Genomic DNA, 72,089 nt, shown 5'->3' on the forward strand with positions numbered 1-72,089 from the left:
GTTAATCACTTTCCCTTTAGAGTTTTCACGACATACTAATTCTTTGATAGGACACTAAACAAGTCCATCACTACACATGCACCTTTTGCGTCTAAAAATCCATTAGGTTAACTCATAACCTTATCTAGTTGTATGCTTGGGCGCAATTCATTGCTCATATTAGTCCATGGATATCACTAGTCCTATTCTCAAAGTCTTGGGAGAGGGTGGGACATGAATACTCTCACTAATATCCCCATACCCTTAAGCTAAACATCCACTTAATTGTGAAGAATCCCTTTGGTAGGTCCATCATGTGTCACTTTACCAATAAAATTTAGAAGAAAGTGCATCAAAATTTAAATTCAACATCAAGGATGAAACATCCAAACCAAAAGTCTGAAATAAAAGAAATAAAGAGTGGCCACAATAGTAAAATTTTAATCAAGAAATAAAGAAATGGCCTAGAGGCAAAATAGAATCATCAATAATATAGTTTGGCTAAATAGCCCAACATCACATTACTGGAAAAAAAGGAAGAACATTAAAATATCAACATCTAAAATCAAAAAAATAAGGAAATGAATCCAATTACTCAAAAAATTTAAATTACTGACATAATACGGCCATACCAAGGTTGCTGAGGGAAATGAGGAATCTTGAGTTTTCCTAATAGATTGCAAGGATCTTGAATTGAAATAAGATGGTGGTCTGAAGATGATGTTGCTCAACCTATGATTGATCCCACATGCTAACTACCTAGCTTGCTTCATCAACATTACCTTATGATTAGGGTTTATTGTACTAAGGGGTTTTTCCTGATCATAACTCATTCAAAAGTGCAAGTGTGAGGATACTAAAATGAGTCCCCTTCCATCCTCTTGTTGTTACATTGGTTTCTTTTCAAAGAATCTAAACATGTGGGAACCTCAATGTCAGTAGGGTTTTACTTTGAGTTAAAATTACAAACCCAAATCTCTTATTCCCCAATTCACTATAATTACATATTAGGGCTCCTACCCATAATCTTTCTTACGTCAAATTCACCACAATATATCAGCTAAAGTTGTGTTATTAATCTGACCAAATTGGTATGATCCTTTTTAAATATATATATATATATATATATATATATATATATATATATATCATTTTCTATGTTATTCCATTGCTACACAAGTTCTAATTATCATTCGAGAATGCTCTAAATGCTACTATTCTTGTCACTAATTGCATATTTCTTGTCTCCTAATCATAAATGACTTATGAGTTTATCCTTAGGTTGTAGGTTTACAACTAGGTAGGTGTAGAACCATTATTAAGATGTTGCCAATGTTTACTTATTTATTCTTACAACTATCTCCTTGTTGTCAATATAGGTCATCATTATTGTTTTTATCATGCCTCATGGCTTATAATCCTCTTATTACTTAACTCTAATACTTGAACCTTTAGTTCATATTAGGTTGATGACCTCATTGTGACTTTACTTTCTCTATATTGTAGGGTTATAATCAATCCAACAATTTCAATACTAGAGTCTATGAGTATTCACTTGATAGTTAAAATGTAGTATTACTCATGCTTATATAATAAGCCTACTAATATAATTAGACTCTCATAACCCTAACTTGGAAGTTTGCATTTTCTATCTTACCGGTTTAATGCTATATGTTACATTCTTCTTACTATTCAATTTTGTTCTTACCACCATATTTAGATGGATTTATTCCCTTATCAGGGTTCTATTCCTCATAGTAGACTAAGGTACTCCCTTTCTTTGTGTGTTCCTAGCCATCTTGCTTGTTGAATAGCTTCACACATTAGTAATCCCATCATTTGAGGTTTCCAAAGGTTACTTGCAAATTTCAATTGAGTTCTTGTTTTCTTTTTGAGGATTATTGGAACAAAACATTTTAAATTTTCAATAGGTTAAAGGTATCCCAATAACTTGGTAACATGGTATACTCTTCAAGTGTTACCCTTTTATTTACTCACCATTCATTTTATCTATTCAATATTTCAACTGGAAGGTACAAAATAAGATAATGAAGATTGTAGGTTTCCTTTACTTATGTTTTTAATGTCTAAATCAATACTAGTCTACTTGATCACCTCCATACTTGATATGGACTACAATTCTTCCACAAGTGATCGGGTCAAACCAAATTTGACTACTACTAAAGATGATGTGAAACAATTTGCCTCTAATCACTAGGTTACTTACTTGTTTCCACTTACATGATTGGAAGATGTTTTAGGATTCTTAACTTAGTTTTCCCTCGAGGTGATTGTGTTCAATATAATTTCAAATTCTTTATGAGAACATAACATACTTTAATATAAATATAACATTCTTGCATCAACTCAATTTTTTCCAGTCATTAAGATGGAGTTATCTATTTATGGTTGACCATTTACAATCATTGATACCAATTCTAGGTTTTTCTTAGGTTTAGTCATCAGTATCATTGTTTAGGAAGAATACATTAGCCTCATAAAAATTTTCAAGGAGAATTCCTTGCTTTGTATGGTAATATTTAAATGTCCACACTAAGCATGGACCCTTTATTGCCTAAGTGTCATGAAACTTTGCCCTGATACCAAAATGTCGTGCCCAAAATAATAGGGCAAAAACACACAATTTTTTATATCTAAAGTTAATTAATCCACTATGTTAATACATGTTTGACTAATGACACACAAGAAACATTAGGTTTTCTAAGGTTCCGTATTTTAGTTTGTGTCTCAGTTCAATCTCCTAGTTGAGCCAAGTTATATCATTTCAAAATGTTTTCCTACATACCTTAATACTTGTCACCATTAATTAAATGAACCTTTAAACTAATTATAATCATTAAATATTGACTATCAAAATATTTAAAACATTTATTCCATAGGTTAATTCAATGTTATAATATTCATTGACTTAGTCTTAACCCGATAGACTATTGTTCTTAGTTAAATATAAAACTTCATCAAAACTTTAAATTATAGAAATTAGATTTGCAAGGTTTTAAAAATATATATTTAAATATTAAAACTAAAATTCAATCATTTAAAAGTAAATCTATCTCCCTTTTTAAAATTATATTATTCATATATTATTCTTTCAAAGTTAAATGACAACATATCTAATTGTCAAAAAAATAAAAAAATAAAAAATTCTAATTGTAAATCTAACATTCTAATTTCTAAACTAAACAAATAAACTTAATTTAAGAATATACTCAAAATTACTTTTAAGCAATTCTAAAGAAACTTTGAATTAAGTCCACTAACCCAAACTAATTTAACTAATTCAATAATTACATATTAAATAAAATTTCTATTTTAACTTTATTACTTCTACTTACTTTATGAAAAAGCAAAAAAAAACACTATTATTAACTAACACTCTAATCAACTAATCTTATAATTAAATCACTTAAAACATCACATCCCAACATAGCGTTATTACAACCACTAAAACATTTACTAAACTAAACTAACTACCTCTTAATCTCCTTTTTAAAAGAAACATAACAAAAATATATTTAAACAATGCTAAAAGTAACTTACAATAATAAAATAATTTATTAAGTCTAAAACTAATTAATTAAATCAGCTAACTCAAGACTAATATTAAACTTATTTAAATCATTTCTTAACTACTAACTACTAACTAAAAACTAATCTTAACTAAACCCTTCTAACCAAGTCTTACTTACCTAACTCTCTTCTTAACCCACCCCACTTACCATGGATGGTCCCTTATACTCAACACGTTGTCCTAGGCTTGTAATTTGCAGCCCATGGTGCAGATTTTTGTCTCCACTTTGGAGGTATATGAGACATGGTTGGGCATTTTGTAAAGTTTCCTTTAAAATTTAAAGTTTCTATCTATTAAAGGAAGGAATTTAATGTTTCTCTTCAATGCATAAACAAAACCTTTATTACCTCCCCCTATAAAGTTTCCTTTAAAATTAACAGTTTCTATGTGTTGAAGGAAGGAGTTTAATGTTTCTCTTCAATGCATAAAGAAAACCTTTATTACCTCCCCCTCCAAGTCAATGTGGATCAGCACGCATGGAAAAAGTAAAAGGTGGAACTTGGGTGATGTTGACATAAGGGAAGTGGATAGCTTAGGAAAGTTTGAGGAGAGTAGTTATTGTTTAAAGTGTTATGGTTGAGACTTAGGATAGAATAGGGTAATATATATTTCTTTGATTTTTTTTTTGTTTATTTAATTTCTAATATTAATTAAATAAAATAAAGAATTTTCAAAGGGGATTTTCAAAGGAATATGCTATGTCCAAAAGGAATCAAAACCTTCCTAATACAAAAGACAGTGAGCTTTTTGCTCCAAGGATGTAAAATTTTCACAAGTCCCATATTTTTCTCTAAGGGTGGGATTTTGAATGTAAACTATATTTTTATGGCAAGGGGAATATATTTTGTTTTTTTCCAAGTTCATTTTTTGTCTTAGATTTTCAAAATTTATATTTTCAAATTTGAGGAGAATAATAATTCTTTTCTTCTAGCTGTTGGAATTGTGCAAAACATATATATTTAACCAAGGTGGAATATTATTTTTCTTTCTAATGTTGATTATAATCATCGAGTTCAAATATTTTGTTTAAACAATAACATATGATTACTTTACTTCCTAATAATTTAAAAAATACAATGAAGTCCAAATCAAGCATCGAACTTTATTTAACATACTTTGAATCTTAAATTGCGTAATTATATATCATCATTTTATCTAATTAATCTAAATCAAATTAACATAATTACGAAACATAAGAATGTCACAAGAAGAGTGAAACATCATTTTATCCATTTTTCGATACACATATACATATAACTGAATTACAAGAAGAAACTCATATGAAAGAATACTACTCTTTTTTTAAATTATTGAACCACTTGATTCAAAGGCTTCATTGGTAAAGAACCAGGAAGAAAACCTAATGTCATTGTCATTTCCACAATAAGTTTAAAAATAACATTTTTACATAAGATTACTATCGCAAGGAGAAATCTCCCAACATATTTGAATTTCAATAACAACTCTGAATTTCCTTCTTGGCTCCACAATAGGGAAACTATTACGAAGTCTACAACACATCAAGATGATCATGGAGAGAATGAAAAATGATCGGGAGACAACCAATCTTAACATGAAGAAAATTTCAAACATTCACTCACATCGAGGTTTGCACAATAGGTTCGTCATTGAACCAAACTAGGGAGAAAGTGGATTTTTCCAATAGGATACATCGACCACAACACCATAAAAGGTGCCCTTTCGGGGCTATAATCACAAGAACTTTCATTCTTCCATTTCTTAAATTCTAAAACTCAAAACATGGTTTGTGCTAATGAGTGGGGGCCCATAACACCCTACTCTCTCCCTCTCCTCATCTTGAGGAGAGACTCTACATTGTTGGAGTCCAAATAAAGACCTCCTCTTATACATGGCCATTTTGACCCTATCCGAGGGAGAGTAATGCCAATCCAATCCATACAATCCCTTTGAATATAAAAGCAAAAAACTAAGGAAAAACATTTAAGAAAAGCCCATTTCAATCCTTCCCAAACATATTCATCAAACACACGAACATACATATGCAAGAAAACTACTTAAGCATGAAATGCAACATGAACAAAAAGAGGTTGAGGGATTCCTACCTTCACAATAAGGTAATTGCAACTGAACAATTTTAGATGAGCTTCCCTTCCTTTTCCCTTCTCCTTCAATCTTGAAATGCTCTCTAAAACTAGAGGTTGGGTGAACACTCATTCTCTCTTAAATTTTTTTCTAAATAAGATACTAACTCAACCACCTTAAAAATGCAATAACTCCCCCACTTGCCTAAGGTTCTGGAGACTTCTAACTCAACTTTTTATAACTCTAACCTCAAGGTGGTGTTTAACTTATCCAACTCATGGTGAAACATTCAATTTTCGCAATAAAGCATAAATAGAATATTTGGGTGACCATAAAATTTAACAAAAGGGGCTAGAGGAGTGGAAAATGCCCCCAACCCATACCTATACCCCTTAGGTACTTAGTTTTCATGATTTTTGGCCTCTAGGACTATTTAGTGACCTATCAAAAAAATTGGAAATTTTGGACTTTATAACAAACCTCAAAAAAATACAAATTAATCACTAATCTTGATTAGGGTAATTAAGCTTGATTACTAACTAATTATTAAAAAGGTTACTAACTTAGTCCAACTTAGATATTAGGTTACTCGATTAATCCTAACTATCATGCTGAAATGCATATACAAATCACAAGTGTCAAGTGACACTATAAAATTGATGTTACAAAATATTAACACTTATTGATTACAAAATGATACATTCACTCAACTCACGATACAAATAAAATACAAACAATGGGGTCTGCATCTTTCATTAGATTTAACCCTGGTTTCCACAAATGGTACATAGGGTTCAGTTCTAATTCTCCATTAGATTCCCGAGCTAATAAATCCTGCACAGTTCATTTCACACATTAGTAGTTCAAGAAAAGTCACATGTATATATGTTTAGAACTTATTTGAAAAATCACATTAAATCAAAACATCACTTTTATTTAAATAAACCTTTCTCATTTCTACACACATTTAATCATTAGTAATTACAAAATCAATATAACATAACTTATTCATTAATTTTAATTTAAAATACTAGAATAATCATCATTAGGCATGCATATACCTAAACATCATAAACATCGTCAATAAGGCATATTGAACTATCTTAAAGCATATAACCTAATCATTAAGGTACCATAATCAACATTATCATCATCAGGTGAAAACATCTCATATCATCATTAGTACAAATTAATGTTTACATAGTTTTGATAATGTAGTAGTTCTTGAATCACTAAGTATTTAAATCATGGATGAATTAGCTGATCTTAGTTTCTATTAGGACATCTAAACCATACGACATTACTTCATATCCATTCAAATCTCCTATGTGGATTTAATAGAGGAATTCATATTTGATAAGTACATAAAGGGGGGACCTTACATCAACTAAGAGAGGAGAGAGATAAAGAGTATAAGATAATTGAAGATGCCAAGAACATTTTGATAGAGGTAATAGAAATTGAGATTGATTCTTCTCAACCTATTTTGTATCAACTAGTAGAAGAAATCCAAAAATTCAATGAGGACACTGATGGAAAAGATAAGCTGTTGGAAAAGGCTGAAAAAGAATTTTAATAATAAAGTGTTGGAGCACATTGCTCAACAAATAGCCATTCATCAAGTAGAGCTTTCTACAATTTTTGTCAATCTTGAAACTTCTTGTTCAAATGTGTCATCACTTTTTTGAAAACTATGTCATGTCTCTAAGTTTACACAGGAAATAAAGGACAAATTGTCCAAAGTAGATATAGATCTAAAGGATAGTGCTTAGTTGCAACAACTGTTAGATTATGGTGACTAATCAGGAAAGTACTGTACATACTTCATAATTAGTGGTGACGTTGTAGCCAACATATTATAGCTGACAAATGGCCAACATGTTGTAACCCTAAAATGGATAAAATAATTGTATAAACGGGTTTATGGTTAGGTATTTTTTCATTATGTTGTGATGTGAAATTGCTTCTTGCGGCAGTATTGAGTTGTAAGGGATTACAGATTGTAATTAGGTTGTAATCATTGGATTGTAATAAGATCAGACTTGCTATTTGGTGGACATAGCCCAGGGATTGGGTGAACCATGTTAAATCTTGGTGCCTTGTGTTCATTTCTATGTGATCTATTATTTTTTGTTATTGGTTATATTTGCATATAGTTTTTATTTCTGTTCGTGGTTTATCCTAACAAGTGGTATCAGAGCCTAGTTGTTTTTCAGTTATCCTCTGCAAGAAAGTTTCAAGGTTGAGTGGGAGTCTCATAGTTGAGTGAGAGCAATGGCAGATGAGGGTAAGCTGAGGGTTGATAGGTTTAATGGGCAGAACTTCTAGTTATGGAAAATGCAAATGGAAGACTATATGTATCAGAAGGATTTATGGAAGTTGTTGGAAGGAAAAGCCAAGAATCAAGGAACTATGTCAAATGCTGAATGGGATCTTTTGGATAGAAAGGCACTCGAAAGCATTTGATTATGATTGGAACCATTAGTGGCATTTAATATTACAAAAGCAAATATGACAGAAGAGTTGATGAAAACCCTAGTGACATTGTATGAAAAGCCCTCTGCTTCAAACGAGGTATTTCTCATGAAGCATTTATTTAATATGAAAATGGAAGAAGGTGGATATGTTTCAGATCATTTAAATGAGTTTAATACAATTACTAGTCAGTTATCTTCTGTGGGTATCAATTTTGATGAAGAAATTAGGGCTCTTTTGATTTTGTCTTCTTTGCCTAAAAGTTGGAATGGCTTGGTAATGGCTGTGAGTAATTCTACTCTTGGATCTAGTACCCTAAAATATGATGATGTGATCGGTGTTTTTTTGAGTGAGAAAACTCGTAGGAAATCCTCAGGTGGATCTACATCAGGAAGTGCTTTGAATTCACAAAGCAGGGGCAAAATGACTAAGAGAGGAAGTAACTCTGGAAATCATGCAAAATCAAGAGGAAAGTCAAAATGGAAGAGGTCTCAATCAAGAGGACCGAATGATTCCTGGTACTATGGGAAACCAGGGCACAAAAAGAAAGATTGCTAGAATCGAAAGAAAAATGAAGGAGATAAATCAGATGGAGACAAGAAGGAAAATGTGGTAAGTAACAAATCCTAAGAGGATGATTTGCTTCCATCTTTAGAAAGTGTTGATGATTTATGGGTTTTAGATTATGGTGCTTTATTTCATGCTACACCTCATGGAGATTATTTCATTGATTATGTCCAAGGGGATTTTCGGCTTGTTTATTTGGGGGATAATGAACCCTGTCAGATTGTTGGAAAGGGAAAAATTAAGATTAAGTTGCAGAATGGGAATCATTGGCTACTACATGAGGTAAGACATGTTCCAAGGCTGAGTAGGAATTTAATTTTAGCAGGGCAACTCGGTGATGAGAGTTGTGTAGTTACTTTTAATGATAAAAATTGGAAGGTTTCAAAAGGTTCCCTTGTAGTAGAAAAAGGTGTGAAAGTAGGCACCTTATATCTTTGTATAGGTCATATTGTTCCTTCTACTTTGATTGTTTCAGAGAAAAATTAATGTTCAAGAACAATTGTTGCAGTTGAGCAGGGAGAACAAATAGTTGCTATAAATTTTGATACAACATTGTGGCACAATAGACTTGAGCATATGAGTGAGAAAGGTATGAAAATACTTCACTCAAAGAAAGTTTTACCAGGTCTGAAATGTGTTAATATGGATTTCTATGAAAGTTCTATGTATGGAAAATAAAAGAGAGTGAGTTTTGTAAAGATTGAGAAGGAAAACAAAAAAGGAGAAATTAGAGCTTGTGCATACAGATGTATGGGGACCAGCTCAGGTATCTTCCCTTGGTGGCTCTCATTATTACGTTACATTTATTGATGATGCAACTAGAAAATTATGGGTTTATTTCCTTAGACAGAAATCTAATGTATTTCAAACTTTTAAGAAATGGAAATGCTTGGTTGAAAATGAGACTGGTAAGAAATTAAAATGTCTCAGATCTGATAATGGTGGTGAGTATTTTAGTCATAAATTTGAAGATTATTGCTTCACTAATGGTATTCATAGATAGAAAACTATTCCAAGGACTCCGCGGGAAAATGGAGTGGTTGAACACATGAACAGGACTATAATGGAGCATGCAAGGAGCATGAGATTGCATGCTAGGTTGCCCTTACACATGTGGGTAGAGGCTATCAATACTATAGTATATTTTATTAATAGAGGTCCCTCTACTCCTTTGGGATATGGTATTCTAGAGGAAGCATAGACTGGTAAGAAGGTGAGTTATTCTTTTCTCAAGACCTTCGGTTGTGAAGTTTTTGCTCATATAGACTCTAAAAATAGAACCAAGCTAGAAGCTAAATCAAAGAAATGTATCTTTGTTGGATATAGCATTAATGAATTTGGTTATAGGCTTTGGGATTTTGAAAATCATGAAATTGTTAGAAGTTGGGATGTCATATTCAATGAGAAAGTGTTGTACAAAGATCTGTTGCAGCAATATGAGAAGAAAGAAGATGGTTATGTAGTGCTAGATGATACTCCAAAAGCTGATGTTCCAGCCATTCCTCATGATGTGAAATGACCGCAACAACAAATACCACACACATCGATGAATGTTAGACGGTCAACAAGGAAAATTAGACCTCCACAAAGATTTTCTCCCTCTTGTATTCTATTTTGCTTACTGATGCTAGTGAACTTGAAAGTTATGATGAAGCTGTGCAGGTGGATACTAAGATTCAGTGGGAATCTACAATGAAAGATGAAATGGACTCTTTGCTGAAGAATAAGACATGGGATCTATGCAAGTTGCCTGCAGGTAAAAAGGCTTTATAGAATAAGTGGGTTTACAGGTTGAAAGAAGAGGAAGGAGGTAAGAAAAGATTTAAGGCCAGGTTAGTTGTAAAAGGATTTGCATAGAAAAAGGGAATTGATTTTGATGAGATATTTTCTCTTGTTGTTATAATGACATCTATCAGTACTATTTTAAGTCTTGTGGATACTGAAGATTTGCATATAGAGCAGTTGGATGTTAAAATGGCCTTTCTTCATGGTGATTTGGATGAAGAAATATATATGGCTCAGCCATGAGTATTTGAGGTCAAAGGTAAGGAGAACTTAGTGCGCAAATTGAAGAAAAGTTTATATGGCTTGAAGCAAGCACCTCAGCAATGGTATCTAAAATTTGATAGGTTTATGCATGAGCATAGCTATAATAGGTGTCATTCAGATTATTGTGTTTATTTTAAGAGGTTGGATGATGATAACTACATTATTTTATGTTTATATGTTGATGATATGCTTGTAGCTAGGTCTAACATGGATCATATTAAGGGGTTGAAATGCTAATTAGCACATGCATTTGCTATGAAGGATTTGGGGGTAGAAAAAAAAATCCTTGGTATGAAGATTTTCAGAGATAGGAAGAACAAAACATTAACGCTGTCTTAGGTTGATTATGTTGAGAAGGTGTTGCAATGTTTCTGTATGGGGAATGCTAAAGCTGTCTGTATACCTTTACCTAGTCATTTGAAGTTGACTAAGGAGATGTGTCCTAAGACATAGGAAGAGGAGGATAAGATGTCAAAGGTACCCTATGCTTCTGCTGCAAGAAGCTTGATGTACGCTATGGTATGCACTAGGCCAGATATTGCCCATGCAGTGGGAGTCATTAGTAGGTATATGAGTCATCCAAGATTTGAGCATTGGAATGATGTCAAGTGGATTCTCAGATATTTGAGAGGAAAATCCAATAAGTGTTTACACTTTGGGGGCTCTACTACTAATTTGCAATACTATGTTGACTCAAATTTGGCAGGGGATATTGATACCAGGTGGAGTACTACAGGTTATGTCTTTACTATTGGTGGGGTAGCCATGAGCTGGGTTTCTAGGTTACAGAAGATTAATGCTCTATCCACTATAGAGGCAGAGTATGTTGCTGCTACAGAGGTAGCCAAGGAGATGATATGGCTTCAGTTCTTCTTGGAAGAATTGGGACATCCTCAGAAGGATAATTATTTGTCATAGATAGTCAGAGTGCCATTCATCTTGTAAAGAATTTAGCTCTGCATACTAAGACCAAACACATACAGTTGCAATACCATTTCATTCGGTCAGTTTTAGAGGATGGACAATTAAAGCTGGAGAAGATCCATACAAATGATAGTCTAGCAAATATGTTGACAAAGGTTGTAACAAGGGAGAAGCTGAACTCCTCTTTAGCTTCGGTTGGTCTTTTAGACTGAACCTAAATCCAAGAATAGCAAAGTCCAAGGTGATTTTATCTAGTGGGAGCCCCATGTGGTAGTGGTATTGCTACAGGATCAGTCTCCAAGTGGGAGATTTTTGTTTAGTGTGGAGCCTGATCAGTCCCCAAGTGGGAGATAGTTAGATTATGGTGATTGATCAGGAAAGTACATGTTGTAACCCTAAAGTGGATAAAATACTTATATAAAAGGGTTTAGGGTTAGGTATTTTTTCATTATGTTGTGATGCAAAATTTTTTCTTGCAGCAGTATTGAGCTATAAAGGATTACAGATTGTAATCAGGTTGTAATCACTGGATTGTAATAAGATCAAACTTGATGTTTGGTGGACGTAGCCTAGGGATTGGGTGAACCACGTTAAATCTTGGTGCCTTGTGTTTATTTCTGTGTGATCTATTATTTCCTATTATTGGTTATATTTGCATATAGTTTTTATTTTTGTCCATGGTTTATCCTAACAACAACTTGACCCTAGTTCAGGCTCTGCATATTTCAAGAAAATCAAATTTTTGTCAGACATGCAAGCTGAATTGCTAAGAGAAGAAGCAAGGATCAAATCAATATTAATTGACATACAAAATATTATCCTTCCAAATGTAGATGCAATGCAAAAACATATTGTATATTCAAAAATTTTAATCCATGATAATAATTTCTCTATTGCGGACCATATGATTGAACTATCAACAGAGGTACAAATTGTACTTCATACATGCAAGGTCCTACAAGAAAGTTGGGATAAAATGTTGGAAATCATTCTTAAGGTACATTCTAAATTCTTATCCCATTTTGGTGTTTCTATGTAAATAAGTTAGAATAAATCTTTGGCATTACTGCCAAAAAGGGGGATTGACACATAGTATGAGGAGAAAGATATAATATAGTATGGGGGAGAAATATGCTATGGGGGAGAACTTGTAACAAGTTTGAAATGGTCAATAAGACATGTTGTATATAGAAAATTATGTATAGTATACTGTATATACCTTACAAAATCAATTTTGAAAAATCACAAAAAAATATATAGTATACTCTACCGAGCTAGTATCAGATGGTGATGAATACAAGGTATTTAGTTTTGACTAATAAGTGTTTTTGTCATTAATGCCAAAGGGAGATATTGTTGACATATCAATCAAGTTTTTTATTAGTGAAACACACTTATTTAGATTGTGTATAGCTTCCAAGCTTATTGAATAGTTTACAATGTTTTCCAAGCATTTTAGTTGTTACTGAGTTCTATAGTTGCTACCGAGTCCTTTGGACAAATCCCAGTGGTTATCGAGTAGATTTATTCAGTGTAAATTCTAGCAGTTTAAACCATGCATTTTAGTATATGCCAAGTTTATCAGTGGTTACCAAGCATTGCAATGTTTACCAAGTTCGCAGTTCATGTGATGCAAAGCCAGTGTTAACCGAGCTACTCTATGCTAACCAAGTGATTTAGTGTTTGTCGAGTTGCACAATATGTACCAATTCACCAGTGCAAATTGAGTTCAAGACTACCTGAAAGTGATCAGTATGGACCAAGCTTCTATGTCTACCAAGTGCATGATGATGCCAATGTTGGAAATATTCAAGACTAGCTAGGTTACTAAGAGGGGAGGGGTGAATCAGTAACCTCAAAACTTTTAACAAATCCAAAACTTAATAGCATAATCCAATTACCATTAATAGATCTAATCTATTACATCCATGAGAAGCTAAAAGCATAAAAAAAAATTAACACAATATTTGGTGACCCAAAAACCTTCCAAATAGAAAGTAAAATTGGGGTGGGGATGATACCCACAAAACTTTAATACTACAACATAAAGTTGGCATGTTAAGGATTACAATGATCACTTTTGATTATCTACCCTATTAGGAGCAATTAGGACTGCTAGGTCCACCTTGTTAGAAGTTTTACAAACATACAATGAAGTATGTACTTGGTAAAGAGATTTTAAAAAAATATTGTTAAGTCTACCCTGTTAAAGGATTTGAAGTTGATTGACCTATTAGGATGAAATAGTAGATCTTTGACTTACAACTAAATTGCTGATTGAGATCCTTGAAGTACTAATCACCTCTATGTGATAAATGTAACTTTGTTGCTCCTGATATGACCTTATACTACACTTTGTTCTGCTATTGATTCATATTCGCATGCTTGCATTTCATTTGCATCATCTCATATCAAAAACAATACACTCTTGGATATGATACAATACATAACATATACCAATCCAATTCACATAATTACAAGGTTAGCCAAAACACAAGTTAACACCAATGTTACAAAGTTAGCCCAAACGTAGATACTTGGGTTCTCAAAACTGACTTGGTGAATTTTTGATACACAACATCCATTGTCATTACTTAGCATCATCATGCACTTAGTAGAGTAGAGGTTTGGTCCATACTAATCACATCAACATAGTTTCAAACTCAGTATACATTGGTGACTCAGTAAATATAGTGTCACTTAGTATAAACTAAATTCTAGGTTTACCATGCTTGCACTTGGTAAACACTAATTATCTCATCACTTGGTTAACACTAACTTCGCTTGACTTAAGATGTTAACTTGGTATAAATTGCAAAGCTCGGTGAACACTAAACTACTTAGTCTGAACTGTAGTACTTGGCAAACACTGAACTGCTCAGCAGGCACTGAACTACTTTGTAAACACTTGAACTAGAATTTGAAAAAGTGTTGTCACTAATAACAAACTTGACTTAATGTCAACAATCTCTACCATTGGCATTAGTGACAAAAAAACTTATTATCCAAAACTTATGTATAGTGATATACTGGCTCGGTACTGGAATGCTGATTTTTTTTTTTTTTTTTTTGAGATTTTTCAAAATTGTCTTTGTAACTCTGTTATATATACTTTTTACATATATCTCCCCCACACAATATACATATTATGTCATACTAAGTGTATCTCCTAGTATGATATCTTTCTCTCATGATATATACAAATATCTCTCCTCCTTAATTATATACATTCTCTCCCCCTTTTTGACAGTAATGCCAAAGATTTATACACAATCTACTTATATGGAGACACCAAAATGTGAGAGAAATTTAGAATGTACCTTGAGAATAAGAGTTAAGGTCTTGTCCTAGTTATCTTTCAAAACTTTGTAGGTTTGAAGAGCAACTTGTACTTCTACAGAGAGCTTGATCATGTGATCTGCAATTAAGAAATTATTGTCATGGATCAATGTTTTGGAATAGGTAATGTGCTTCTACATTGTATCCAAGATAGGAAGGATCATGTTCTGAATGTCTATGTGTAGACCAGATCCCTGCTTCCTCTCTCAATAATTCCACCTACATATCTAATCAGAATTTGATCTTCATATGATGTGCAAAGCTTGAACTAGGGTCAAGTTGCAACTGATTTGCACTAGCTATTAGATCTTCATCAATTTTATTCAATTTTCTCTTTATTTCCTTAGTATACTCAGTACTATCACATAACTTTGTAAAAAAAGATGTTACATTTGTGTAAAAAGTTTCAAGATTTGTCAAAATTGAGGAAACCTCTACCTATTGAATAGCTATTTTTTGAGCAATGTGCTCAAGCATTTTTTTATCAAACTTCTTTTCTACTTTCTCAACTAACTTATCTTGGCCACCAGAGTCTTTATTGAATTTGCTAACTTCCTCTTCTAATTGCAATAAAATGTGTTGAGAAGTATCAACTTCAACACCTATAGCATCTATCAAAATATTCTTTGCATCCTCAATAATATTATATTCTCTATCTCTCTCTTCTATGAGTTTCTTTTGTATTGCTTTCTTATGGAGGAGTTGACTTGCTAATTGCATTTGATCTGTAGTGGCATTATCAAAGTCCCACTTGGGAATTTCAATTTCCTTATCCAGATCTATATTTATTTCCTTTCCACTAATCAAAAGTCTTGGTTGAGTCTTTGGCTCAACTATCTTTGAAGATAATGCTTTAGGATTTAGAATAGAAACAATAGTGGAAACAATAGGACAAGCAATGAAAATTTGTGTAGTGCCTACTGGTGGAATACTTGCTAGAATACTTATAGAATCCACAACTAATGTATTTGCCAGACTTCCCAAAATTAAGGTATTCACAAGTGAAGTACTAATAGAAGTATTTTCAATTGAATTACTTACTGGAGCATGTACAACTAAAGTAGCCAAAACTGAAGAATCCAAAACTATATGTACTACCAAAGAACTTAAAATTGTGAAACACTTTGTATCCATTGCTGAGGTTGGATCAGTAACTGAAGGATTTTGCAGCTCAGTGGATGAAGTGGTAGGCACCTCTATCTATGATGTGTTGAGCTAAGAGGTAGTAGGGAGTGATTGGACATTTGATGTATCAATGGTTGTCACAATCAAAGCTGCTAAAGTTGTCTCTGAGCTTGATGATGTTTCAAGTTTTTCTAGAAAGTGAGGAAGTGAAGCTATGATAGCCATAACTATCTTGACTAGGTCAATCTCTTCTTCTTCTTGCCTAGCTTCCTCTTTAGCTTCTTCCTCTTTTTCTTCTTCATCATCCTTCATTAATTCTTGATATTCTTCAACATCAATTGTAACACAAGGAGTGGAGTCCTCTTCATTTTTTTCATCCTTGTCACTGTCATCATCCTTGACTTCTACTAGAGAGTCATTGGGTTTACGTAGGTGATAAACATTCTTCCACATATCTGTAGCATTCTTGACTACATACTCTATGTCTTTTAACAAAATTAAACAAGTATGAAATCTAAGAGTCATCTTGTCTTCATTCTTCTTCATAGATTCTTTTACCTCAACATTGGTAATTCTTGGTAACAACTACCTCAGAGTTTTCTCATAGATGTCTTTTATTGTCTACTTGGCTAAGTCCCATCTTGGCTTCAATCTCTCTACTAGATCATTAGAAATCTTAGATGTTATCTAATTAGGGGAATACTTCCATTTACCCATCTTGATTAGCACCAATTCCTTAATTTGCTTCTTCTCAGCCTAAGTCTTAGTCTCATACTTTAATGATTTAAAGTTAGTTATACCACCACCTTCTTCCATTTATTTCAGTCTTTCCTGGAAGGTGAGAGGAGGATTACTAAACAAAAGTTCACTGCCATCTTTTCCTCCTTTCTTCTTGGTTCTTCTTGTAAATATTGCTATGGATGGCTTGGGTGGCTTGGTGATAATCACCTTGCCTTTCTTCCTTGTTGGCTCTGCTTCCTTCTCTGATTCCTCTTCATTTTTAGATTCTTACACATCTTCTCCTTTTCCTTTGGTAATCATAAGAGGGCTACTTTTTGTTTTCAATTTTTCTATCCTCCAGCTCTTTACTTTGTTCACTGCCTGTGGAAGCTTGATATCAAGTTCAATTCTTTCTTTAGCCTCATCATAGGTTCCAAAGAGAGGTGCCTTTGGATCTATAGCCTCATTTACCAATTGTTTAATGATTTCCTTCACCTCATAAATGTTACCCTCATATGGAAGAGGCTTTATAACTCTGGGCCTTACTTCCTGGATGTATACTCTGTTACTATCTACCATAAAACAAACATCATCCTTATAGTCTTCAACCAATTTCTTTGGTATCTTGAATCTGTTATTTATCTTTTCTTTGAAAGTTTCAAAATAATTTTCCATGATACTGTAAAAATTTTCACCCATTTCAACAATATACTCATTGATCTGATATAAAACATGTGTTTCTTTTCTCCATATAATTGTGCCTTTAGAGGGAAAAAACTTTTGAACATAGAAAAACAAACATGTCAACAATGAACCAAAATTGCATGGGTTATTATTTGATATTCTAATGCTTTCCATATCTTTGTTCAACTACCTCAACAACAAATCTACTAGGTCATATGACAAATTCTTCTTTATGACCTTATATGCTAAATCAACTGCTTCACATGACACACTATTGAGTTAGCTTGAACTATAAATCTTGTGTGATATCACATGGATGCTAAATTTTAGTTCTATATTAGATACACTACTAATTTGCATTACTTTTCCATCCCACTTGGCAAGGGTTTTCTTTTGTAACTCATCTTGACCTAGGGTTTTAGTGACTTTAGCTTTGGTAAGCATGGGGAGACCAGTAATGTGATGTATCATCTTCTTGGTAATTAAAACTGGTTACTCTAACCATAGTTGACCTTTGTGAACTCAACTTAGGATATACCTAATCCATTTGATTTGAAATTTTTGAGGAAGGTGAGGAATATGGGTTAAACCTTTCTCTTCCAAGTGTTTGTGCTTAGGTTTAAGAATTCCATTCACATAGAGTTCAGTTAGGGCATTATCCATTTCAATGGTTCCTATCTCCTAAACTACAGATTTAAAATGAGTTCAAATGTCATTTATAAGAATTACCTTAGGTAGTATCTAAGATTGAGCTCCATTTGGGTCAAGGGTTTCCGTGATCATTGGCACTAGTTTGAAATCAAGGGCTTTCCATTCAACACCTCGCACCAACATTTTAGATCCTTTCTTCACCTTTCTATTGCTACTAGATACCATGATAACTCAATATGCTGAGAAATTTTTTTGAAAAACTTTTGCTGCAAATTCTTCTCAAGATCACTAAGATGCTCTGCAAATCACTATGTTCACAATATACTGAAATCATAGTGAAAATGAAGTCAATTTCTTGCCTTTTTGATAAAAACTTCCCATTAATCCTTGGTATGATAAGATCCATAGTGACATTGTGCGTGATAGCCTGTCATCCACTATTTGTAATAATTGCTTAGTGAAAGCTTGTAACTCGACAACCAAACATAACCATGTTACTCCCAACTTTTCTCAGTAGAGTCTATGACCCAACCTTGCTTGGTAGAGAAGTCAATTTGGTTATAACTATTACTGATCTTGCTAATGATTCTTCTATATCTTGAATACCAATACGAATATTTACTTCCTTTCAATTTTGGAACTGTTTAAGATGTGGCCTTGAAAACATAGTTCTAGTTCTTCCTTAAGAACTTAATTAGAAATGGTGGAGTCACCCACTTCTTGAGTGACATGATTATCATTGCTTGAACTAGTTTGCTCAGTAGATTTGGGTATCCACTGCTATCTCATCTGCTTCTTGATGCTATCTACTTTTTCTTTTCTTTCATCTTCAACTCTACCAATGTTCATGCAATTTTTAGCTATATGACCAAGTTCAGTACATGTGTAACATCTTATGGTGGTATCCTTTCTTCTCATGTGATGTCTAACACAATTCATACCAATTTTTCCATATTCTCCATGGTAATGACATCTACACCAAGTGTTGGAGTCCCAACCAAATATTGCCTTCACAAATTGTTTAGCTGGATTGAATAACTTAGATCTACATTCAGATGCCTTGTGACCTTGTTCCTTGCATTTGTGACACTTGCCCTCAAACTTTGGTTTTTCTTTGCATTCATTAGCTTTAGGACCATGCTGATTGCAATTGTAGCATTTACCATTTAATTCTATCTTTCCATTACTCCAAAATTTATTTAATGTATGACCTATCTTACCACAGTAATTACAAGTAGGTCTTTGATTCCTTTGAGCACCTTGTTTGGAGGATTCACCTTCTTCTTTGTATCCAAGTCTTGCCTTACCCTTTTGCCTATAAAGATTTTGCTCACTTTATTGATTTAGTTGATCCATGTCTACTTGGGATTTCATTATTCTTTCATTGAGTTGCTTTTTAGAATTTAGATCAACTTTCATCCTTTCATTGATTTTTCTTTTAGAGTTTAAGTCATTCCTTAACTTTTCATTTTTAGATCTTAGACTCATTATTTCTTCATTTGCATTGGAGAGCTAATTAATAAGATTTTCTTGCTGAAGGGATTGATTTTTAATTTCATTTTTCCTTACCTCCAAGTCTTCATTTTCCTTATTTCTCTATTTTAAGATTTCACACAATCTTATTGACTATATTTCTTGTTCTCTTTTCAATTTTCTTACCTCTTCTTATAGGGACCCATTCTTTTCTAGGAGTTCTTTGATTGCATCATTTGCTTCATCTAAACTACTTGAGGGGAAAAAATCTTCAATCTTTTCTTCAACATACTGGTGGTCATTCATCTGATTTGAAAGTTCCTTCCTTCTTTTTAGGGATTGGGAGAGATGCTCTTTTGCTTTCTTGAGTTAAGCCATGGCCATCTCTAGATCTAACTTTTCACTGTCAATAGCTTTGTCAAGTTTGAATATTTCCATTTTCCTTGATCTTTGCTCAAGCTATCAAACTTTATCCTGAGAACCACAAAGCTCTGATACCAATTGTTGGAAATATTCAAGATTAGCTAGGTTACTAAGAGGGGAGGGGTGAATCAGTAATCTCATAACGTTTAACAAGTCCAAAACTTAATAGCATAATCCAATTACCATTAATAAGTCTAATTTATTGCATGCATGAGAAGTTCAAAGCATAAAACACTTTGAACACAATATTTGGTGACCTAGAAACCTTCCAAATAGAAAGTAAAACTAGGGTGGGGATGATACCCCCAAAAATGCAATACTGGAGCATAAAGTTGGCCTATTATAATGATCACTTCTAATGATCTACCCTCTTAGGAGCAATTAGGACTGCTAGGTCCACCTTATTAGAGGTTTTATAAACATACAATGAAGTATGCACTTGGTAAAGAGATTTAAAGAAAAGACTATTAAGTCTACCCTATTAAAGGATTTGAAGCTGATTCACCTATTAGGATGAAACAATAGATCTCTGACTTATAACTAAATTGTTGATTGAGATCCTTGAAGTAATGATCACCTCTATGTGATAGATGTAACTCTTTTGCTCCTGATATGACCTTGCACTACACTTTGTTTTGCTACTAATTCATATTTCCATGCTTGCATTTCATTCGCATCATTTCATATCAAAAACACTACACTCTTGGATATGATACAATACATAACATATATACCAATCCAATTCACATAATTACAAGGTCAGCCAAAACACAAGTTAACACCAATGTTACAAAGTTGGCCCAAATGTAAATACTCGGGTTCTAAAAATTGACTTGGTGAATTTTTGATACACGACATCCATTGTCATTACTTAGAAGCATCATGCACTTGGTAGAAGTAGAGGCTCAGTCCATACTAATCACTTCAACTTAGTTTCAAACTTGGTATTCACTGGTGACTTGATAGATACAGTGTCACTCAGTATAAAATGAATTCCATGTTTACCATGCCTGCACTCAGTAAACACTAATTATCTCATCACTTAGTTAACACTAACTTCACTTGACTTAAGATGTTAACTTGGTAGAAATTGCAAAGCTTGGCAAACACTGAACTGCTCGGTCTGAACTATAGTACTTGGCAAACATTAAACTTCTCGATAAACACTGAACTATTTGGTAAATAATTGAACTAAATTTTAAATAAGTGTTGTCACTAATAACAAACTTGACTCAATGTCAATAGTCAAACATTGATAGTGGATGTTGAGTATGAGAACCTTACCGAGTTAGTCTTCAGAACCTATGTGTCTTCATGTGGGCTGACTTTGTAATATTTGTGTTAACTTGTATCATGACCGACTTTGTGATTATGTAATTTGGGTTGGCATATATATGTAATGCAATGTACCATATCAATGTAATGTGAATGCATATGTGAAAATGCAAGTTATGAATGTAGTAGAAAAAGAGAAAATTATAAAGGCCATAGCAACATAAGGAGTAGTAGAGACATATCTATCACAAAAAGGTGATCAGTACACAAAGGAATCTCTTTTAGCAAACCTAGTTGCAAATAAAATATCTAATATTGCTTCATCCTAATAGGTGAACCAGTCAAATCCTTTAACAAGGTAGACCTAATAGTCTTTCATAAATCTCTTTACTGAGTGCATACTTATTGTATGTTTGTAAAATCCTCTCACAATGTGGACCTAGCAGTCCTAATTGCTCCTAATAGGGTAAATCATTAGAAGTGATCAATGTAAGCCTTAACAGGACAACTTTATGTTACAGTACTAAAGTTTGTGGGTATCATCCCCACCCCAATTTGACTTTCTATTTGGAAGGTTTCTAGGTCACCAAATCTTTGTGTCAAAGTGTTATGGATGCTTTCATGTTTTCATTTTCTCATGCATGCAATTAGATTATATTACTAATTAGATTATTGGATTAATAATTGAAATTGTTAAAGTTTTAGAAGTTTCTAATTCACCCCTCCCCTCTCAATAACTTAGCATGGTCTTGAATATTTCCAATAGTGTATCCTCTGATATATCCTCAACAACTACAATAGGTGGTTTGATGACTAGAGATATAATAGTAGGAAATGTTGAAGAGTAATCTTGTGTAAGAGATGGAATCTAAATAGAAGGTGGAGGTGTAGAAGTCATAACACTGGTCTTAGGAACAAAACATCAAGTTTAAGCAACCTGACTTCACCTCAATATACTCTCATGAAAAAAAGGAGTGAGTCTCTAAAAGTGGAGATGGTGGACCAAAATATGAGAAGGAATATAGATAGGAAACATCATCAATAGTCCTTATAGAAATAATATTGCCTATCTTACTATCTCTAATATGCATTGAATCCTATTCAAACTCAACTATCTTCCCTATCCCACTATATAATCCGATAAATAGAGAGAAGGTAAGAGATGGAACACATAGTAAATCATCAAATGTACCATCATCAATATCAATAGAACCTTTCAAACATGGAATCATAATAGTGTTGTTCCCCATCAAAATGTGTGGAGTAGGAGAAGCCTCAAAAGAAGAGAACAAATCTTAAGAATATGACATATGGTGTGAAGCGCCTAAATCAAATAACCATCTAAAAGAATGAGGAATAGTAGTTTCACATAGTGCATGATCCTTTCCTGTATCTTTACCATTGGCTAAACTAATGATGATGAAGAAGGTTTGTGAGAAGTAGAAGGAATGTCAATGTTTCTCTTCTGAAGGAGAGTTGTCAAATCTAAAACATGGTTGGAATAGCCATCTAACTTCTTCTCACAAAAATATGACTCATCATGGTTAGGCTTATTACAATAAGCATACTTTGGTATTTTTGGTTTTGATTTACCTCCCTTTGGAGGAGGTGGCCCTAATGAACTGTGAGTGCTAAAATCAATCTGAGACTTTGTAGAATGATATTTTTGTGTCTTCTCCTTCATCCCTAAAGATGGTTGAGCTACCAATAGATAATTTTGTGAGCATGTGAGAGAACCCAACTAAGAGAGATTTGCTTGCTCTCAAGTCAAACAATCAAAAAAAACCTCAAAGGATGGCATGGTAAATCTATTACCCAAAACATCTTTGATGGAATAGAAGGTAGAAGGAAAAATTTGAAAGTTTCCATGAAGCTTAGAAAGAATAAGGTAGATGCACTCAGTATCAGTCTTGGTCTTCCCACAACCCTTCAATATAGATCTTTGTTGATTGAACTTCATCAAGAATTCCTCAATGGAAGAAAATGAATCTAGTATAAGAGAGGTAAGATTTGCCTCAATCTCAAGTGCCTTGATTTCATTCACTATACCAAACAAGCCTTCAAGCTTGGTCCACATAGCTATAGGGATATTGTACCCATCAAGATAAAATTGTAGATTGTTGGAGACTTGTAAAGAAATCAATCTTTTTGCCTCATCCATCTTTTTCCTATATTGCATAACCTCAAAAGGCCTTTGTAAAATTGGTTGCACTACATCTAAACAAGACCACAACTAGTTTGACCAAAGAAGTCATGTCATTAAGGTCTTCTATGTGCGATAGTTATGAGGGGTCAGAAGTTATAGATAAGAAGAGGTCTTGACCATTATTTTAGAAAGTTTTGAATTGTTTTTTTAATGTAGTTATGGTTTACATAAGTAAATAACAGAAATAATATGACAAAACACCTCCCACAATGCAAAAAACTAAACTCCAAATGCTAGAAGGAATGTGTAAATGAGAGAAGAGAAAAAAAGATTCAAAAATGAATCATAAATACCTACTACAAAATTCTAGTGAAATGAAAAAGAATCTAGAAAGTTCTCAATAAGATATTTTTGATAATTTTCTTGGACCAAAAAATGGAGCTACAATGAAGAAGTTATGCCCCCTAGAAGATAGAAGTCTTCAATAGGCTTTAAGCAAAAAGACATGTACCAAACTACAAAAAATTCCCAAAAATACCAATCAATCATCTTCATCTTGGAACCATCTTTATGACACTTCTTTCAGAATGAAAAAAGACCATCATATGCTCACGATATCTCAAAAAAACTAATAGGGCCCTTGGAAGCACATAATATATATATATATATATATATATATATATATATATATATATATATATATATATATATATATATATATATATATATATATATATATATATATATATATATATATATATATATATATATATATATATATATATATATATATATATATTTAAAATAATAATATTAAAAGAAAAATTTAAAACTTCTAGAGTAGAGTGGTAGTGGAGGATGGGCAAAGGTAGGATGGTGGCATCACTAGGAACTAAGCCATGGTGATGGTGGGGTGGTGTAGGGGAGGAGCAGTGGCCGCAGAAAAGTTCAGAGGCAAAGGCAACACCAAAAATTTTTAGCTGCGACAACATTTAAACCATCAATGATAAAACCACCACAGGGTTTGGAAACAATGCACAGTTTAAATAAAACACTACAGTGTTTTAATAACCACCATGGTTTTTTTAAAACTATTTCACATTTTTAAAATTTTTAAAATTTTTTGTGTAAAAAGTCTCTTGATTTGCATGCAGAGGTTGTACAGCCCTATTCTACAAATGTTTTTTGCCTCCTAGATCAATGTTGTCCAAAATTGAAAAACTTTATATGAAAATGGGGGTTTTTCCACCTTCTCAATCCAATCATGAGGTCTATTTGACCTCAAACTACCCCAAAAATTAGATACCCCTATTTTTACAAAAAATACCTAAAAAATACCAAATCTATTCTATCAAACCCTCGTTCTCCTTTTTCTCCAAATACTAAACAAACTATAGAAAATCTAGCTCTAATAGCATGAAGGATTGGAGCAATAGACATTACAAATCCACAAAGCCTGAAGAATATCTACATGTAAAAGCCTGTCATAGAGTAGAAAAGGCAAGAAAGGCCAAGGGTTTTCTCTAAAATTATGCACATTATATTCTCAAAAATGAAAAAGATAAGAGATAATTACAAAAGATCTATCCTTATAGAAGGAGATTGAAATTTGAAAAAGGGTAACTTGAAAGGAAAAATCCATTTAATAATTACTAATTAATTATTAAATGTGAATGCAAAAGTGCATAAAGGTGAAATCTTAAGAAGGGAGAAAAGGTAATTTAATAAATTAAATTAAATTAACCTTTTTCTCTAACATTAAAAATAATAATCCCTCTTTTTTTTTTAGGTTGTCAACAATTCAAATATTAAGGACTTGTATTCACTAGAACAATTTGTTTTAGGTGTAATTTTGGGTATGTAAACTTGATACCAATATAGAGTACCTTCAATAACATTTTGAAGAAGGAATAAGTTTTTTATTAAGTAACACCAAGTTTTTAAGGGACCCTAAAACCCACAAGAACTCTACCAAAAAAAGGGATTCATGGAAGAATATGAAAACCAAATAACAAAAGGACCCTTATAACTTAATGACTAACTTTCCTTTATGAGAGCAAAGAGTCATGTCAATATTTGCACTAGCAAATTTTGATTTTTCCCTTTTAACCATGATCCACCCCTCTTCCAAATTAGAAAAAAATTTCTACCATGATAAAGAATCCAAAAAGGTGTAGCCCTAATATTGATATAGGATAGAATTATGAACATAAATAGGATCACCAAAAAAAAAAGGTCCAAAAGCTAAACTTGAGACAACAGGACCAAACATTCTTGCAAAATTAGGTTGAACAACACTAGATAACCCAACAATAGAGGAAAGGGACTACACCCCCATTGCTAAATAGATAGAGCCAACACCAAAATCCCTACCAGAAGAAGATTGAGCACTACCACCACTACCAGAAGAGACAACATCTAAAAAAGGAACAAAACTAGCATCACCACTGTGATGGGAAGAGCTAATAGTAGATGTGACAACAAAAAGTAGAATCTTAGAGCAAGGAAAAGAAAAATCAAAACCAATATCCTTTCCATTAACCATGACCTATTGAGTCATGTCTAATCCAAGAACCATATTAGGCCTAGTAAATCCATCACAATTTTTGACAACCTCATTTCACTCCATCGTATGAGGTAGGTTTTTAAATACAGTATAATGTTTTGTAGGGACATCCTTCCACAAGAGGAATGTTTCTTAGGCTTAATTCCTTCATGTTCACATTTTGTTGCTACATGACCTATTTTAAATATTTTTCTACATCTAAAATGTAGACCTTCATAATCTAAAGGTTGAATCTAGAACCCATTTGGGATACAAAGTTTAATTTGCATATAGGAAAGCCTTTAGAAGCATCAATATCAAAAATGGTACAGGAATAGTTCAAATGAAAAATATTAGAGGATACAAAATCCGCCATTAAATAATCTCCTAATCCATCACCCACAGACTCAAAAATTGAATCCACCCACAAACAAATTGGGAGATTGGGGAGGTGAACCCAAATAGGCATTTTACAAATGTAGACACTTAAATTTTTCCAAAATCCGTTCCTAGCCAATTAAATAAATACTCATTATTTATTTAATTCCCCTACCTTAATTAAATAAATTTTACATTTATTTAATTATGTTTTCCTTACCTTGATTTAAATAAACTAAAGTTTATTTAAATCTTAACCTATTCCCACTTGCATCTAACCCCTTTCATTTTAATTAAGTATGTCATTGACTTAATTAATTCCCTCTTAATTCCACTAGGAATTAAATATTGCATTTAATCCTATTTGAGCACATGGCTCCAACATTTAACCCTCACCTAACCTCACTAGCCTACCTAACCCATCATGCTAAACCTACCCACTTCCTTAATCATGCTTTCTTTTCCTAATCATCCTAGCTAATCACCTCTTAATCCTAAGTGTGTTCTCACACATGTGTGAGGAATCCTCACACATGTGTGAGAGATGTTCACACTTTCCTCACCCCTCATATCTTGCATGCTTCTTGCACACTTGTCCTCTTGCATGAGAATCAAGTTGTCTCACACATGTGTGAGAAGCCATGCTTCTCACACCTCATTGATCATGTCACTTTCAAGTTGTCTCACACATGTGTGAGAAGCCATGCTTCTCACACCTCTTACACCTATCATTGACATGTCACCATCAAAGGTTGCTCACACATGTGTGAGCATATTGCCCCCTTTGAATGGTCAAAACCCTAATCCATGTGGAGTCTACTTGTCCTCCACCTCATTGACACCTCATCAATCCTGAGGGATCCTAGCCCTCCATCTTGCATTCGATCTTGGCCATCCATTGCATCCATTTTCCTATAAAAGGAGAGCCCTCTCCTCATTTTCAACAATCTACTATCTACCTCACTGTTATGCTATTGGATTTGTGAGCAACCACATCCCACAATAATGAAATCATCTACACTTGATGATTTCATGAGGTTTGCATTAGTAGTTTGAGTCATTGTAATTTCATGTTATCTTTATTTTACATGTCTTCTTTTATATTTTGAGGTTTTGCATGATAATGTAGGAAGATGCATTAGTTGTTTAGTGTGTATTTCCTTTAGTTACATTTTTATGCAACACAACAAAATATTTAGAAGGGTTAAATTCATGATGTTAGTGTTTAACCATCAATGTCCAAGGTGTTAGAATATATAGTCCACCAATATAAGTGAGAGGGGGAGGGGTGAATCAATTATCCAACTAATATCACAACTATCAACCTTAATAAATCTTAACCTAATGAGCAATACAATCATAAACCACAACAAGATACTTATGTACAATAGCATCAGACATGTTAACTATGGAAACCCTTGATTACAGGTAAAACCTCTATGGGGATGGTACCCACAGGATAATGTACTAATATAAATATTTCTTGTTAGAGGGTGGACCCTATTAAGAGTCTATAACAAACATTTAGTATATATCAGTCCCTGTTAGGAGACTCTAAATCCTTTTTAGGAGATTTCAACCCTATTAGGAATTGCACCAACCTTGTTAGGAGTTAAAGAAGGTAGATGGAGCCACTAATCAAACAACTTTAGGGGCAAGATCAATGAACCCACTGTCCAAATGATCTATGTATTATTCCTTTCAAAATAATAGAATTTAACTACTGCTTCTTCCTCTTTCTCTATCGCATCAACCAAACCTTTGTTCCTTTTGATTGGAATACTAGATCACAAACTTCACATCCAATAATCCCTTGGGTCTCTTACTTACATTCACCAAACACTCTGCTCCTTTTTGCACTTCTTAGATTATTTTGCATTCAATAGAAATGATCACACACACTTACAAACAAGGAAAACATCTTTCTTTTTATACCGTATCTTCAAAATAATTCCTTGAGTCAACCTTGAAGCTTTCCCAATTAATTATAATAAGATAATTAATTATTTCATAATAAAAATAGTACTATCCACTCACAATCTATACACCTTATCACATGTGTAACACTAGGGCTTGCACACTTGTTGACATCACCATCAAACTATCTTTTGTCACTAACTAACTATGCATCTCTAGATTATATCTATGTTAGAAGATATAATGCAATCACCAAAAACTACTTCTTAATTAATTTGCCTCTATACTACATATTGTAAATCAGGTATATCTTTCATATGTCTTCACCTTACTTTGTGCACATCAAACCTTATCATCATGACATAGTGTGGAACATGTCTTGACCCATGCATCACTAGAACATTAAACCTCTTTTAGTACAACCTTGATCTCTATCTATAACTCTGCTAGTCTTCACAGAATTACTATTATGTTGATAGTAATGACAAAAGAAGTCATCAATACAAGATGTCAATACTATCACATCCTTACCAATTCTTAGGGTTCTCCCCAAAAGGAATACCATCATTATTCATGCTAACAATCTCCCTCTTTTTCATTAATGGAAACATAGATGTAAAACATATAGGTTCCAAGAATACCAAACAATGCTCTATTACTACTACTGCTTCTTCTCATCTTTTCAAATCCTCTTCATCAATTAAATATGAAATCCTCTAGAACAATGCTCTTAGATTGGAATCATTATTTGTTCACCAAGAAACTTTTTAGCTTCTCCATCATTCATCAAAACTCTTCATGTTGCATATCTCCCCCATAGAGATATTCCTTCTCTTTTACATGAATATTTCTAAATCTCCCTAATAACTATCTCTCCCCCATACATACTTAGGATATGTTTTTCATGCATTCTCTCCCACATTGACATTGATGACAAAGGTTTCATTATGTCAATTTACTATTTTAAGTCTTCAACCAACTCAATTGTCCAAACACACTATTTCATAATAAATACCAAGAGTCCTCAATGACTCTGCTCATCATAGATACTCCCTCATACAAGAACCCTCAACATTAAATCTAGTCAAACAATAGTGCTTTGTACCACTAGACTGATGCAATCTTTGCATGATCTACTCAGAAGTAGGTAGGGGCATAATCCCAAGAATACGTCTTAAGTACTCAAATTTATATTTAGGTAAGGGCTTTGTAAAGATATCTACAATCTGTTCTTTAATACTCACATACTCCAATTTGATTTCCTCTTTTGCTACCTTTTCTCTCAAAAAATTATACTTAAATAGATATATGATTTGTCTTAGAATACAATATAGGATACTTAGACATACTTACTATATTTGTGTTATCACTGTATATGATAATAGGTTCTAAAAATTCTATCATAATATCCTTTAGCATTTTCTTCATCCACATATTTTGATTATAAATATTTTCTATTGCTACATACTCTACCTCAACTATACTCTATGAAATACAATCTTGCTTCTTACTTAGCAAAGAAACCAATCTTCCTCCAAGAAATAATATTCCACCACTAGTGCTCATTCTGTCATTCATATTGTCTGCCCAATCTACATCAGTATAAGAATATAGAATAAAATCACTTGATCTATCATACCATATTCCATAATCAGATGTTCCCTTAAAATATCTAAATATCCTTTTTACTGCTGCATAATGATACTCCTTAGGATTAGCTTGAAATCTAGCTATAATCCCAACATCATTTACTATATCTAGTCTAGTGTGAGTCAGATATTGTAAACCTCTACTCATGGATCTGTACTTCTTTTCAACTATAGGTGTCTCATCTTTGATAGATATCTTGTGACCAGTTATCATTGGTGTATCAATAGTCTTGCAACTTTCCAATCCAAATATCTTTAGTAAGTCTTTTAGACACTTATCTTGTGAAATAAAAATACCATCATTGTTTTGTACAATCTGCAAACCTAGGAAAAACTTCATTTCTCCTATCATACTCCTTTCAAACTCATTTTTTATTTCTTTAGCAAACTTATCACTTGTTTCATTATTGCCTCTAAATATTATGTCATCAACAAATATTAATATTATCAACAATCCATTCTCTATTTCTTTAAAATATAAGTTACTATGTCATACCTTTAGGAAATCTAAGTTTTTCCAAATATTTGTCCAACCTTGCATACTAGGTTCTAGTTGCTTTCTTCAAACCATATAGAGCTTTCCTCAATCTACATACCATATCTTTCTCTTTTTTCAAAGGGAAACCTTCAAGCTACTCAATGTATGCTTCTTCAATTTGATTCACATTCTACAAATCATTATTAGTCTCAATGATAACTTCCACATTTTCATGGTTAGCCTTTGGATCAATAATAGTTACTAAACCTACCTCTTTTACTACTTCCTCTTTCTTAACCAATTCAAACTCATCATATTTATCATCACACACATTCAATAATCTTTCCATACTTTCTTTAAATTATTCATCTTCATCTGAAAATGAATTCTTTCTAGCTTTTCTCATTCTCTTAGGACATCTGGATGAAAAATGACCAAATTCTTTATGTGTCCAACAAACAAACAAAAATAATACCTTCTAGCTCTCTTTCTATAAGTAGATCAACACCTTCTTTGATCTTCATGTCTTCTTGAGATCTAGATCTATATTTACTTGTGCTTCTATTCTTTTGTATGCAACAAAAGGATTCTAGATTAGGACACTCAATGCTCATTTCTCTACACATTCCTGATATCTCACCAAGAAGCTCCATCTTCTGGGTGTCAAAATTTCCTCCATAAAACTTAGGACTATCTTTTCTTAAGTGATTCACTAGTGATCTCCCAAATTTTTTAAGCTTTCCCTTCAAGGACTTAATGCTCTAATACTAATTTTCAGAATTTATAGTCAACAAATATAAATGAGAGTGGAGGGGGGCTAAATCAGTTATCCAACTAATATCACAATTATCAACCTTAATAAATCTTAACCATATGAGCAATATAATTAGAAACCATGACAAGATACTTATGCACAATAACACTAGATATATTAACTAGGGAAACTCTTGATTAGAGGGAAAACCCCAATGGAGATGGTACCCACAATATGATTTACTAATATAAATATTCCTTGTTAGAGGATGGAACTTATTAGGAGTCTATGACAAACATTTAGTACATATCAGTCCCTATTAGGAGACTTTGAATCCCTGTTAGGAGTTGTGCTAACCCTACTAGGAGTTGTAGAAGGCATATGGACCCACTATCCAAATAGCTTTAGGAATAAGATCAATGAACCTGATGTCCAATTGATCTTTATATTTTTTTTTTTTAAATAACCAAACCTCTTCTCCTTCTAATCTTAGAACCATATTACAAACTTTGCATCTAATAATCCCTTGGATCTCTTACTCGCATTCACCAAACACTCTACTCATTTTTGCACTTCCTTGATTGCTTCACATTCAATACAAATAATCACACACACTTACAAACAAGGAAAGCATATTTAGTTTATATTGTATCTTCAAAATAATCTCTTGAGTCAGCCTTGAGGCTTTCCCAATTAATTATAATAAGATAATTAATTATTTCATAATAACAATAGTACTATAGGCTCATAGTTTATAAAACTTCTCACATGTACAATACTAGGGCTTGCACACTTGTTGATGTCACCATCAGACTATCTTCTGTCACTAACTAACTATGCATCTCTAGATTATATTTCTGTTAGAAGATATAATCCAATCACCAAAAACTAATTCTTAGGTACTTTGTCTCTATATCATTTACTATAAATCAGGCATATCTTTCGTAAGTCTTCAACTTACTTTACATGCATTGAAATTTATCATCAGGACATAGTGTGGAACATGTCCTTATCCATGCATCATTAGAACAATAAACCTCTTTCTATACTACCTTGCCTCTATATGTTACTCTTTCAATCTTCATAGGATTACTGCTATGTTGACATCAATGACAAACAAAGTCATAAATGAAACATGCCAATACTGCCACATGCTTACCAATGCTTAGGATACTTTCTAAAAGGAATACCATCAGCATCCATGCTAACATAATGATCCTCCCACATAAAAAATAAAATCAAAGAGAACAACCCTCTTATCTTGAAGATGATCCTCATAATAAGCCCGCATATCCTTGTTTGTAGGAATCTTAAGTAGGTATATTGGGATTTGATGACTTGAAGGAGTGCTAATGGTGAGGATTTTGCCAATGCAAATCCAAGAATTGCATGACCAAGTGAAATTGAAACTTGAGGAAAGTACCATTAAGGAAAAAGGAAAGCTGATATGAAAAGGAAAGAAATCAATTTTAATGTTGGGGATATGGTGTTAGCTCATCTTAGAAAAGAAATATTTCCAAGAGGAGAATATAATAAGTTGAAAACAAAGAAATTTGGTCCTTTTTGGGTTCTATGAAAGTTCTCAAGTAATGTGTATGAGATCAACCTTCCAAATGGCATGGGGGTTTCTCCTAAATTTAATTAAGAAAGAAAATATAGTCTATAATTTTCAAATTAAGAAATCACACTCCAAATCACAGAATTTATTTTATTCAACACAAGTCCACACCAGTCCTACAAACTTTTAGGCTTGGAATATTTATATGAAAATTTGGAACTTCCTAATCCACAAAATTTGGAACTAATTACTAAATTTACATAATTATTAGCTATCCAAATTCTTGTACTGGTGTGTTTCTGGATTCGATTGTGTTGATGGTAAAAATTTTAACACAATCGAATCCAGAAACACACCAGTATAATATAATGGATTGTGGAAATTTGTTCTCTTTAATTATCCAAATTCTTATCAAACTAAAATTAAGATAAAAATAGTTGGGAAGAATTATCTTCTAAAACTCTAATCTTGGCAATTTTTTGCTTCTACATCAATTAGACACTGGTATTGCTTACACAAATGTCTTTGTTGTATATATGTTGTCTTAGGAAATATGAGAAATTACTCTTTGATATTTGTATTCTTTACCATTGTTAGGTTTTATTTCTCATCTGCGGGGTTATTTTTTGTATCATATATGTTTCCTAATTTGATTGAGGTTATTGTAGGATGAAATATGTAAGTCAATTGCTAAGAGTGGTGGTTTGGATGTGGTTTTTCAATGTATAGATGAAAGGATACAATAGAATAAAAAACCATTATCAAAGACAACTTGTTCCCTGCTAAAACTAGTTTATTTTTTATTTACCTTGAATTACTTAAGTTTTAAACAATTATATATTTATTTATTTAGTATTTTCAAATTCTATATATTCTTTTGATTCATGTTTTAATGAGAATGGCATGACAATTGGTAGGTTGTGATGTAAATAAATATGTTGTTGTTCTCAAAGGAGGAATTACTTCTTGAAGCAGGGGCAGATATGGAGAAACATTTTTCAGCCCATCTAATGTAGAAACAGGCTTATTTGATGATTTGTAATTTTGTCATTCAAAATCCTAAAAATAGGTAACTTCTAGCTATGCACAATTCCTTTCCCTAAATCTGAAGCACTACATGAACAATGTATATCTAGTTTAAATATGATAATCTAAGACTACATTTTAGAAAACAATATTTTTTTGTCTCTAATGTAAACCGATCATATTGGAGAAAGGTCTTGAAAAGATGATAAGGATTGCCAAGAGAACTCACGATAGCTACAAAGAGGCTATTGCTTCTACTTTAAGTAATTATTTTGCTCATATTTTTTCCTAGTTATCCTTAGATCTTGTAAATTAATTGAGTAAATTTTGATCAAGTAGATAAAGCTTAATAAATATATTAAGATGAGGATATAAAAATAAAACAAATAGATAACATAGAAAGTTATAGTGGTTCGATAATATTGTCTCCATCCGTTCTCAAGGTAGGGAAATCATATATTGATCCTATTTGCAATACATAAAATTAATGTCATGTACACAACAATTTATAGAACCATGTACAACCACTAAATATGGAGAAGTGAGAAGAAAAATGGTCATGTGATCATTGGGCTTCATATTCCAAAAATCTCGCACATGAAGTTGAATTGATACAACCATGAACATTAATATCCTTTCTTTTCTACTTTTAATTTTATATTAAACCCATACCTTGAGAAGATTTTATATTTGTGCCAAATTTTGTTCTCAATACAAATTCTTTTTTTTCTACTTTTTGTCAAATTGAATACAATCTAATACTTAGATATCATGCCTTGCAACTTCTATAGATGTGAATTGAACCATAAATCCAAGATTAGGAACACTACCATATGTAGATTCAAAATATGCTTCACCATTCTCAAGCGAATCCTTGAACATATACACAATATGGTTGCTTGTGTGTATACTCCTCTTCTACCCATTTTTTAGCAATATCCATCATCATCAATTACTTCATAGTGTGGAGGACCAACAACATAAAGAGTTGTAAGCTTAAGTTGGTTCCTCTCTTTATTGTTTCTTACATCAACTAAAAGAGTTCCACCTTATATGATCATCTTGATGTGAAAAATAAATCACAAACCCTAAAAAAATTTCTTGGCAGAGGGAGGTGTCAAGTGAAAATTTTCTTGGCTTGCAATGGATGTCAAGTGATAGGTAGTGTGTGTTGAGTGGACTCAACACAAGAAGAAGCTGAGTAACTTGGCACAAAGGGCAACTTGACATAGTGTATGCTGGATGAGCTCGATAGGGAAGATGCCAAGTGAGGTTAGTCACCTTTGCAAGGTGATGCTTGAGAAAAGAGTATTCTAAGTGAGCTCAGCAGTAACAATAGAGATAGAGCCCAGTCAAAGACTAGACCAAGTGGGAAATATAATAGACTACCATTAAAATGCAGAGAGATGAAGGATGAAGATTTTAACTATGAACTTCTCAAATGAAAAATACTATGCAATGATGAATAAAAGAAGGGAACAACACAGTTTAGTATGCTTTCTTGCTTGCTTGATTTTATTCAAATAAGATAAAAAATTTTACAAAATTTGGGAGCATTCAGCTTCAACTAGAAAACCCTAAAATCTTCAGACTAATCAAACTTTAAACTTTAAACTTACAACACCACTAGCTACATACAACAATGCTTTGAGAAATCACTACTTCATAGGACAAATCAACACAATGAACTTATAGAATAACAATAGGAAACACATGAAACTGCAAACATGAAACTAACTTCCTTCTGTCTTCTAAACTCTGACTTAATCTATTGATTGACTTCTTTCTCTACTCTGCAACTTCTCCAACCTTTCTACTCTACTCGCTTCAACTAATTGAATGAATTAGATTTATTCCTTTTGTCTCCTTTCAAAGATGTTTTCCCTCTCATTTCATCATTCAATGTTTTTGACTATTGTGTAGGCCATTAGGGTGGTACGTGAGCATTTGGCTCTAGGGGCAAATGCCCTGCCACATTAAATTTTTGACACTCTCCCTTTGTTCTGATCCAAACAAACAAGGATCACTCCTAATCTAGATCAACTACACCAATACACTCTCTTAGGTATACAAAAGTTCCAATGCCTAAAGGCTTAGTAAAAATGTCTGCTAGCTATTGTTTAGAGTTACAAAATTTCATTTTGATACCTCCACTTTGATGAAGTGATATCTAATCTCTATATGCTTTCTTCTCCCATGAAAGACTGAATTCTTAGACAATGCAATTGAGGAGATGTTGTCACAATAAATTGTGGTTAAATCCTCTTTCCTTTCATTCAAATCTATCAAAATCCTTCTCAACTGAATAGCTTGACATCTATTGCATTTGCTGCTATGTATTCAGAATCTATTGTAGATTGAGAAACAATAGGTTACTTCTTGGATGCCCATGAAATTGCACCTGATCCCATCTATAACATGTGCCTAGAAGTGCTCTTCCTATCATCTGAACTTCTAGCCCAATCACTATCTATATAACCCACCAACTTGAAATCATTTTTTAGAGTATACAAAATTCCAAATTCCTTGGTACCATTCACATACCTTAGGATCCTCTTTCCCACTTGCCAATGGGAATCCTTTGGTGTTTCCATAAATCTAGAAATCAAACTTATTGCATGCATCCTGTCTGGTCGAGTTGTAGTCAAATACATCAAACTTCCAACCATGCTCTTGTAGAGTGTTGGATTCAACTTTTACTGCAATCTTCCTTGCTCAACTTCAAACCTACTACTGTTGGTGTTGGGGCTACTTTAATATTTTGCATTTTGAATCTCTCCAAGATCTTCCTTGCATATTTTTCTTAAGAGATGAAAATACCATCATGCATTTGTTTTACTTCTATGCCTAGAAGGTACTTCAAGAGACCTAGGTAAATCATTTAAAATTCATTCTTCATGGCCTATTTGAACTCACCAATTAGAAAATTATCATTTCTAATGAAGATTAAGTCATCTACATACAAGACAACAATCAACACACTACCATTTACTGCCTTGATGTAAAGTGTTGGCTCACCATCACTTTTGCTAAAGCCATTTCTTATCAGATATGAGTCAATCCTATTGTACCATGCCCTTGGAGCTTGCTTGAGCCCATAAAGAGCTCTCTTTAATCTATGCACTTTGTTTTCTTCACTTGGAACTTCATAACTCAATGGCTGCTCCACATAAACTTCTGCATTCAATACACCATTCAAGAAGGCAAACCTCACATCCATTTGATATACCTTCCATTTGTGTTGGGCTACAATTTCTATGATAGCACACATAGTTTCCATTCTTACAACTGGGGCATATGTCTCATCATAATCTTTGCCATACTACTACTTGTACCCCTTGACCACTAAGTGTGCCTTATGCCTATTTATTTTTCCTTCAACATTGCACTTGGTCTTGTATAGCCATTTCACTCCAATTACTTGTTTTTTGGGAGGAAAAGTAGCTAACTTCCATGTCTCATTCCTTTCAATAACATCTATCTCCTCATCCATGACATTACACCATTTCTCTTCATTCATAGCTTCCTCCAAATAAATTGGATCACTATGAGAAAATAATGCAAAATTTACACTCTCATCATAATCTTCATCATACCTTTCTTCTTGGTATATCTCCCTTAGACTTTTAGTATTTTTTTGGCAATAGGGAGGCAAGAGTGGGATCTAAATTTTTAGTATTGTTGTTGCTACTATTTTTCATACTAGCTCGAGGCTATCTCGATGTTCTCAGAGTTGTTGCTAGGCATGTTAAGGGTTGCTTTCCTTTTTTCCTTTGTTTGCAATCTATGTTTGCTACTCCATCTTCTTGCTAATCACCAATGTCATCTTCTTCCACTTCAATAGTGGGCACTTTACTAGAAGTGCTTGAGGATTCATCTACCGAGATTTCCCATGATTGATTTTCAAGAAACTCCACATCTCTTGAAATGGTGATATTTTTGTCAATTGGATCATATAGTCTATAGGCTTTTGATTCTAAGTTGTACCCTGTGAAGATGCATTTCACACCTTTTTCATCTAGCTTTTTCCTTCATTCTTTTGGAACATGTTCATATGATACACATCTGAACACTCTTAAGTGCTCAACTATCCATATGTTCCTTGACCACACCTCAAGAGGAATCTTGTCACTAACTGGCTTTGTAGGACACCTATTGATCAAATATACTATTGTTGCTACAGCCTCTCCCCAATATTCAATTAGGAGTCCCTTTTCTTTCATCATGCTTCTAGCCATTTCAACAATGGTCCTATTCTTTCTCCTAGCCACTCCATTTTGCTGCTGAGTATAACTAGTTGTAAGCTCTTTTCTTAAGACATTTTTCTTACAAAAATTTACTAACATATTGGAGGTATACTCCCCTCCTCTATTTGATCTAAGGACCTTTACATAGTGTCCACATTATTTTTCAGCTAGGGCTCTAAATTCAACAAATTTATCAAATGCTTCATATTTGTTCTTCAAAAAATATACCCATGTCCTACGAATAAAATCATCTATGAATGTCATAAAATAAGTACTCCCCCCAATAGAATTAGTTTGCATAGGGCCTACCAAATCAGAATACACCAATTCTAATGGTGCTCTAGTCCTTCTAGAATTTTTAGAATTAAACGGAAGCCTGTGTTGCTTACCCAAAATACAAGCCTCACACTTGTCATAGGAATCTACTATATTTGGAAAACCATCTGCCATCCTTTTCTTGGACAACAAATTTAAACTACTTGTCCATACTTGAGATGCCAAATCTTGGAGGGGTCTTAAATCATGCTACTTAGAGTCAATTGTTGATGCACTACTATATATGCATGCTTGGGAGGTGTAGCACTAACTTGAGAAGAGAAACATGTATCCATCTTCAACAGGAACATCCAGTTCTTTGTCATTTGGACTATTCAAATTAATCTATTAATCCCATCCTTCTCATGAATGACACACTTCTCATTTTCTGTCAACACGTTGTATCCATTTTGAATGAGTTGTCCAACACTCATCAGATTGTGTTTCATATCAAGGGCATAATACACATTATATATCTCCTTCTTCTCACCTTGCTTGGTGTGGACCATAATATATCCTTTTCCCACTATGGGAATGGTTTCACTATTTCTCATCTTAATTTTAGACTTAAAAGTCTTATCAATGAAAGAGAATAAACTTTCATTACCACTCATGTGGTTGCTACAACCGCTATCTAGATACCATACCTCAAGGTTGCCTTCTTCACCAATGTTACACATGATGAAGGCTATGGGATTGTTTGTATTTCCCATGTTCACATCAGCCACATTAGTATTCTACTTTGACTGATCACCCTATTTTTTCCAAAATTCACTTGCATAATGCCTATGCTTATGATCATAGTAGCATTCAACGTCACTATTATTGGAGTTGTAATTCTTCTTACCTCCTCTAGAGTTGTTCTAAGAGGTGCTTGCTCCCTCTTGGTTGCTTTCTTATCCTGATCTTTCTACTTGAGCATTCCTTTGACCATTCCTTCCATGACCTTTACTTCTTGAGCCTCTACTAGAGCCATTTCTACCTCTCCCCCTACCTCTTGAATTCTCTTGAGTCTTGAAAGACTACTATTGGGAAGTTGTTGTTGATCTGTTGATCCAATGCTCATGGGTTTGAAAAGTTCCCATCAAATCATCCATGGTCAATATGGTGAGGTCCTTTTCTTCCTCTATGGTCATCACAAGGTTTTCATATTTCTGAGGTAAACTCCTCAATATCTTGTCTACAATCCTCTACTCTACATAATCTTCTCCATTTGATTTGAGCTAGTTTATCAAAGTGGAGATTTGTGAGCTGAACTCTTTAATAGGTTCATTTTCCCTCATCTAAAATTTCTCAAACTCTCTTCAGATCATCTATAGCTTCACTAATCTAACCTTATCAATCCCCTTAAATTTTCTCTCAAGGATATCCTATGTTTCCTTTGCATAATTTTTTATTGCAATCTTAGGGAAAATTGTCTCTATCATTGCTACCTCAATTAGACTTAATGCCTTTACATCCTTTCTCTTTGACCCTTTCAACTGAGTCTTTTGTGCTTTTGTGAGGGCAACATACAGTGTTAGGAATGTAACATCATTGAATACATTGATCACAAACTCCCACAAATAATTAGCTACCATTATGGTTTTCATCTTCTTTGCCCATGTATTAGAATTTTGTCCTTTAAAGGATGGTGGTTGCTGCCATATCTTCCTTGAATTTCCTACCATGTCAAATATTCCAGAAAAGAAAATGCCCTAACTCATTGTGGATGTGGGGCTTCAAAGCTCTGATACAATGTGAAAAATAAATCACAAACCCTAAAAAAAAATCTCAGCATAGGAAGGTTCTGAGTGAAAATTTTCTTGGGACACAATGGATATCAAGTGATAGGTAGTGGGTGTCAAGTGAACTTAGCACAAGAAGTAGCCATGTAACTTGGCACAAAGGGCAACTCAACATAGTGTATGCCAAGTGAGTTCAGCAGTGACAATGCCGAGTGAGCTCAGTCACCTTTGCAAGGTGATGCTTGGAAAAAGAGTATGTCGAGTGAGCTCAGTAGTAAGAATAAAGATAGAACCTAGTCAAAGGCTAGACTGAGTGGGCAGTATAACATACTACCATTAAAATGCAAAGAATCAAAGGATGAAGATTTTAACTATGAACTTCTCAAATGAAACATACTATGTAATGATAAATAGAAGAAGGGAACAACATAGTTTAGTATTCTTGCTTGCTTTCTTTCTTTCTATTCAAATAAGATAAAACTATTACAAAATATGGGAACATTCGACTTTAACCAGAAAACCCTAAAATCTTCAAATCGATCAAACTTTAAACTTTAAACTTACAACACTAATTGTTGCATACAATAATGCCTAGAGCAATCACTACTTCACATGAAAAATCAACAAAACAGGCTTACAGAATAACAAGAGGAAACACATGCAACTGTAGACACAAAACTAACTTCCTTCTATCTTCTGAACTCTAACTTGATCAATTGATCAACTTATTTCTCTGCTCTGCAACTACTCCAACTTTTCTACTCTACTCTCTTCAATTGATCCAATTAATCAAATTCATTCCTTTTGTCTTTCTTCAAAGATGTTTTCCCTCTCATTTCAAAATTTGAATTGACCTACCCAAATTCAATGTTTCTGACTATTGTGTAGGCTATTAAGGTAGTAGGTGAGCATTTGACTCTAGGGGAAAATGACCTACTGCATTAAATTTTTGACACTTGAGATGCAAAATCTAAAATCAAATGATGCTAAACTTTGCCTTCTTATTATTACTCACCAAATCATTAATCACATTAATCTCCTTGATTTTATTTATGACATCTTCAGACTCCACCTATCACACAACCATCAAATCATTTGGATTTTTTCCTATCCCAAACTATTGACCATTATGGATCCTTAGAAGTATCAATGGTTTGAACTTGAGGTTGATTTTGCTAAGACAACTTGTTAATTGACAAAACCACCATACAAATTTCCATTTTGTCACTAAGATCATCAATGTACATGATAATCCCCTTAATCGCCATTGAGTTCTCCTCTAAATAAATCTTGACATCATATCTAGCCATAGAAGCAATGTATTGTGTTCTTTTACTGTGTCCCATGACTTCCTTAAATCCACCTTTCCCCAAGATACCCCTGTAAAACATTTATGGAAGAACTTATCCACCAAAAGGTGTTTTTCATTGTGTGAGACAACTGTTACTAATAGTTTATGGGATTCATGTTGGCAAATTTTATAAACAATCTCATGACATTTTTCCTAGAGATCACTTGTAGTTAGTTGAACTTTTACCTTAGGTGAAAACATGGTACTATACTTCATTCTCATGATGCAATCTCTCTACATATAATTATCAAAATTGGTTTGTGCAAAGTCCAAAGCATTATACAAGGCTCTTATTTCAGTCAAATTGATATCATCACAACCATCATCGGTACTCTTCTCTAAGAAAACTTATAGGCCTTGAAGCAACTCAAAATTGATGTGGTCTTCTGCTAGGCCTTAGTACAAGATAACTTTCAAACAATTTGCACCCTTCATGGGAAAATATGAATGATCCATTTTTTTACCATTATTGTTCTCTTTAGTTTTTCTTAGACTCCCACTCTTATCATAGGGTTTTTCAAAAAAATATCCTTGGGGATTTCAACCTTTCATTCATCAATCCTCTTTAAAAATGCAACCATGCCTTTCATTTTCCAAACCAAGCTACTCATTTCAGTAGACTATTAAGCTTTTGGAGCTTGTGCTTGCACAAGATTTTGCAAATCATTCTATGATATGGAATCAACAAAATATGATGAAACCTCATTTAAGTCACCATTGTTGGTGCTTAACATTGATTTTATTACATTAATTGCTTCTCCAAATTCTCTCATTTAATTAGCATCATCCAATGCTCATCTCTTTGTAGTGGCTACTATACATTCTTCATTAAGTCAATACATTTTCTCTTGAAGTTACTTTATATAAGGTGCTCTTATCAACCTTTGTATGCTCTCTTGTAGAGTTTTCTTTGCAACTTTAGTGTCCCTAGCTAACCTGGACATTTCACCTTTTTATATTCAATCACTCTCGTCATGTTTCTATATTACCTTTCAAGTTGTAGCAACCCTCTTTGCTTCATCTCTAGCTTTTGTAGCTACTTCCTTTACAACAGCTCCCATAGCAGCTTGTTTTGTAGCCTCAACAATAGACTTCTCTGATACAACTTGCATTTCTCTATGTCTAGCTTTTGCTTCTCTCTCAAATATTGCTATAACCCTCTCACAAATTTTTGCCACAAACTTTCCTAAAGGAACAAGCTTTTGTATTAGAATTATTGATTCCTTAGTCGTATCCTACTTAATGGGCTGACTACAATGACTCTTGGAATCCTTAGGAATATGAAGAGGCTCAAAAGGCTCCTAGTTATTAGGTGAAAATATAGTTTCATATAAGTGCACTTAAACAATCAGCTTCATCTATTTCCCTTGGTGATGTTTCACATTCAACAATGATAAACACTACTTCTTTTAATTTTTTGTGTGCAGAATTGCAATTCTAATTCTCAAAACCATAATTTTTAACATCTACTTCCCAATTTCTTATTATGAGGTAGGAAATGTGAATCAAGGATACAAGAACTAAGTTCATCAAATAACCTACTCACATGTGCAAATATATAATATAGAAGGAGAGAAGAAAAGGGGAAAAAAAATCCAATCCTAATTCTAGAGAATTAGGTCTAGAGAGATTAGTGCTAACTGAATAGACAAGGAGCACTAATGCAAATTAGATCTAGGAAGAATAGAGGAAATATATCCAATTCCTTAAAAACACTCAGTATATGTGTGTAATAGAAACTAGATATATGTACACATGTTGAAAACACAAAGGAGGAAGAGGAACACACCTTTGAGATATGTTTTGTGCTTGTTGTTTTGATCAAAAAGAGTGGAAATAATCAAATTCAAGTTGAAACTGTGCAATAGATGAAACACAAAAATATTTTGGAGATTTGTCAAGGGTGAACTGTATCTTTAGGGCCAAAATGGAATCTTGAGTGGTGTAGTGTACCCATGATGATGACGTGTGACATTGATTTTGATATTGCTATTTCAAACAAAGCTAAAAAGGGTACTCTTATTTGCAACTTGTTTGTCGATTCAATATCTGCAACTTGCACTAGAAAATGGTTTTTTCTATTGGTGGGGGATTTTCCTTGGTCAAAATCTATTTTAGAAATTAAAATTGAATTGAAATAATAGGTAAAGTAAATGCACAAATTCACCTTACAAAAGTTGGATCTCTTGAATCGGATACAATTTGCTTACTTCACCAACGATTTTGGACCAATAAGATGAAGATGAATGAGAAGATGCAATGAAAGATCTTGGATTCATTGAAGAATATCTTGAAGATAAACTCCTTTAATTTCTTGAATGCTTGAATCCTTGATCTTTAATGGACGAATGCTTAGATGAATGCTTGAAGACTTGAAGGCTTGAAACTTGATTGCTTGAGAGCTAGAGCCTGTGGATGCTTGAGTAGTTTTGAATGAGATGTCATGATATGAAAAATGAAGCAAATGGAAGGGTTTTTATAGAGCTTGAAGTTAGCTAACTCTAACAAGACAACCAACCTAGAAGTTAACACACCAAAATATTTGAATACAGGTCCCAAAGAGTGGAGACAAAATAGGGTTTCATCAGTGTGCATTGTGCTATTGATTGGCCCATTATGGGAGGACTATGCACTTGATGATTAGGTGCACAAACCCCCAAGTTTTTCTTGGGGATCCAAAATAGGTTTCAGGATCCAAAAATCAACTCTTCATTCTGAGGAAATCCCTTTTTTGATGCAAAGAGTAGATTCCAAGTGGATTAAATGAAGGGAAGGGAGGACCCAGGGGAAATAGATCCTACCTTGAGCTCAACATCATAAAAATAGGAGCTTAAAATATGTTCTATTAGGTTTACCCCAATTACCACTATAAGGAAGGATAGAAAAGAGATGAAAGAGAGAAGGAGATTGATGATCTGATATTAAATAGGTACTAAACCTTCATTAAATTGAAGCACTTCTAATTTAAGATGATACACTTACCCTACATTTCTTTTGCCCCATTTTAACATTTTTTTGAGGTGGATTCCTACCAAACTTGTGTCATAGCTTCACATTAGTGTTGTGAATAGCTAACACTTCATTGAGTGTCTGTAGCAAATATAAAATATCTATTTTACTCAATTTTTCAATTATTAAGGATGCTTTTGCTACATTCCATTTACTAGATCCAACTTGGCAATACAACCTTGACATAACAATTTCCCAATTGAAATTGAATTACTTTTAAGTTTGGGGACATACTTAACATCCTATAGAAGCTAACTATTTATATTGACTAGTTTTAATAAAACATTTCCTTTACCAACAATATTCATAAATTTATTGTCTCAAAGAAATACCTTGCCAAAATCACCACTTCAAAAGGTTTTGAAGAACTTTTTATGTTGGGTACTATGAAATGAGGCTCTTGTGTCAAGAACCCAAACATTTTTTGCAACTTCTAATGTGGTTAAAATAAGAGCACTATCATATTTTATATATGCTCCTTGGCTTAAACCAAGCTCTTTGACTTCAATCAAGCTCTAATACTAATTGTGAGTTTTAATCAAGAAGATAAGCTTAATAAATATATTAAGACAATGATATTAAAATATAATAGAGACATAACACAAAAAATTATAGTGGTTCCAAAAAAATTTCTACATCCACTCTCAAGGCATGCAGATCGTATAGTAATCTTATTTGCAATACATACAATTCATAGTGTGTTTACAACAATTTATAGAACCATATGCAACAACCAAATAGGGAGAAGGGAGAAGGTAAATAGACATTTGACTATTGGGCTTCATATTACAACAATTTGACCTTGTAGACAATATTAAAATCATACACACGCTCATCCAATCATGTCATGGGGAATAACAAATAATTCACAATATAAAGAATGATACATATGCAGAATATTTTCTTGGAGCATGGTTAGTCACCCTTTCATATGTGATTTGAATGAAACTTCATTTGATCTATTACACAAATTAATGTATTCTTTTTATATGTAAGCTCTCTCCTCATACGTACTTATTAAATATGAATTTCTCTATTAAATCCATTATAGGAGATTAGAATGGATGTGAAGTAATGTTTTATGGTTTAGATGCCCTAATGGAATTTGAGATTAGTTGATACATTCATGTTTTAAATAATCCATGATTCAAGAACTACTACATCATCTCAACTGTTTAAACATTAATTTTTACTAACAATGATATGACGTGTTTCACTTTATGATGATGATGTTGATTATGGCACCTTAATGATTTGGTTATATGCATTCAAATAGCTTAGTATGCCTTATTGACAATGTTTATGATGTTTAAATATATGCATGTCTAATGATGATTATTCTAGCATTTTTCTTTGAAATAATGAATAAGTTATGTTATACTAATTATGCAACTTTTAATGGTTAAATCTATCAGCAGAAATGAAACAATTATTATATTTAAAGTTGATGTTTTGATTAACGTGACTTTCTAAATGAGTTATATATATATATATATATATATATACATATATATATATATATATATATGTATATATATATGTATATGTATATATATATATATATATGTATATATATATATATATATGTATATATATATATGTATATGTATGTATGTATATGTATGTATGTATATATATATATGTATGTATATATATATATGTATATATACATACATATATATATACATATATATATATATACATATATACATACATATATACATATATACATATATATATATATATATATATATATATATATATATATATATATATATATATATATATATATATATATATATACATGTGATTTTTGTTGAAGTATTGATGTGTGAAATGAAATGTGCATCATTATTAGCTAGGAAATCTAATGGAGAATTGTAACTAAACCTTATGTATAGTTTGTGAAAACTAGGGTTGATTCTAATGAAAGATACAACCCCCATTGTTTCGTATTTTGTTTGTATCGTAAATTGAATGTATGTATCATTCTATAATGGTAAAATGTTTAATGTTTTGTAATAGTGATTTTATAGTGTCACTTGACACTTGTAAACCATATATGCATATCAGTATAATAATTAGGGTTATCTGAGTAATGAAATAATCCAAGATGGACTAGATTAGTAACCTAATACTAATTAGTTGGTAATCAAGATTAATTACCCTAATTAGGGTCTAGTGATAAATTTGCATTCTTAGATTTTTTAGAAAGTCCAAATATTTCAAGCAATTTAATAGGTCCCTAAGTAGTCCTAGAGGCCAAAAATTATGAAAACTAAGTGCCTAGGGGTACATGTATGGGTCGGAGGTATTTTCCACCCCTCTAGCCCCTTTCATTGACTTTTGTGACCACCCAAATATCTCATTTTTACTTTAGTGCAAAAATTGGAGTTACACCATAAGTTGGACAAGTTTTTACTCGACCTTAAAATTTTCTTTAATGATGAGGTTAAGTTAGAAGACTCTAAAAGCCTTAGTCAATTGGGGAGTTATTGCATTTTGAAGGTCGTTGAGTTAGGAGCCTATTTACTAGTAGATTTGAGGGTTGAAGAGTGTTCACCCAACATCTAGATTTAGAGACAAAACTTAGGATTGAAGGAGAAGGAAGGATAGCTCTTCTCAAATTTTATTTTGCCATAACTATTTGTGAAGGTAGGAATCCTTCAAGTTCGTGTCTTCATTCTATGTTTCATTTCTTAAAGTAGATTTTTGCATATGTGTGTTCATGTGTATGATGAACATGTTAGCGATGAGATTGTAATGGATTTTATTTAAATGTTTTCCTTTGTATTTTTACATTTTATTTTTGAGAAAAATTGTAAGGGTAGTGTTGGCATTACTCACCCTTAGATAGGGAAGAAGTGGCCATGTATGGGAGGAGGGCTTTAGTTGGACTCAAGTAGTGTAGAGTCTCTCCTCATGACAAGGAGAGGGAGAGAGGAGGGTGTTATGGGTCCCTACTTGTCAGTACAGACCATGTTTATGTTTTGGGAAAATTGAGAAGTGAAAGAATGGAAGTTCTTATGATATTAGCCTTAAAAGGGCATCTGTGAAAGAATGGAAATTCCTGTGATATTAGCCTTGAAAGGGCATCTATTATGGTGTTGTGACTGACTTATCCTACCTCAAAAAATCCACCTTCTCCCTAGTCTGATTTGATAATGAGCCTATTGTACAAACCTAAGAATGGAAGTAAATGGGTTGAATATGTCTTCATGTTAAATCTATTTGTTTGTCGGTTAGTTTCATTGTCTCCATGGTTACCTTGATGAAATTGCAAATTTCATAGTGGCTACCTTGTTATGGAGCCAAGCAAGATCTCAGAGTTGTTGTTTTCAATTAAAATATGTTGGGAGATTTCTCTTCAAGAGAATGATCCTATTATAAAAAGTTATTGTTAAACTTATTTTTGAAATGATTATGATCTCAGGTTTTCTTCCCTAGTTTTTTTTCGAGAGAGTCCTTGAATCAGATGATTGAATAAAAATGGAGTATTTTCCTTTCATATGATATTTTGTGTGATTAAATTTATATGCATATGTTTATTAGTAAATGAATGAAATGATGTTTTACCTTTCCTATAGCATTTTTACAGTTCAAATTCATATTCATATGATTAATGGTAATTAGACGAAATGGTGTTATATAAAAAGTTGTGCAATTCGATTTCAAACTATGTCAAGAAAATTTGATTATATGAATTGAAATTTCATCTCATATTTTTGTAATTAATTGAAACGATAAATAATTCTACATTATTGTATTAGCATAACATTAAACTCTATGTTATAATCCAACTTAGAGAAAAAATAAAAATAAAAATATATCCCCTTGCCTTGAAAACTAAATAAATTGAAAATCCAACAATTAGGAAAAAAAGGGACTCGAAAAAAAAAATCATCATCCTAGAGAAAAATGCTCTCTACACTTTGTATGTGAGAAATTAAATTCCCTTTATAACAGAACATATTTTCAAAGATTCACTTTAATATCCTTTGTCATCATTTTGAATAATAGTTATGTAATCATGAAATAAAATAAAATATATATATTCAACACTACTCTATCCTATCCTAAAGTCTCACCCACTAAACTTCAAGTCATAGCTCTTAATTCCCTTTCCTCCAAAATGCCTTCTTTGTTGACTTTGCATTGGTGATAAACCCTACACAAGGTGATGACATCACAAACTTTCCATCACCCCACGTGAGTTTGGGAGTTAGGAGGTGGGGTTAGAGGTAGATGAGTTGGGGGGGTTGTTGGTGTAAATAAGTATTTACTTATTACACTTACTTAAGTTTACTTAGGTTAATGCATTATTTAATTATTTTGTATTATTTTATTTTTGAGACACTTAGGAGTTTGTGCACTCTTGTGAATTGTCATGATGACATCACAAGGGGTCTACACCTCTTTTAAGCACATGTTGTCTACAACACAGGAATCTTCTACACACATATGACACTTAGTCATTCTTATCCATTCATCTAGAATGTTGGATAAGGTGCTTAGTTGTCTTATCTTATGGTTGTTTCTAGAGACATTCTAGGTGCTTCTTGACAGGCCTTTATATACAGGCACTCCTAGTGTGTTTGAACATCATATTCTGAATAGAGCAATGTATTTAGACATACTCTGATTAATTGATCATATCCATTTTTGGTCTACTGTGTGCTTGTGTTTGAGTTATTAGTTCTTGGGTGAATTTTTCCCTTAGGAAAATTCTTACATGGTATCAGAGCAACTTGAAGACTAATTCATCACATAGCTGTTCGAGACCATTCTTGTTTCATCACCTTAGCCCGAATCCATAGTGCTACAAAAATTGGGAGTGTCCAACATCAGATCTAACCTCACCATTGCATCCAGAATGTTGATTTGGTGAAAATTGGCTATATAGTTGCCTACGCTAGGCCAAAGTCAATTGTGAGGCAATTTTTTTTGCAAACCGGCACTCAAAGGACTGATTTGCAAAATTGGTATGATCATTTTTAGATATGTACATTTAATTCTCAAATCTACTTTTTTTCATCTGCATCTCTGCTATTTTTTCGGATCTACATTATTTTCTGAAATTTTTTTGGCCATAGGGCCATAGGAGAGATTTTTTGTAGGTGAAGATTAAAGCTTGTTGGTGCAAATCTGATATTTGCATCACATTTAGAAAGTCCAAAAACCCTTAGATCAGATTTTGTTTCATCCAAATCAAGCATCTGAGGAAAAATCTAGAGCCATTTGTTTTTTGGAGGTGCGACAGTGATTCAAAAAAAATAATAGCAATAGCAATTTTCAAACAGTGATATCTTCCTCACATGGACTCCTTTTTCAAGCAATTTTTTTTATTTTGGGATAGGATTTCGTAATCTACACATTGGTATAGGTGTTTTGAGATCTCTATTTCTAAAATTTTTTGCAACTCTGAAATCTTGAATTTTGCCACTTAAAATGCTTGCTATGGGCTCATCTGAACTCCAAATCAAGTTCAATTTTTTTTGAAAGTGCATATTTTTTTGTCTACTTTCTAGATCTACAATCACATTATAGGTTTTGTAGATAGAAATACTACTTTTAGAAATAGGCCCTAAATTAGCAAGTGGCTTTCAAGTGCAAATAGCATCTTTTTCAGTGGGGGTTCTCTATTTTTTTTCTAAGGTTTCTTTGATTGGTCCATCATGGAAGAGGAAGATTTGATCGAATTAACCCCACACAACTATCATGAATGGAATCAACTTGCTATCAGATATCTCTGTCAGCACAATGTATTGCCCTATGCACCAGATCTTGAGTTTACTTTTGATCAGTGTGACATCATTTAGCATACTCTCTATTTACATATGGAATATAAAGTTCTAAAAAAGATGATCAAAATTAAGTCATCTAATCCATATGTTTTTTGGATGTATCTTTGGGAGCATTATGGAGATCCAGCTATTCCTCCATTCCCAGAAGATCTGCTTCCTCCAGTTGTAGCTGACTCCTCTTCAAATGAGATCACGCCACCAGCTCCTATTGCTCCTACTAATCCTATTTCAGCCATAGATGCTTCAAAATCAGTGCAGTAGGATACTTTATGTCTTCCTACACTACCTTCATGTGAAGATGTCCTTTCAGACATTGCACAGTTGTTCATGGAGTCTCACATTGAAAATGTGGGAGACATTATATTCGTCTTCTATTTGAGACAGATACTTCATCCTTTACCATAGTGATAGATTCATGTACTTCAGCACTACAGGGTACTCATGGCCTTCCAGGTGATGATTTCTTGCCAAACATTTTAGTTTTGTTCTTGGAGTCACACACAGTAGACATGGGAGACTTTTATGATGATTTCTCGCTTCTCTTTGCTGAAGAGTCTTTTATAGTTATTGCAAGGGCCCACTTTGACCCTCAACTCCATGCTCTACATGATCAATCCTTCCAGATTGGTGTGATTGTGTATTCTTCTTTACAGCATCTGTAGGAGGTCTCTTCATCAGTTCAGAAGACTATTGGTTGCCTGAGACAGGTTCTACCACACTCCTTGTTCGATCTGCACTTCTCTTCAGCAATTTTGGAGGAAACCATCATTAGTATCGACACAAGGACTTTTGAACAAGTTTTAGAGATACCAGTCATCATATAGATTCCTTCTCCATATAGGGGATGCATCTCACAGGTACCCTTGCCTTTTTTTCTTCCAAAAGGGCAGAACATCATCCAAAGGTCGTGGATTAGCTTCTACATCAAAGAATTTCTCATTGATTGGCACACTACTTTTAAGGGGCGGAGACTACCTCATCTCCTTCTCTTTTTTGGGGTGGGACTTTTTGCTCTTAAGAGGTCTTTTCTTTCTCCATTCTTTCTTGTATATACATGGATGTATGTCATAATGGGGGGGTCTTGATTACTCCATCCATCCATGCATCCCTTTTATCTCTCTTTTTGGGGGAGGGTTTTTCCCATGAGGTTTTCCCTCTTTCCCTGCTTTATGGGAGCTTTGCATCTTCATTATGTGCATGGGTACCTAATATGGCCTAGTAGTCGGGACCCATTCTGCATCTTCATCCTAGTTTGTAAGCTTAAGGGCATTCCCCTAAGTTGCACTTAAGGGGGGGTGTTGGTGTCAATAAGTATTTACTTATTACACTCACTTAAGTTTACTTAGGTTAATGCATTATTTAATTATTTTGCATTATTTTATTTGTGAGACACTTAGGAGTTTGTGCACTCTTGTGAATTGTCATGATGACATCACAAGGGGTCTGCACCTCTTTTAAGCACATGTTGTCTACAACACAGGAATCTTCTACACACATATGACACTTAGTCATTCTTATCCATTCATCTAGAATTTTGGATAAGGTGCTTAGTTGTCTTATCTTATGGTTGTTTCTAGAGACATTCTAGGTGCTTCTTAACAGGCCTTTATATACAGACACTCCTAGTGTGTTTGAACATCATATTCTGAACAGAGCAATGTATTCGGACATACTCTAATTAATTGATCATATCCATTTTTGTTCTACTATGTGCTTGTGTTTGAGTTCTTAGTTCTTGGGTGAATTTTGCCCTTAAGCAAATTCTTACAGGGGTTTAGCATGGGGTTATGTATTAGGATTTTTAGCATTATAAAATGTTAGTTGTTAGTAATAGTAAGTTATTTTATTTTAATAATAATATTATATTAGTTAAGTTTTATATTTTTGGTGTTAATATTTTTATTTGGTTAGTAATCTTTTTGAAAATGATTTTAAATGGAGATAATGTTAGTTAGGATTCAGTAAAGACTGATTATTAATTAAATGTTATGTTAATATGTAAAAAGTTAAGATTAGTTAGTTATTTTATTTTAAGTAATGTCTTAGTTTAATGAAATGTCATTTTGTTTTATTTTTCTATTTTAATTATATTGTTAATGTCAGATATGCTTGATTTAGAATAGGATTGTAGATTTGAGTATTATTAGTTTTAGTTTTAATTTATGTTTAGTAGTTAGTTAGTTTGTAGATATAGCATATTGTTGATTAGCGTATGAAATATTTTAAAGTAAATAAAATTTATATTGCTTTAGATTAATTTAAATTTAATTAAAACATATATTATTTTTTATCATGTAAGATTTAATTAATATTAGTAATGTTTAAAATGTGATTGACAACATTAATCTTATTAATATTAATATAGTGAAATTTAAGATTTGATTATTAAATATGTAGAAAATGAGTTAGTATGTTAGTTAAGTATTAATTGGATTAGTCAAATGTTTGATTTGTAGTTAGTATATATTTAATGTTATTTAATTTTGACAATGTTATTTCTTTATTTTAAAAAAGGTAGTAATATTGTTCCTTTATAGTTATTTATGTTTTAACAAAGAGGCAAATAACAACTTTATTTAAATAGGAATTAAAATTTCTATGACTAAATAGATTTGATAAAGTTAAATTTAAGGCTAGAAACAATAATCTATTGGAATGATACTAAGTTAGATTTATATTCATTTGTTGAATTAACCTATGAAATGGAAGTCATGAATAATCTAATATTCAACAGTTAATGATTTAATTAGTTTAGAATTCCTTTTAAACATTGGGAACAAGTATCAAGGTAACTTAACAAATGTCCTGAAAGGATGTAACCTATTCAACTAGGAGATAGATTGAGACACAAAATGAAATTTGGAACCTAAGGATATTTATGTGTGTCTTTAGTCAAACTGGTGATAACATAGTAGATTTATTAAACAAAAAAAAATCATGTTTTTTTGTCCCATTATTTTGGGGATGACATTTTGGTATCAGAGCCTAGGTTCGAAACACTTGGGCAACAATGGGTCCATGTTAGGTGTGGACATTTAAATTTTACTATACGAAGAAGTGATTTCCCTTGCAAAAATAATAATAAGAAAATGTATCCTTTCTAAAATTAATGAATACAAATGATTGACCATGTCAAATAACCTAGTTTTAATGACTTGAAATGAATGATTAAATGCAAGAATATTACTTTTATATAAAGGTAGATGATGATCTCATAAAGAATTCAAAATTTTATCAAATGTGATCACCTTGGGGAAAACTAAGTTAAGAACGCTAAAACATCTTTCAATAATGTGAGTGGAAACAAATAAATAACCTAGTGATTAGAGGCAGAGTGTTTCACATCATCTTTAGTAGAAGTCAAAGTTTTTCTAACCCGATCACTCATGGAAGAATTATAATCTAATCTAGTATGGAGGTGATCAAGTAGACTAGTATTGATTTAGACATTATAAAAATAAGTAAAGGAAACCTATGATCTTCATATATCTAATTTTTTACCTTTAAGTTAAAATATTGAATAGATAAAATGAATGGTGAGTAAAAAGAAAGGTAACACTTGAAAAGTATACCATGTTACCAAGCTATTGGGATACCTCTAACCTATTATGCATTTAAAATGTATTGTTCCAATAATCCTCAAAAAGTAAGCAAGAGCTGAATTGAAATCTGCATATAACCTTTGGAAACCTTGAACAATAGGATCACTAGTGTGAGAAGCTATTCAACAAGCAAGATAGCTAGGAACACACTAAGAAAGGGAGTATCTCAGTCTACTATGAGGTATAGAACCCTAATTAGGGAATAAATCTATATAAATATGGTGGTAAGAAAAAAATTAAATGGTGAGAAGTAACATATAGTATTGAACCAGTAAAATAGAAAATGCAAACTTTTGAGATTGGGTTATGTGAGTTTAATTATGTTAGTAGGCTTAATGTATAAGCATGAGTAATACTAAATTTTAAACTATCAAGTGAATACTCATAGACTCTAGTATTAAAATTCTTGGATCAATTACAACCCTACAATTTAGAGAAAGTAAAATTGCGACGAGGTCATCAACCTAATACGAACTAAAGGTTCAAGTATAAGAGTTAAATAATAAGTGGATAATAGCCATGAGGCAGGATAAGAACAATGATGATGACCTATATCATCAGCAAGGAGATAGTTGTAAGAATGAATAAGTAAGCATTGACAACATCCTAATAATAGCTATATACCTACCTAGTTGTAAACCTACAACCTAACGATGAATTCATAAGTTATTTATGACTAGGAGAATGTGAATTATGGATTATTGATAAGAACAATAACATTTAGTACATTCTTGAATGATAATTAGAACTTGTGTAAACAATGAAATGATATAGGACATCAATTTATATATATGTATGTATGTATGTATGTATAAAGGATCATACCAATTCAATAAGATTGATAACACAACTTTAGCTAGTATATTGTGGTGAATTTGGCCTAAGAAAAATTATGGGTGGATTCTCTAATATGTAATTATAGTGAATTGAGGAGAAGAGATTTGGTTTTGTAATTGTAACTCAAAGTACAACTCTATCGACATTGAAGTTTCCACATGTTTAGATTATTTAAAAAGAAACCAATGTAACAACAAGATGATTGAAGGGGACTTATATTAAAATCCTTGCATTTTCACATTTGAGTGAGTTATGATTAGGCCAAACCCCTTTGTACAATAAACCCTAATTGTAGGGCGATGTCAATAAAGATAGCTATGTAGCTAGTATGTGAGATCAATCATAGTTTGAGCGATATGGTCTTTAGAACACCATCTAATTTCAATTCAAGAACCTTGTAATGTATTTGGATGAATTAAGATTCCTCTTTTCCCTTAGTAGCCTTGGTACAACCACATTATGTCAATAATGTAAATTTTGTAAAGTAATTGGATTGATTTCCTTATTTGTCTAATTTTAGATGTTGGTATTTTAATGTTCTTTCCTTTTTTCCAACAATGTGATGTGAGGTTGTTTAGCCAAATTTATTATTGATGATTCTATTTTGCCTCTAGGTCATGTCTTTATTTTCTAATTTAAATTTTACAATCATGGTCACTCTTTATTTCCTTTGTTTCAAAATTTTGCATTGGATTCTTCATCCTTAATGTTGAATTTAAATTTTGAAGCATCTTGAATTTAGTTGGCAAAGTGACATATGATGGGCCTACCAAAGGGATTCTTGACAATCAAGTGGATGTATAGCATTAGTGTATGGGGTTATTAGTGAGAATATTCATCCCCCACCCTCTCCTAAAACTTCGAGAATAGGACTAATATTACCTATGGACTATTATGAGCAATGGATTGCATGTTAATATAAAACTAGTGAAGGTTGGGAGTTAATCCAATGGACTTCTAGATACAAAAGGTGCATCTGTAGTGATGGACTTGTTTAGTGTCCTATCAAAGAATCAATATGTCATGGAAACTCTAAAGTAAAATTGTTTAACCTAAATAAATATCCAAGTTGTATTATAAGAAACCTCATTTGAGGGAGTCTTGTACAACTGTTAACCTAACGGGTGGGTATGTGGAATTTGGAATATCTTATGATAATATTATTATTAGAGACTCTATAAGTATTTTATACTAGAATAGAATGTTTTTTGTGTGTGACCAATGCATTTTAAGAAGTGTTTGACCCTATAAAATGTAACCATGTTAGAGTCATGCATTGAACCTTGCTTTTAGCAATGGTAATTAGGCAAATAGGTTATTGTCCCTAGTATGTATGTGAATTATTAATCATTCTCTTTATAAGAATGAATCTTGGAATAATTCTAGAGAAGGTCTAGCATAGGACAGTCATTTTAGTTGTGTGACTTCCAGGAGGAAGTTAAAGGCTAGTGGAGGAGGATGTAAGATCCCTCCTCATATGTACTTATTAAATATTAATTTCTTTGTTAAATCCATTATAGCAGATTAGAATGCATGTGAAATAATGTTTTATGATTTAGATGTCCTAATGGAAATTGAGATTAGTTGACACATTCATGATTTAAATACTCTATGATTCAAGAACTACTACATCATCTTGACTATTCAAACATTAATTTTTACTAACAATAATACGAGGTGTTTCACCTTATGATGATGATGTTGATTATGGTACCTTAATGTTTAGGTTGTATGCATTCAAATAGCTCAGTATGCCCTATTGACGATGCTTATAATGTTTAAATATATGCATGCCTAATGATGATTATTCTAGTATTTTGTTTTGAATTAATGAACAAGTTGTATTATACTAATTATGAAACTTTTAATGGTTAAATATATGAGCAAAAATGAGATAGCAGTTATTATATGAAAAGTTGATGTTTGATTAATGTGATTTTCTAAATGAGTTTAAAATATATATACATGTGATTTTTCTTAGACTATTGATATGTGACATGAAGTGTGCAAAATTATTAGATAGGAAATCTAATGGAGAATCAGAACTAGATCCTATGTACAATTTGTGAAAACCAAGATTGAGTCTAATGAAAGATGTAGACCTCATTGTTTTGTATTTTATTTGCATCATAAATTGAATGTATGTATCATTTTGTAATCGTAAAATATATAATATTTTGTAATAGTAATTTTATAGTGTCCCTTGACACTCATAAATCATATATACATATCAGTATGATAATTAGGGTTCTTTGAGTAACCTAATAATTTGAGATGGACTAAGTTAGTAATCTAATACTAATTAGTTGGTAATTGGGATTAATTATCCTAATAAGAGTTTAGTGATAAATTTGCATTCTTAGATTTTTTAGAAAGTCCAAATATTTCAAGCAATTTAATAGGTCCCTAGATAGTCCTAGAGGCAAATAACTATGAAAACTAAGTTCCTAGGGGGTATATGTATGGGTTGGGGGCATTTTCCACCCTCTAGCCCCTTTCATTAACTTTTTTGACCACCCAAATATCTCATTTTTGCTTTAATGCAAAAATTGGAGTTACACCATGAGTTGGAAAAGTTTTTACTCCACCTTAAAAAAATTCTTAATGATAAGGTTAAGTTAGAAGACTCTAGAATCCTTATTTAAGTGGGGAGTTATTGCATTTTGAAGTTGGTTAAGTTAGGAACCTATTTAGTGGCAAATTTGAGGGTGGAAAATTGTTCACTCAACCTCTAGATTTAGAGAGCAAAGTTAGGATTGAAGGAGAAGGAAGGATAGCTCTTCTCAAATTTTAGTTTTCCATAACTATTTTTGAAGGTAGGAATCCTTCATTCTATGTTTCATTTCTTAAAGAAGGTTTTTGCATATGTGTGTTTGTGTGTATGATGAACATCTCAAGGATGGGATTGTAATGGATTTTCTTTAAATATTTTTCTTCATATTTTTAAATTTGATTTTCAAGAGAAATTGTAAGGGTTGTGTTGGCATTACTCACCCTTGGATAGGGTAGAAGTGGCCACGTATAGGAGGAAGGCTTCAGTTGGACTCTAGCAATGTAGAGTCTCTCCTCATGACGAGGAGAGGGAGAGAGTAGGGTGTTATGAGCCCCTACTCGTCAATACAAACCATGTTTGTGTTTTGGCAAAATTGAGAAGTGAAAGAATAAAAGTTCTTTTCATATTAACCTCAAAAGGGAATTTGTGAAAGAATGGAATTTCCTATGATATTAGCCTTGAAAGGGCAATTTTTATGGTGTTGTGACCAACTTCTCCTACCTAGAAAAATCCACCTTCTCCCTAGTCTGGTTTGATAATGAACCTATTGTACAAACTTGGAATGAGAGTAAATGGGTTGAATGTGTCTTTCTGTAAAATCTACTTCTCTCCCAGTTAGTTTTGTTATCTCCATGGTTATCTTGATGAAATTGCAAATTTTTTAGTGCCTACCTTGTTATGGAGCCAAGCAGGATCTCAGAGTTGTTATTTTCAATTAAAATGTGTTGAGATTTCTCCTTGAGATAATGATCCTATTGTAAAAACTTATTATTAAACTTTTTTTTGAAATGATTATGATCTCATATTTTCTTCCCTAGTTCTTTCTCGAAGGAGTCCTTGAATTAGATGATTGAATTAAAATGGAGTATTTTCCTTTCATATGATATTCTGTGTGATTAAATTTATATGCATATGTTTATCTGTAAATGAATGCAATGATATTTTACCTTTCCTATAGCATTTTTATAGTTCAGATTCATATTCATATGATTAATGGTAATTAGATAAAATGGTGTTATTTAAAAGGTTATGCAATTTGATTTCAAACTATGTCAAGAAAATTTAATTATATGAATTGAAATTTCATCTTTTATTTTTGTAATTAGTTGAAAGGACAAATAATTCTACATTATTGTATCAACATAAAATTAAACTCTATGTTATAATCCAACTTAGAAAAATAATAAAATATCCCCTTGACTTGAAAGCTAAATAAATTAAAATCCAACACTTAGAAAAAAGGGGACTTGAAAAAAAATATTCATCTTAGAACAAAAAACTCTCTACCCTTTGTATCAAAAAATTTTAATTCCCTTTATAAGAGCATATTTTGAAAGATTTTCTTTAATACCCTTTATCATCATTTTGAATAATAGTTATGCAATTATGAAATATTTAATAAATATATATATTCAACACTACTCTATCCTATCCTAAAGTCTCACCCACTAAACTTTAAGCCATAACTCTTAATTCCCTTCCCTCCAAAATGCCTCCTTTGTTGACTTTGCATTGGTGATAAACCTCACACAAGGTGATGACATCACAAACTTTCCATCACCCCAAGGTAGGTGATCTTGGGAGTTAGGAGGTGGGGTGAGGGGGGTTTAGCATGGGGCTATGTGTTAGGATTTTTATTGTTAGAAAATGTTAGTTGTTAGTAATAGTGAGTTATTTTGTTTTAATAATAATATTATATTAGTTAAGTTTTATATTTTTGGTGTTAATATTTTTATTTGGTTAGAAATCTTTTTGAAAAGGATTTTAAATGGAGATAATGTTAGTTAGGATTTAGTAAGGACTGGTTATTAACTAAATGTTAAGTTAGTAGGTAAATAGTTAAAATTAGTTATTTTGTCTTAAATAATGTCTTAGTTTAATGAAATGTCATTTTGTTTTATTTGTCTATTTTAATTACATTGTTAATGTTAGATATGCTTATTTTAGAAAAGGATTGTAGATTTGAGTATCATTAGTTTTAGTTTTAATTTATGTTTAGTAGTTAGTTAGTTTGTAGATAAAGCATATTGTTGATTAGCGTATGAAATATTTTTAAAGTAAATAAAATTAACATTGTTTTAGATTAATTTAAATTTAATTAAAACATATATTATTTTGTATCATGTAAGATTTGATTAATATTAGTAATGTTTAAAATGTGATTGACAACATTAATCTTATGAATATTAATATACTGAAATTTAAGATTTGATTATTAAATATGTAGAAAATGAATTAGTATGTTAGTTAAGTATTAATTGGATTAATTAAATGTTCAATTTGTAGTTACTATATTTTCAATGTTATTTAATTTTGACAATGTTATTTCTTTATTTTAAAAAGGTAGTAATATTGTTCCTTTATAGTTATTTATGTTTTAACAAATAGGAAAATAACAATTTTATTTAAATAGGAATTTAAATTTCTATGACAAAATAGATTTGATAAAGTTAAATTTAAGACTAGGAACAATAATCTATTGGAATAAGACTAAGTCAGATTTATATCCATGCATTGAATTAACCTATGAAATGGAAGTCATGAATAATCTAATATTCAATAATTAAAAATTTAATTAGTTAATAAGTCCTTTTTAACATTGGGAACAAGTATCAAGGTAACTTAACGAACGTCTTGAAAGGATGTAACCTATTCAACTAGGAGATAGACCAAGACATGAAATGAAATTTGGAGCTCTAGAAAGCCTAAGGTGACTCTTGTGTGTCTTTAGTCAAACTAGTAATAACATAGTAGATTTATTGAACCAAAAAAAAAAATCGCTTGTTTTTGCCTAGTTATTTTTGGCATGACAATATAGACCATTTCTGTCATTTTCCCCCAGTTATCTTTCTTTGGGAAAAACATGCCCTCTAATTAAAAGCATGTTTTAAAGATACTTTTCCTTAGATTGGTGTTAGTTATGCTCACAATACTCCTAAGAAAATTTATTCAAATTGAGATATGACTTATAGAGGTATTTCAATTTTATCATAATGCTATGCAAGACATGGGTGTTGTGAATGAAAAGAGCACCACCTTACACAAATATTTAGAATAATTAAATAAAGCATTTAATGAATGATTCATTTAGATATGAAAATTAGGTTGATTAAATAAATTGAATTGATTCTTGTTGGATTTTTTAAGGTAAGAATGTGGAGCTAAAGATGTGAATTTATTTTTCATGACCTATCAGAAAAGTCTCTAATGTTTTTATGAAAACATGGATCAATATGAATTGGTAGTGAGTGTAATCGTACAAAAATAAAAAGCACAAGTCATATCTAATAAGTGTTAGAAATGCTTTAGAATAACTGAGAGGGCAGTGAATCAGTTATTAAAGGTCCAAATGTCCTGATAAAACTTTTTCACTAAGTCTAGTGAGCCCATTTGAACTAACCATGCATCCAAGCTAAACATTCTTCCTAGAGAGTTACTGATAAATCAACATGTAGGAATAAAACATGAAAGATGAACACATAACACAGTGATTTATGTGGAAACCCAATTTGGGAAAAACTACAAATAACATGCTACTCCTTTCTCACTCTTTTGAAGTGATGCCCTATGAAAGGTTTGCCCTATTAAAGGCTACAAAACACACTATTAAATGTGACCCTATTAAGGGATTTCAACCACCTTATTAAAAGTTAGCCTAGTTAAAGGACTTTAGAACATCTACTAGGATTTATAAAATGGTTGTTAAACCAACCTAAGTCCATAGGGATTTTCCGTAACTGGTATAGTTGCTGGAGAGTAACAATAAGGGCTTTTGATGTGATATAACTCACAACATAACTTGTAGATTTCAAATCTCAATTTAGTTCACAAATTTGGCTCACTTTTAGTCTTTATAGCTCTGACAGTTTGTCATCCTTTCAAGCTTTGTCTCCTTGAGTCTCCATGCTCATTGTGCCAATGCAATCACCTTTGTGGTCAGCTATTAAAGAAAAGTTTGTATACTCTATTATTCCCTCTCAATGCCTTCTCCTTGACACCACACACTCTCTCCAACTACACCCTTTGCTTCTTGAATTGTAACTCCTTAAATAGGAGTTTGGAATACTTTTCTCGTTCTAATCTTCTTGCTATTATTTTGGGTTCAAAAGGATAAGGTAAGATACGATGTATCTTCCCCTTATCTTGTTTCTTCTAGAAATAGCATGTAGAATCCACTTGTATTCACCTAAAAATGGTTAAACTAGAATTCTATGCCACTAGCTCGACATTTTTATCTTCCATCTGGTTCACAAAATTCAAGGTAACAAACTTGTCAACTCAGATCTAGAAAATATTTGACTTTTCAAATAATGTAGCAACTTGGCACTATTGGCTTTCTAATGCTCGGTACATACTGTGTTACTTAGCACTTACTGTGGATTCACTTGGCATCAACTAAGTTTTACTGATGGTGAGCACCTATTACACTTTATCTAGCTTGACACCTAAACTTGCTCAGCACCTTTTGTTTCACTCAGAACACACTAGATTTTGCATTTTCTTGACACCTTCTGTTTCACTCAGCACACACTAGATTTAGCATTTTCTTGGAACTTACTAATAATCTACTCAACATGAACTAACTTGCTCAGTACCCACTAATGAATTTAATCAAGCTTTGAAGATAGTTTTGTTATAACTTATTCTTCCAGAGTTTTTAATTATTTCCAACCTCTATATCTTCAAGTGTATTATCAATACATCATTTTACCATTATCTAAATTGATCCTTGTACTTCATTAAAAAACCATAACTCAACCTTTCCCTTAGGTTCTTTTGTTACATCTTATTGATTAAATCATCTTCATCAATCAACTAAGTGATAGTACTTGGATCTTCTAAGCAATTGTCATTCTAGCAAATAGTAGGTTTGACATCAGTGACAAAACAATCAAATTTCAACAATCTCCCTCTTTAGCATTGATGATAAACCAAATTGATCAACCAAGTTATCAAAATGCTAACTAGGTTAAAATAGTATGTCAAATGCCAAAAAGAAAACTTTGTATCCAAAATTATTCATTCTATCAACAACTTTGAATTTCTCATGACTCCCTCTGAATTTTGTAACTCCCTCTTTCGAAGTATTAGGGATATCTCTTTTGCTATTATACTGTCTTCTCCTTTTTGTTCTACTCCCTCTCTGATCTTGTCATCCTAATTGATTATTGTCTTGTGTTTTTTTCTCCCTCTTAGCTACTATTTCTCCCTTTACAAATTTGATCCTGTAGATTTGATCAGTTTCTTCTATTTCTACCTCTTTGACAATAATGCCAAAGATATATTATTTTAGCATCTTATCATGCAAGTGTATCATTTTTAGGAACTCCAATTTCTCCCTCTATCACCTTACCTATGACTTATTTGGACTTTTAGTATTTTAATTGCTTCAGGAAAAACTTAAAGTAAGTATCCTCTACATCAATTTATATCATTTTAGCAATCAACTCATCTAATGCACAATAGTCTTGTTGTTACTTAAATAGCCTTAGATAGGGGTATCATCCCTAGCTTACCTCTAAGATACTCAAATGCATCTTTAGGTAATGGTTTTGTGAAGATGTCAACAATTTGTTCCTTTGAGTTGACATATTCCATCTTCACTTATTTGTCTTCCACCAATTCTCTTACATAGTGATACTTAATTGAAATGTGCTTTGTTTGGGCATGCATAACAGGATTCCTTGATATGTTGATGGCACTTGTGTTATCATAATATAGTATCATAGGTTTGGTTATCTCTTCCTTCATGCCTTTCAATAGGTGCTTAATCCATACAATATTGCTGCAGTATATGGTATCAGAAACATACTTAGCTTCAGCTATGGACTATGAGGTACAACTTTTCTTTTTGCAAGTCCAAGTGACTAATCTTTTACCTAAGAAGAGTGCTCCTCCAGTGGTGCTTTTTCTATCATCAATACTACCTCCCCAATCTACAACAGTGTAGGCATTCAACTCAAACTTTTTAGTCATCTTATAATATAAGCCAAAGTCATCTGTTCCTTTTAGGTACCTCATTATTCTTTTTACTGCCATAAGCTGATTTTCTCTTGAATTTTCAAAAAATCTTGCCACTATTCAAACAAATAATGCAATGTCTAGTCTACTCTGTACAACATACTATAACTTTCCAATCATCAATCTATACATTGTCTGATTTACTTCAGATGACTCATCATTCTTGGATAACTTATGTCCAATTACCATTGGTGTACTAACTAGTTTTGAATCCACTAAGCTCGATGTTTTGAGTATCTCCTTGATATATTTCAATTGGGTCACAACTATGCCATGTTTTAGTTGATGTACTTGCAATCCAACAAAGAATTTAATTTTCCCAAACATTGACATCTCAAAATCATATTTCATCTGATCAGCAAAATCTTTGCATAGTACATCGTTTCCTCCAAATATTATATCATCAACAAAGATTTTAGATATTAGAAAATCTTTAACTTTTTTTTTCTTGATATATAGGTTTTTGTTTTCATCTACTCTCTCAAATCCTATCTTCACAAGATATTTATGAAGTCTTTCATACCAAGTTCTAGGCACTTGTTTCAAATCATAGAGTTCTTTATGTAGTTTGCAAACCATATCCTTTTTGTTGTCATCAACAAATCTCTCTAGTTGTTCTATGTAGACTTCCTCTTCTAGTATACCATTTAGAAAAGTAGACTTTACATCCATTTGGTAGACTGTAAAACCTTTGTAAGTAGCATATGCAAGTAGAGTTCTTAATCCTTTCATCCTTGCAACAGGGGAAAATGTTTTCCCATAGTCTAGTCCTTCTTCTTGTGCATAACCTTTATAGACTAGTCTAGCCTTATTTCTTGTGATCTCGCCATTCTCATCTATCGTGTTCCTAAATGCCCACTTGGTACCAATCACATTCTTATCAACTGGTCTTGGAACTAAAGTCTAGGTTTGGTTCTTCTCTATCTTCTCAATCTCCTCTGCTTTACACCAATCATCATCTAGTAGTGCATCTTTCACTATTTTGGGTTCAATCTTGCTTAGTAGACATGATTCATTTCTTAGTCTCTTCCTTGTCATTAGCCTAGCTTCCTTGTCACCAATTATTTTTTCAACAAGGTGATGTCTTCTCACATACTTGGATGGTCTTGGTTATGTCCTTGTTTCCATGTTTGGTCTTTTAGTTTCAAAGTCACTGTGCACACCTCTTTTTGGTAGCTCAGCATCTCTTTCTTGTGTATTGATTTTAGAGTCATAGTGTGCATTATCTTCATTCTACAACTTGGCTTTTGAATGCAACTTGGCATTCACAGGTTGTGACTTGGTTAATACTAAAACTTGTTGCTAATTCCCAACTTGATTGGTAGCTTATTCTTTAGTAGGCATTCCTTCATAGAAGTATACAAAGGATGTTAAATTGTGGTGACTGATCAGGAAAGTACTATACATACTTCATAAATAGTGGGGTTCGGGAAAAAAAAAATTTGGGCAGTAGCCGACATGGTAGCCAACATATTATGGCCGACATATGGCCGACATGTTATAACCCTAAAGTGGTTTAATACTTGTATAAAAAGGGCTTAGGATTGGGTATTTTTTATAATGTAGTGATATGAAATTGGTTCTTGCGGCGGTATTGATCTGTAAGGGATTACAGATTGTAATCAGGTTGTAATCACTGGATTGTAATAAGATCGGACTTGCTATTTGGTGGATGTAGCCCAGGGATTGGGTGAACCACGCTAAATCTTGGTGCCTTGTGTTCATTTCTGTGTGTTCTATTATTTTTTGTTATTGGTTATATTTGCATGTAGTTTTTATTTCTGTCTGTGGTTTATCCTAACAAAGGATCTATACTCTTCTGGTTTCTTGATGGATTCATCAACTTGAACTTTTGTATGCTCATCAAAATTTACATTTGTACTCTCCACAATTTTGTTAGTGTTAGTATTTAAACACTTATTTTCTTTACTTCTAGTGTAGTATCCAAGGAATATACATTCATCACTCTTTGCATCAAACTTTCCATTTTTAGGGTCTTTAAGAATATAGCACTTACAACCAAACACTTTGAAATGTTTTACATTGGGTGAGTGACCATACCATAATTCAAAAGGTGTTGCATTTGTACCTTACTTGATTTGTACTCAATTTAGGGTGTAGATAGTTGTCACCATCCATCGCTAATCTATTCCTCCTCTCTGCAATTCCATTCTATGGGGGAGTTCTAGGTGTTGATGTTTATCTTTTAATTCCTTTATCATTGTAAAATTTCTCAAATTCTTTTGATGTGAACTCTCCTCCTCTATCTAATCTTAGACACTTCATATTCTTCCCTGTTTATTTCTCAACCCTAGCCAAGTACCACTTAAACATTTGAAATGCATCAGACTTTTTCTTTAAGAACATGACAATCATCATTCTAGAGTAGTCATCAACAAACAACATTATATATATATATATATATATATATATATATATATATATATACCAAGTCAAGTTTCAAAAGAAAAACCTACACTTCCAAAGAAGTACTAGAGTTAGTCCATACTAATTTATGTGGCCCAATAGAAGTGCAAAGCTACAAAGGAGACATACATACATACATACATACATATATGTATGTATTAATGTATATATGTCTCCTTTGTAGCTTTGCACTTCTATTGGGCCACATAAATTAGTATGGACTAACTCTAGTACTTCTTTGGAAGTGTAGGTTTTGCTTTTGAAACTTGACTTGGTCATCTTTCCTAGCTGACACTATTTGCACATTGTATTGTCAAGCTTGTTCAATTTAGGAAAACCTCTAACTTTCTTCATTTTTTTGATGTTAATTAGATTATCAAAATAGACATGACATAGTCTTTTATGCCATAGCCACACATCATCAAATCTTACAATAAGACAAGCTACATCCTCCATATCTAGGTAAAATAGATTACTCCTAGTTTGGTCTCCTTTTCCCATCAGATTTCTATCAGTGTCGTAGATTTTGGCAATTTTGTTTCCAAATTCTACTTTGCATCCTACATTGCCAAACTATGACACACTCAGTAGATTGTAGTTCAATCTTTCAACATAATGTGAATTATCACATAAAATTTTCTCTACAAGCTTGATGGAACCTTTTCCTTTAATTAGACATGGAGCATCATTCCCAAATCTAACACTATTTCCATCATATTGAGTTAAGGTAAAAAAAACTTACTTTTGTCTCCTATCATGTGATGTGAACATCCACTATCTATGATCCACCTATCATTCTTGTTTACATAGGTTACTAGTGTTGTTGCCTCATCTTCATTTGACTCATCCTTCATGGCTACATAGACTACCTCATCATCATTTTCATCATCATTTTCTTATTCAACAATGTAGCACTTTTTGTCTTTGTCTTTGTAATCTCTGGTATCATCTTCTCTTCTATTTTTGTTTTTGTTGCTTTCTCTACAGTTCCATTTCTATGTGCACCTTGAAACATAATGTCCTACTTCATTGCAATTAAAACAAATGATAGGCAACTTACCTTTGAATTTACCTTTTCCTCTACGAAATTTTATGGCCAGCAATGCCTCCAATTGTTCCACATCTTCTTCATCGGTGTTGTTTTCACTGGATGCATATTTTATCATTCTTTTCTTCTTCTTTGATTTCACCTCTTCATTTTCTTTCAAGAATAGCTTGGCCTTGAAAGAAAATTCAAGATTCTCAGGTTTGTAGTTATCAAAGTTGGATAACTCAAATGCAGTAAGTCTTCCCACTATACCTTCAAGAGTTAGTTTGTTTCCTGGTATGCATCTCAACTCTTAGATGGTTGATACTCTAATAGAATAGATGGGGAGAAAGTTTCTTAAAAATTTGCTAATAACAGTTTCGTCTAAATGACCAGATGGGCTTCTTATTGCACTTACTACTTCCTTTATTCTAGAGGCATATTGAGAAATTTTCTCACCTTCCTCCATTCTCATGTCATCAAAATTTTCTCTAAGGCTTTCTCTTTTTTCTCTTTGGATGTTGTGATCTGCTCCATAAATATTTTACAAGGCTTCCCACATTTTGAATGTAGAGGTACATCCCTTGATGTCATCAAATTCAGCATAACTAAGAGCAGAGGCAATCTCCAACATTGTTTGATTGTGCTCCTTCTTTTTCTTCATATCTTCTATAGTAGGGACACTAGTTGGATCAACATGTTCCACTTTGATTGAGGTTTGTGCATGATCACCTATTGATCTCAGGTGTAGCTTCATTAAACTTTTCCATGCAGAGAAGTTATCTCTATTGAGCTTGGGAACTTCTCTCTTAGACATCTTGATCTTTCTACTTCTAGTACCTTTAAACCAAATCAATAGATGGCTCTAATACCAATTGTTAGAAATTCTTTAGAATAAATGAGAGGGGGGGTGAATTAGTTATTCAAGGTCCAAATGTTGTAATAAAACTCTTTCACTAAGTATAGTGAGCCCACTTAAACTAACCATGCATCCAAGCTAAACATTCTTCTTAGCAAGTTACTAATAAATCAACATGCAGGAATAAGACATGAAAGATCAACACATAACATAGTGATTTACATGGAAACCCAATTTGAGAAAAACCACCTGTAACATGCTACTCCTTTCTCACTCTTATGAAGTGATGCCCTATGAAAGTCCTGCCATGTTAAAGGCTCCAAAACACACTATTAAATGTGACTCTGTTAAGGGATTTCAACCACTCTATTAAAAGTGAGCCTAGTTAAAGGACTTTAGAACATCCACTTAGAATGTCACCTTGTTAAAGGATTTACAAAATGGCTATTAAACCAACCTAAGTCCATAGAATTTTTTCTTAACTAGTACAATTGCTAGAGAGTAACAATAAGGGCTTTTGATCTGATATAATTCACAACATAACTTGCAGATTTTAGATCTCAATTCAATTCACAAATTTGCCTCACTTTCAGTCTCTACAACTCTAACAGCTTGTCCTTTTGAGTCTCCATGCTCATTGTGCAAATGCAATCACCTTTGTGGTCACCTATTGAAGCAGAGTCTCTGTACTCTATTCTTCCCTCTTAATGTCTTCCCCTTAACACCACACACTCTCTCCAACCACACTCTTTGCTTCTTGAATTGTAACTCCTCAAATAGGAGTTTGGAATACTTTTCCTGCTCTAATCTTTCTGCTCTTATTTTGGGTTCAAATGGATTAGGTAAGATACAATGTATCTTCCCCTTATCTTGTTTTTTCTAGAAAAATCATCTAGAATCCATTTGTATTTTCCTAAAAATGGTTAACCTATAATTTTATACCACCATCTCAATATTCTTATCTTCCATCTAGTTTACAAAAATTCAAGGTAACAAACTTTTCGGCTCAGATTTGGTGAATCTTTGACTTTTCAAATAATACAACAGCTCAACACTATTGACTTTTTGATGCTCAACAAATACTATGTTACTTGACACCTACTATAGATTCACTCAGTATCAACTAAGTTTTACTGATGCTTGGCACCTATTATACTTTATCTAGCTTGGCATCTAAACTTGCTCAGCACCTTCTATTTCACTCGGCACACACTATATTTTGCATTTGCTTAACACCTTCTGTTTCAATTGGTACACACTGGATTTAGCATTTTCTCAGCACATACTAATAATATGTTTGGCATGAACTAACTTGTTTGGTGCCCACTGATGAATTTAGTCAAGCTTTGCAAACAATTTTGTTATAACTTATTCTTCTAGAGTTTCTAAGTGTGGCCAACCTCTGTATCTTCAAGTGTATTATCAATACATCATTTTACCATTGTCTTAGCTGATCCTTGTACTTGATTACAAAGTCATAACTCAACCTTTTCCTTAGGTTCTTTTGTTACATCTTATTGATTAAATCCTCTTCATCAATCAACTAAGTGATAGTACTTAGATCTTATAAGCAATTGCCATTCCAACAAATAGAAGGTTTGACATCAGTTACAAAAAAAATGATTGAAAACATTCTTTATCAACAATCCCCCTTCTTCAATAATGACCTTTTCAATCAAATTTCAACAATAAGTGATTGAAATTTGCACTCAACTTGGCCATGACATGATGATAGTGGTGACATGTTCCAAAAAAATTTGTTTGAATTTTTCATAGATCATTTGACTATTCCTAATCTACCCAGATCTAATCTAACAACTCTATAATCTATTACTACACAAAATATGGGGAAAAGATTGTCTAAAGGGGTTTGCCTTGGTCAAACCCCTGTAAAAGGACCAACATTGAAATATAATATAAAATTTTCATAAAGGAAATTAAATAGGAAGGAAATAGATTCATTGATGAATGGATGTAAAAATAACTCATAGCCATGAGATGCTTGAATATGCTTGAGATCAAAATATTTGACCTTGGAATGTGATGCAAAATCAAGGTTTCCTTCACAAATGCATATATCTATGATTGTCACTCCAAGATCTTAAATGTAAATGTGCTTGATAAGCACTTACAAGGAAGGGAAAATAATGTGGATGAAAGGATGGATCTCCTTTATTGATTCAAAATTCCTCTACTTGGTTATGTAAGAGAGAGTTGCATTAGTTGGATAATAGTACCTTTAACTTGAATGATCTTGAATAATTGGAGACTTGGAGATCTTTATCTTGGACACTTTCATTCAAATCTTGAATCCAATTACTCAATTTCTTGAAAATATAGATAGCTTGGTTACCACAAATTATTGAGTATAGATCTTGATTCCAAAATGAGAGTGATGAGGTGATTTTATACTAACTCCATGATTTTGAGATTCAAATGGATCCAAATTAGCTATAAAATAAAATCTCCAAATATGACCCCGATATGGTTTCTTGTGGAAGGTTTGAGCCTCAAACCTAGAGACAAGTCCCAATTGGTGACATGTCCCATAGGAAACAAGATCTTATTTAAAATTGGAGCTTAATGAGAGTGAAAACAACTGGAAGAGAAAGCTTAGGTTTCTAAGATCAAACATAAAAAACATTTAGACCTTAGAATCACCAAAATATGGTCCAATAGGTCATAAATGATCCTATTATGGGTGCTAACTTTTTAGGAAAATACATCAATCCCCCAACTTTAGTGAGAGTGTGAGACTATCTCATGCCTATGGTAAAGTAGATCAATGCATAAGAACAATCTTATCAAGGTCAAGGAGACCAAGAAACATCAAGCTGCCACATGATTTAAGTCAACATCAATGTCATTACCAAGGTAAAAGGTGCATCACTCTAAAAAGTGAAAAGAATAAAGGTGTAATGCCTATTCCTAGTTGACTTTTCAATTGTACTACCAAATTCTTTTAGGCTTGTTTTATGATTATGTCTTATGGTTAGTGGTACTTGGTTACTAGGTTGATTAGATGTTATTTCATACTTAGTTGATATATTTGATAAGTTAGTTATTTCATGTGTTCAAGATTATTTCTATGATGATACATGATTATAGTAGATGCATGATTTATATACAATTATGTGGTTACTTACCCCATACTTGCATGTGTATGGTGTACATGATTTCATACAGTGATTTCATTTATCTCATGATGATAGTTAGATTCATGATTTATATACAATTCTATGGTTACTTACCCCATACTTGCATGTGTATGGTGTATGTGTATGTTTTATCTTATGATTGATGTTTCTGATGTGGTTGATGGAGGGAGTTGTAGTCACTTTGTAGTCATGATCTACACAATGCACCACTCCCTTCCATTGCATGTTTATTTTAGATTATATATGTATGTACATGCTTGGATTTTATGCAAATTGCAGGTACTAGGTATCGACTTCCCTGAATTGCCAAGATGAGCATACCCTATTGTAGTATCTCAATGGTAAAAGAGGGTAGATAATTCTTGAGTTCAAATCCTAACCTTAAGTCAATTGTCTTAGAAAGTAGAAAACATATCTAAGTTGTTTGTCCTTCTAAATTTGTCAAGTGACATGAATTTGTGATTTTGACCCTTGAGTTTGATCTAGTATTTTGTACTTTATGATGGGTTTGTGTATTTAGTCTTGTGGGTCTATGATGATTTTTAGTTATAATTAAATCAAATTAAAAGATAATTTAATGATTTAATTTAGTAATAAAATTACAAACAAAATTTAATATTTAATTATATTTAAATAATTGAGATGATTAATTAAATAAAAGAATTAAATTCAAAGATGTACTTAAAGTTCTAATTTTTGCATAATCATATATATTTAATTTAATAATAATATATTTAGGAGTTTCATTTTAATAATATACACTAAATATTATTATTTAAGTTAATAAATATTTTATCCAAAACATCTTATGAATTAATTAAAGAGAGAAAGAAATTGATTTAATAAAGATATTTTAATTAAATTGCAAAAAGATTGCACATGAAAATTAAAATATAATAAAATAATTAAGGAAAATATTTTGCATGATTGCAAAACTGAATCCCTAATTAAAGAAAGCTATTTATTAAGAAATTAGAGCTGATTTCTCCATGGAGAGGTTTGGAGGAGCCAATTTCTAAGTAGAGGGTTTCGAAAGAAAAGGAAATTGATTACAAGTTCTCTGCATTTGATTGTTTAACATCAGATCTAGGTAGGATCTTGCGGGTATTGTGCATTAGTTTCTTTCTTCGAAATATGTCTT

The sequence above is a fragment of the Cupressus sempervirens genome, chromosome 10 (assembly GCF_028749045.1).
Source record: "Cupressus sempervirens isolate cs-2001-9-10 chromosome 10, ASM2874904v1, whole genome shotgun sequence".
NCBI classification, from domain to species: domain Eukaryota; kingdom Viridiplantae; phylum Streptophyta; class Pinopsida; order Cupressales; family Cupressaceae; genus Cupressus; species Cupressus sempervirens.